Source organism: Genypterus blacodes, unplaced genomic scaffold (genome assembly GCF_046128005.1).
Source record: "Genypterus blacodes isolate CSIRO-AG114 ecotype Tasmania unplaced genomic scaffold, CSIRO-AGI_Gbla_v1 ptg000281l_1, whole genome shotgun sequence".
Lineage (NCBI taxonomy): Eukaryota > Metazoa > Chordata > Actinopteri > Ophidiiformes > Ophidiidae > Genypterus > Genypterus blacodes.
This window is the reverse complement of record NW_027467072.1, coordinates 1-58,294: the sequence shown is the minus strand read 5'-3', so window position 1 is coordinate 58,294 and position 58,294 is coordinate 1. Positions and strand designations below refer to the sequence as shown.

At 53.1% G+C, this 58,294-nt stretch overlaps 6 protein-coding genes across 7 annotated transcripts; 3 read left to right on the top strand and 3 right to left on the bottom strand.

Annotated features, from left to right (window-relative positions):
- The first annotated feature begins 4,748 nt into the window (after positions 1-4,748).
- On the top strand, positions 4,749-25,407 carry slc39a11 (solute carrier family 39, member 11). Its single transcript, XM_076172073.1, has 7 exons — positions 4,749-4,902; positions 13,216-13,318; positions 21,849-22,016; positions 23,438-23,507; positions 24,308-24,406; positions 24,592-24,750; positions 24,857-25,407. The coding sequence occupies exons 1-7, from the start codon at positions 4,792-4,794 to the stop codon at positions 24,933-24,935; spliced, it is 789 nt and encodes a 262-aa protein (XP_076028188.1). The 5' UTR covers positions 4,749-4,791; the 3' UTR covers positions 24,936-25,407.
- A 313-nt stretch (positions 25,408-25,720) lies between these two features.
- Positions 25,721-27,371, bottom strand: LOC143017379 (nuclear factor 7, brain-like). The gene has a single exon (XM_076172072.1). The coding sequence runs from the start codon at positions 27,247-27,249 to the stop codon at positions 25,822-25,824; it is 1,428 nt and encodes a 475-aa protein (XP_076028187.1). The 5' UTR covers positions 27,250-27,371; the 3' UTR covers positions 25,721-25,821.
- Positions 27,372-27,521: 150 nt separating this feature from the next.
- Positions 27,522-29,708, bottom strand: LOC143017382 (E3 ubiquitin-protein ligase TRIM35-like). Its single transcript, XM_076172076.1, has one exon. The coding sequence runs from the start codon at positions 29,311-29,313 to the stop codon at positions 28,366-28,368; it is 948 nt and encodes a 315-aa protein (XP_076028191.1). The 5' UTR covers positions 29,314-29,708; the 3' UTR covers positions 27,522-28,365.
- Positions 29,709-29,784: 76 nt separating this feature from the next.
- LOC143017383 (ankyrin repeat and SOCS box protein 12-like) lies at positions 29,785-32,484 on the bottom strand. Of its 2 annotated transcripts, none has more exons than XM_076172077.1 (3): positions 32,392-32,484; positions 30,472-31,242; positions 29,785-30,109 (listed from the first exon to the last, which is right to left on the bottom strand). In XM_076172077.1, the coding sequence occupies exons 2-3, from the start codon at positions 31,232-31,234 to the stop codon at positions 29,958-29,960; spliced, it is 915 nt and encodes a 304-aa protein (XP_076028192.1). In that variant the 5' UTR covers positions 31,235-31,242; positions 32,392-32,484; the 3' UTR covers positions 29,785-29,957. The 2 variants fall into 2 exon arrangements, with proteins under 2 accessions (XP_076028192.1, XP_076028193.1); XM_076172078.1 differs by having other exon boundaries at positions 32,397-32,446.
- Positions 32,420-52,784, top strand: pkd1b (polycystic kidney disease 1b). The gene is made up of 43 exons (XM_076172071.1): positions 32,420-32,507; positions 33,505-33,656; positions 34,295-34,455; positions 34,545-34,738; positions 34,846-34,964; positions 35,074-35,221; positions 35,305-35,570; positions 35,650-36,402; positions 36,485-36,616; positions 36,692-36,867; positions 36,994-37,130; positions 37,226-40,992; positions 41,074-41,226; positions 41,311-41,451; positions 41,554-41,821; positions 41,906-41,999; positions 42,245-42,373; positions 42,474-42,618; positions 42,699-42,836; positions 43,153-43,297; positions 43,378-43,992; positions 44,200-44,335; positions 44,426-44,684; positions 44,774-44,969; positions 45,254-45,421; positions 45,517-45,657; positions 45,838-46,048; positions 46,139-46,262; positions 46,566-46,709; positions 46,792-47,122; positions 47,728-47,842; positions 47,976-48,205; positions 48,542-48,744; positions 48,833-49,030; positions 49,132-49,286; positions 49,396-49,614; positions 49,729-49,903; positions 49,976-50,158; positions 50,339-50,443; positions 50,528-50,662; positions 50,762-50,964; positions 51,169-51,280; positions 51,442-52,784. Exons 1-43 carry the CDS (start codon positions 32,420-32,422, stop codon positions 52,339-52,341), a joined length of 12,564 nt encoding a protein of 4,187 aa, XP_076028186.1. The 3' UTR covers positions 52,342-52,784.
- Positions 52,785-53,198: 414 nt separating this feature from the next.
- LOC143017381 (pepsin A-like) lies at positions 53,199-55,740 on the top strand. Its single transcript, XM_076172075.1, has 9 exons — positions 53,199-53,254; positions 53,385-53,535; positions 53,637-53,754; positions 54,162-54,280; positions 54,424-54,620; positions 54,738-54,854; positions 54,949-55,090; positions 55,415-55,513; positions 55,603-55,740. The coding sequence occupies exons 1-9, from the start codon at positions 53,199-53,201 to the stop codon at positions 55,738-55,740; spliced, it is 1,137 nt and encodes a 378-aa protein (XP_076028190.1).
- The last annotated feature ends 2,554 nt before the right edge of the window (positions 55,741-58,294 follow it).

The following is a 58,294-nucleotide window of genomic DNA, read 5'->3' as shown; positions in this document are numbered from 1 at the left end:
TTCTTCCTCTCCTTCACCTCCTCCACCTTCATCTCCTTCAGCTCCTCCCACTCCTTCACCTCCTCCCGCCCTAACCTCCTTCACCTCCTCTCTCTCCTTTGCCTCTTCCGTCTCCCTTGCCTCCTCCTCCTCTCGTTTCACTCTCTAGCGTGACGATGCTGCGGTTGGTAACACACAGGATTTCACACGGTTGTACATCGCGTTGTCATGTTCGACTGTGATATCTCACACACACTTCAGGCCTCAGAGCCTCCGAGCGCCCGGAGCTTGATCCCACTCCAGCAGGCGCGACGCGGGCGTGACGCAGGACGAGGCGAGCGGAGCAGAGGTCCACATGGACATTAGTTCTGCTCTCATGCTGCTGCCAGATGTGTGTGTGTGTGTGTGTGTGTGTGTGTGTGTGTGTGTGTGTGTGTGTGTGTGTGTGTGTGTGTGTGTGTGTGTGTGTGTGTGTGTGTGTGTGTGTGTGTGTGTGTGTGTGTGTGTGTGTGTGTGTGTGTATCAGGGAGTGAGAGTGGTCACAGCTCATCTCCTCAGGTACACACAAACAATATGGATCTAAAGGTGTTTGACAGTCTGTATGTATAGGATCTATATTTATATTCATGATGTCATTTACAGGAAAGTGAACTGAACTCATTTCTCTTATTGTTTGCTTGAGAGTCGTCTCTCCGTGTTTCCTCTCACCTCCATCATTTTCTCCTCCAGGTTCCTCTAACCTGCTGAGTGCGTGTGTGTGTGTATATACATGTTCCACCTTTTGCGTGGCGTCACAAGTGGCCCCTTTCTCTCTCCCGGAGCTGAGATGATTGAGTCGTCCGTGTGTCTGCGGTGTGATTAAGTGTAATGTCAGAGCTGGAGAGGCTGTGAGAGTCCAGCTGTGATTGGAGGAGAGGCTGAAGTGCAGATGGAGGCCTGTAATTGCCGGTGTGGGTTTATGGGGAAATTGCCCTTCCCACCCCCCCCCCCCCCCCCCCCCCCCCCTCCATGACGTGAATCTTCCTTTGTTCTGACCTGTTCTCCCCTGGAGGTGGAACCCTGAGGCCCGGCTTGGACTCCATCATCTCTCCTCTCCTCTCCTCCATCCCTCCATCGTATCCACACACAGATCCAGCAGCTTCAGCCTGAGTTTAGACTTTAGTCACACATTAGTTTCTGCCTCAGTGTCGCAGATGATTCATCACTGAACGTTGGTGTGTGGTTGATGAGGACAAGCCGCTCTCGTTTGACATCAGCGTGGTGTGTGTGTGTGTGTGTGGGCCATGAATTGTGTTTTTTTCCCGATATTTCCATGCTCAAATGCTCCCATGATTCACGCCGGAGCGATGTTTGTGTTCCTCTGCACGCCAGAGTGCAAATCAACATAATTCAATCACAGTTTGTCTGCGGAAATGAATCAAAAACGACAGAATGCAAAGTAGAGTGTGTGTGTGTGTGTGTGTGTGTGTGTGTGTGTGTGTGTGTGTGTGTGTGTGTGTGTGTGTGTGTGTGTGTGTGTGTGTGTGTGTGTGTGTGTGTGTGTGTGTGTGTCTCTCTCTCTCTCTCATAGAATAACCACCCGAGGGCGAACACGATGCAACCGGATAATTGGCTGAATGTCACTGATCTAATTAGTATTCAGAAAAGGGAAACATCCTGTTTGATTTCTAGACCCTCAAGGAAGACGAAGAGGAAGGGCTGCGGGATGGAAGTTGCTCGGCAACAAGCAGCATGTGTAACACGTTTGCTTAAACTTTGGCTCAAGAGTCCCACATGATGTGTGAACATGGAGAAGGAGCCTCGGGGGTATTCATTGCAGATCAGCTGATGCGTTAAACTGATCAACCGGTTTCTAGACTAGACATGTTGGGCACTATTGACATAAACGGGCAAGTGAATTGACGGTTGACAATTGATGCAGAGGGAAACAGGAAGGAGCCGGATCAATAATGTCTCAAGGCTTCGACTCGTATTGGATCTGAAATAGAGCGATGTGGGACGGATCAACTGGGAGGGACGTCAGGAAGAAGGATCCTCGTCAAGGAAGAAGGATCCTCCTCAAAGGAGGACGGATTGGTTGATGGAATCAGAGATTGATGGTGGAGACGCTGGAAGCTGCTGAGTGGATGAGATGAAGCTCCAGGTCCACTGTGGTCTCATCTTCAGGGAGGAAGCTGGTGAGGTAAAGGACCAGGCCTGCGTCGCTCCATGATGGAAGCTCTATCCGCCTGGCCTGTCACATTCCACAGAGCGCTTCAGGCTCATTTCCCAGAGCGAGATGAGCATTGGATCTGAGCGGCTCTGCCCTCATAAACTGTGATCAACCCGAGGGAAGAGTATCGCTCTCTGTTACAGCAGAGACAACCCAAAATCAGCCTCCTTCTTCTTCTTCTTCTCATAGCTAAGTCGTTTCTAATCGCTCTCTTCTCGTGTTGGCGCTCCTCGCTCATGTGGAACCTCAGAACGCAGCGTGGTTACGGCTGATTACGGAGTGATTGTGCTTTCAAGAGACGAGATGAGACCCTCGACCATGATGAGAGCTCATCAGCCTGCAGAGAGCCCCGCCGTCTGATAGAGCCGCAGCCTCGCCAAGTCTGACTTCCTGTTTGTCTCAGAAGAGGGTGTGTGTGTGTGTGTGTGTGTGTGTGTGTGTGTTTTCTGCCCCATGGAGTTCCGTTTGTGTATGATGGCGTACAAACGATGATGTAATGGAGCTCATGAAAACATCCTGTGAGTGAGGAGAGAAGAAATGGAACCAATGTCATCTTTGGTATAAATGAAGTCTTCACCCCTCCCCCCCCTGCTGTGGGCCTGTTAGAGCGTCAGAGCTCCACTCTTCATGTAAAGGTGAGGACAGAGCTTTTAATGAAGCTCTTTCTGGCTCACCCTCTGGGAATCGGGTAGCGGGGCTGTGAGCGTCCAGAGCAGCGCTGCCGGCTTGCTCGTCTGCAGAGCGTCTGCAGAGCGTTTGCCTAATTGAATCTCCTGTGTAATAGAAAGTGAAGATCTTTGGACTTCATCTCTAATAGCTCACCTCTTCCTCCATAATGATTTTGTGAAGACTTCCCAGCTTCACAAGATCTGTCCCTCATCAGCCTCAGGGTGCTTGGCAGGGTGAGGTTGGACCCTTGGGTGTGTGTGTGTGTGTGTGTGTGTGTGTGTGTGTGTGTGTGTGTGTGTGTGTGTGTTCTGCTCCAGAGTCAGTCTGGCCTCTGAAGTGAGGGCCATTGAGATAAAGCTGTAATTGGCCGCCCGTGTGTCGGCATGGAGACGGACCTCCGCTCGGCCCCTGGTTCTGTGAGACCTCAGGTCACGGAATGAATTCATGATTGGGCCGCTGTCAATGAAAGAAAGCAGAGGAGGAGGCGATGGAAGGACCGGGGATGGGAAGGTTCTGAAGTCAGAGGAGGATGAAGAGGAGGCGCTGACGTACATGAGAGAGATTATTTATAGAGCGTCGTCATAGAGCGTGTATAGGGCAAAATCAGTGTCCGCGCAGCAGCAGTCAGATCAGATGGATCAGGTTCTCCACTGTTGCGTCTCCTTGACCTTCGTCTCGTCCCGGGGGGTGGGGCGTGGTGTCGTCATCACACTCTGGTGGTCTCATGAGAGGAAGAGGCCTGAGGACTCCATGATCTCTGATGATCTGAGGCGCTGCAGTTCTGCTCTTGATGTCCCAGTGAGAGGATTCACGCTGGAGTTACGTCTGTTCTTTCATCTGGCAGCCTGTTGTGGCATCGCTGCGAGCTTTGGCAGGAGCGCTCAGACGCTAATCTCTGAGCTAATTAGCATAGAAGGAGCTCCCCGCCGCTGGCACAGAGGAGCTCCACCTTCTCCAGACTGCACGATCGCTCCCTCTCTCGCTCGCTACACGATGGAAAGAGAGGATAAAGAGAGAGAGAGAGAGGTGGTGCGGGGGATGAAAGGGTCCCTGGGAGAGTCGTGCTCTGCGATTAGCAGGAAGTCGGCGGTGCAGCTATGTGTGAAGCTACGGCCAGGAAAGTTTCCAGCTCCTCCCCCAAGTGAACACAGACAAGCGATTACAGTCCGGCTCCCCGAGGATGAGCCGCCGCCTTTGATCACACACGCCGGCTGAATCGTAAACTACCTGTGCTGTACTGTGTTCTTTGTGTTGCATTCATTCTATCACAACAATGGAATATTTCAGCCTGGATTGGTTGATTGAATCAATTAGCAGCCCACCTGTGTCTCATTAGAGCTCTATGGCTCCACTCTGACTCTGACTCTGTGAGGAAGCAGCTTCATTCAAACCATTAACTGGAACACAAATATAAGTAGTGCACTGGGCAGCAGAGTGCAGAGCTCCCCTCGCTCCTCTCAGGGTTAATGATCCTCACACTCCTGCCCTGCCGTGTGGCGAGCGGCGCCTTAAAGGCTCCGTGCCTCTGACCGCCTGCGCTTCACTCTGAACACACGAGGTCGTGGAAAATACATCTGAACATGTAACACGTAAAAACACTCTGCGCCCTGTGCAGACGTGCCCATGCATTACTCAGCACACTTTGAGTGGAAACGCTCGCAAACACACACTTTTTCACACGTGTGTGTGTGTGTGTGTGTGTGTGTGTGTGTGTGTGTGTGACAGATACAGAGAGAACGAGAGAGAAAGACAGAGAGAGACAGAGAAAGTTCAGACTGTTATTCCTTTAAACTTATCTAAGTTTTCATAATTCCAGAATGTTGTTCCAGATTGTATCTCTGAATCTCATCTCACCCCCTTTCCTCCCTCCCTGTGTCTCTCAGGTGATGTTGGCCGCTTCCTACTGGTCGCTGCTGGCGCCGGCCATCGACATGGCGGAGGACTCAGGGAAGTACGGCTCCTTCGCCTTCGTGCCCGTGGCCGTGGGGTTCGCTCTGGGCGCGGCCTTCGTCTACCTGGCCGACCTCGCCATGCCCATGCTGGTAAGAAGCCCAGGAGATGTAGTCAGGATCAGTGTGTGTGATCTTTGTGAAAAGTCTTAAGATTCCCTCTATGGGCTCTATGGGCTCTATCAGCTCTATGGGCTCTATCAGCTCTATCAGCTCTATGGGCTCTATCAGCTCTATGGGCTCAATCAGCTCTATGTGCCCTATCAGCTCTATGTGCTCTATGGGCCGGTCTCTGCTCTGGGCTTCATGCAGAGAGCAGTTGTTGCCTTAAGCTCCTGCAGTCACACCAGGACAGCAGCAGGAGCTGCATATGAACCAGCAGCTGACATATCACTGTCATGCACACTGATGCAGGTGGCACGCACACCTGCATCACACACACACACACACACACACACACACACACACCAGGGTGGATAGTGCAGGAAGATGGCCTCCATTTACTGTATTCAGGAGCAGGCTGGTGAGTGTGTGATGTGAAGGAAGCTCAGGTGTTCAGGCCCTCGCTCACGTTTACTTCACGTCTCCTCTTCTTCTTCTATTCCCAACATTGGACTTGTTTCCTTGTCTCCTTGTGTCCCTCCCTCCTCTCCTCGCTCCCTCTTTATTTGCCATGGTGATGACTGTGGAGGAATCAGGCTGGGATAATGGCCAGTGTGAAACCAACAGGGAGCGTTGGGGGTCCTACACACACACACACACACACACACACACACACACACTCTGGGGGGTCATCTGTGTTTAGACAGCTGCTGGTAGCACTTTTTACTGGCTCCTCAACAAACACCAGCACTGAATGAGAAGAAGGAGGAGGAGGAAGGGCAGGATGGACAGAGGAGAGGGAGAGAGAGGGACAGGGTGATGAAGAGAGAGGGACAGGGTGATGAAGAGAGAGGGCGATGAGGTGATGGTTGGTTAAGAGAGAGAGAGAGAGAGGGTGTTGATGTGAGAAGTGGTGTGTAGGATCTCTGTAAACCCTTTGTATGTTCTTTGTACAGCACATGTATGCATGCAGCGTGTGAGCTTCTTCGTCTTCTTCACGTCTTAATGGATCCATAAGGATCAGATTTAGGTTCATGTTGGGAACACAGAGAGATTTACACACTCTGAGTCTGCACCTGCTCACCTGCTGCTCGACTGTGTGTGTGTGTGTGTGAGGACACTCTGTGTGAGGATGCTCTGTGTGAGGAAGCTCTGTGTGAGGAAGCTCTGTGTGACCAACGTTATCTGCTCTCTCCAACAACAAAACATTTGTTACTCCTTATTATCTTCTCTCTCCCACCTTTATGAGCCATCACCATAACAACGGATCCTGCTCATGGGCAAAGCGAGCGTTGCCTGCGTGTGTGTGTGTGTGTGTGTGTGTGTTTCGCATCATGGTATATATCACCAGATTGGTCTTTTCCATTCTATAGTTTACAAGAAACACTTTGGCCGTGTTGACAGCGGCAACAAAGAGCAGAGCGCAGCAGCAAACACATGACATCGTCAGTGTGTGCCGTGTCCTGGGAATGGCTGTCTGACCCCAGTGACTGATTGGAGTGTTTGGTCCTGGTTGCCCGTGGCGATGTTCTGAACCGTTGGGATCGGTCTCATTTACCCCCCGGCTTGTTTTCAACACCCCCCCCCCCCCCCCCCCCCCCAAAAAAAACCCCTCCACAGTCCGGCCCGTGATCCGTCAACCGTCAGCCGGAGAATCCAACTTAGGTTTCAACGCGTCCATATCTAGGCCACGCCCATTTGCTGCTCCCTAATTTTTCCACCACTTTGATCCGTCCGTTCTGTGGCCGGCTCTCTCTCTCTCTCTCTGACTCACCGTAGCTGAGCCTCGCTCCCTCTCCTCGCTCCTTCTCCTCGCTCCCTCTCCTCGTGCGTCAGCGAGCCAACGTCCAAACTGGAACACGTCGGCCATTTTAATTATGGCCCCCCGCTCGCTGGTTTGTTATCTCTGGAGTTCTGTCCAGATTTATGGCTGCGATTGAGCCAGGCTGTCCTTATCTGAGCTTCCTGGCTCAGCCGTGTGTGTCTGTGTGTGTGTGTGTGTGTGTGTTTGATGAGTGATGCTGGTGAAACACTGATAGTTTATCAGTGTGAAGGAACCACAGAGTGAGGTCATCTCATCAGAGAGGAGTCACCAACTCCAACTGGGCCTCTTAGTGTTCAGGTCTAATTGGACCCCAGCTTTGAGGGTCCGGCCTCTTGACGCCCTGATGCCGCTCCTCCTCTCTCATCGTCTTCTTCTTCTTCTCCTCCTCCTCCATAAGGCATGAAGCAGTTACAGGCAGAGTAATAATTTAGTATGAGTCATAAAATGAGAAACGGCACAGAGCCATCAGAATGTGCCAGAAGCCCCCCCTGGGCTGCGGGGAGCCGGGCCAGCTGTGATCAAACATCTGGACCCAGGCAGGTTCAGGCCGGAGCATGTGGATGATGGAGAGCCCGGTCCTTCTGCGGATTCTTCATCATCTGAGGTCAGGACAGCTCAGGTTAAAGTTTGCTTCTTTACTTTTACATTACTGCTACAACTACTGTGCAGCTTGGCCCCGGTTGCCGTTTCCTGTCTCGCAATTATTCTGGCGGTGTACACGCTCCAGCTTTGTTTACATTGGAGACGAGCTGGAAGACAAATTTCCCATGTGGGAGCAAGAGGAAGAACAATCAGAGAAGAACACACAGCCGATGTAACGTCACGCCAACAGCTCCTCGCCTCAACTCAACGTCTGTATGATTTATCCTGGTTGAGAACACGTGTACCTGCCATCCCCTCGCTCCTCCTCTCCCTCCTCTTCCTCTCCAGTCTGCAGGGATCCAGCAGTGAGAGCTAATTACTTTTTATGAGTCATATTCTAGTGATTTTCTTTTATTGATATAATTGTTTAATGCGTCGTAAACGTTCCATCTCGGTGGCAAAACTCTAATTAAAAGTGTGGCTGTAATCCGTCTGCCAGATAGTGTGACGGCGCCGAGAGGAGTTTGTAGAAACGCTTCCTCTTCTAATCCAATCACAGCTCGTTAACGCGGTCACAGATCAGGAGCAGGAAGAGATTACAGGAGACGCCTGATGATCCGCTCGCTATCTCGGCCGCCATCTAATTAATCTGGAACTTTCTCCCGCCGTGACGGACGGGTTCGAGCTGCACCAGCAAACCCCCCAAAGGGTGTGGAAGAGACGGGAACGCCGGGGACAGGGACGTCCTCAAGAGGGAGACGGGAAGATGTCCGTTTGTAGCATCAGGACTTTTATAACTGAAGAGAACCTTCATCGATTTTACAACGTGTGTGTGTGTGTGTGTGTGTGTGTGTGTGTGTGTGTGTGTGTGTGTGTGTGTGTGTGTGTGTGTGTGTGTGTGTGTGTGTGTGTGTGTGTGTGTGTGGGGTCAGGCGTTGCAGGTTGCCAGAGTCCAGCGGCGTCCCATGATTCATGCAGACAACAGCGGTTCTTCACCTCATTTATTCACCGCTCATGTGCCACACACTGAATATCACATGACAGGATAGACACACTGGCCAACCTGTGTGTGTGTGTGTGTGTGTGTGTGTGTGTGTGTGTGTGTGTGTGTGTTTTTCCTACTGTGCTGGCCTGCGTCCGGCTCACCTATGAATAATCATTCCCCTTTGAAATGTCATCTTCCAAACCCAGTGGCCCCAAGAAGATCACTGCAGTGTGTGTGTGTGTGTGTGTGTGTGTGTGTGTGTGTGTGTGTGTGTGTGTGTGTGTGTGTGTGTGTGTGTGTGTGTGTGTGTGTGTGTGTGTGTGTGTGTGTGTGTGTGTGTGTGATGGTGTGTGTGTGTGTGGTGCACGGAGTGAGGGAGAGAGATCTGTCTAAGATGGAGAGACAAAAAGACAAAAAAGTAGCTTCCTGTGTGTGTGTGTGTGTGTGTGTGTGTGTGTGTGTGTGTGTGTGTGTTGTACATATTGAGAGAGACACAGAGAGAGTGAGAGAGAAAAAGTAGTTTCCTGAAGTGTGTGTGTGTGTGTGTGTGTGTGTGTTGTACATACACACTATTAAACAATATGATTGCATTTCCATAACGCTCGTCTCAGCCGCTCGTTCTCACCGTGTCGCCATGGAAACATCACTTTCTCCGGCGTGGGGGTCTTTTGGCGCTGCGTCTCTATTTCACCTGCTACTCACCGCGGCGGCGTGCTGGTCGGACACAGACGCTCCAGCTTCACTCAGGCTGTCACCAGTGACGTGAAGAGGACAGGAGATCCTAGGGAAGCGCCTGTTTGAGGCTCTCTGTCTGCTTTGTATGCACACACACACACACACACACACACACACACACGGCCCTGCTTTGATGCTGAGGCATTGTCAGATCAAAGCCACGCTCCAGGTCGCTCCTCTGGAGGACGGCGTGTCGGCTGGCCTCCTCTGGAAGTCGTTATCTTTGATCAGACTGAGTGGCCAGCAGGTCTGAGGGCAGAGACCACGGCCGCCACGAGCCTGAGTGGCTCTCATGAGGCACGGGGGCCAGACCTGATAACCGGGCGCCCTGGGAAGCCTTCCTGTCCTCAGCCTCGACCCGTAGCAGCTCCTGGAGCGCTGACGGGACGCCGAGAGAGGTAAAGTCCTGCAGTTGCACGCAAGAAATCCAGAGTTTCATAGATGGGATCATAAGATTCTGTGATCAACAACAATCCTGAGTAGCATCGGGCCGTTACAGATGTGCTTCACCCTCCAGTAGCCTCTTCAGCATGAGAGTTCTTATCCAATCAGCAGCGAGTCTCTACTGCACCAGGAAGCATCGGTTGCGCAACAGGTGTCGAAACAAAGCGAACGCCGGAAACGGACGCTTCACCGCTCAAACGCGCCCACGTGGCTCGAGTCTGAGGAGGAGATCTGGCAGGAGAACAGGAGGTGCTCACGCTTGTTTCTTCCACATACGTGTACATGCAGGCTCGAGTGTGGATGGCAGGATATAGAGTTACCGTGGCTGCTCTGCCGCTTGCTTTGTATGCAGACGGCTGTGTGATGCTGCAGTGATGAGGCTTATCTGTTTGTGTGATGACGGCACGCACACCTGATGCAGCCATTGCGATACGAGGTGGAGGAAATGTGAGACGGGGAAAGAGATTAACCGCTCTGGATCGTCACCATAGCTACGTGAAGTGACAGAGCAGTTTGAATCCTAACACCTGAATCCGCTCGCCTGAATGAGAAATGCCCGTCGTGAGGAAGAGGAGGAGGAGCGTGATGAAGGAATGCAAAAAGTTGACATGGAAACTCAAAACTCCCAAACTAACAAGTGAGAGAAGCAGAGTCCATCGGTCCGTCACGCTTAGGTACGGGAACGACAACAACAACAAACGGTCCAAGCTGAGTGTGTGTGTGTGTCTGCACGCTCCACTCTCTAGGGACACGTGAAGAGCAGCATGTAAGAGTGTGTGTGTGTGTGTGTGTGTGTGTGTGTGTGTGTGTGTGTGTGTGTGTGTGTGTGTGTGTGTGTGTGTGTGTGTGTGTGTGTGTGTGTGTGTGTGTGTGTGTGTGTGTGTGTGTGTGTGTGTGTGTGTGTTCCCATTTCCTCATTTACACTCATTAATTATTCCAACCGGCATTCCACTAATTAGCCGTGTCGACCCGGCTCCCGATGTGCCTTTGGGTCTTATTTGTGTGCATGTGTGTGTCCCTGTGCATTGATCCACATCACTGTGTGTGTGTGTATGTGTGTGTGTGTGTGTGTGTGTGTGTGTGTGTGTGTGTGTGTGTGGGGGCTCTTTCTTTGATTCCTCCTCTGTTTTCTCGAGGGTTTCCTGCGGTCGTGTTCCAGCTTTTAGCAGCGCAGCTTTAAGTGTCGGATCAAAGAGAGGGAGTTTGTTGACATTAGTGCCCAAACTGCTTAAATCTCATCTTTGCTTTTCATCTCCATCTTGCTTTGCTTTCTGTAGTCCTGCGATTCTGATGAGAGGAAAATCCCACATAAGCCTTCTGAATATTGGAACACAAATCTCAATGTTTGCTTCTTCGTTTGATGTTTGTTACTGTAGAACCAGACTGGACCTGTTGATCCGTCCATCTAATCTGTCCTGGGATCAATACTCCAGATCTAAAGGCCCACATTCATCCTGCTGTATGCTTCTGATGTCGGCTCGTCTGTGGGGTTTCATACAAGCCCAGTGAGGACAGTAACTACCCCCCTTCCTATCGCCCAGTGGGCCAGTGCCTCTCAGTGTTATCATCGTTAGTTCAAGCAACCTGAAAGTCCACTTAATCTAGAGAAATGATCCAAAACTCTCATCAGTCTCATCACGTTTGAGTCCAGCTGAGGCTCAGGATGTCGTGCTTCCTCTATTTCACAACATCAATACAGTCATCGTCACCTCCACTCAGATGTCAACAGGATCCACACCTAATTAAGCAGACACACACACACACAGACACACGCTTGTCCTTGTGTATGTGTGTGTGTGTGTAAATATGTGATTGACTCATCTCAGGGTGGACTCTCTCCTACACCGGCTCATTTGCCGTCTCCGCCGCTCTCCTGCAGGCCCGGCTCGTTTACCCTCGGCTCCTCTGGGTTCATTTGCAGAGCGCCGCGTCCTTCGCTTCTGGATTAAATGACAGCTGTTTGGTCTCGACCTCGCAGGCCGGCGAGCTAACAATGAGCTGCAAGCAGCCGACTCTCGGCAGGCTGCAGCTTTGTTCTCATTACGCGTTTCCAAGGTCTCCTTTAGACATCGTCGTTTCTTGAAAATTGGTCTCTTGGATGTTGTGGGGGTTAATATGAAACACAGGGGTGTGTGTGTGTGTGGGGGGGGGGGGGGGGGGTTAATATGTAACACAGGGGGCGGAGCTAGTGCATATTCAGGGTTCAGGCCTTCATTGTACTGGGAAAGGAAATTGGTTAGCAGCCACGAGTCAAAAAGGAATACTGATGCAGAACACACAGAGGATATACATTCACCTACACACTTAACCAGGAAGACCAACCGGCCAATTAGACGCTCCCGCTGCGCTTTCCAGCTATGATTGAAATCTCCATGGCAGAAAATAATCCATCTTCTGACAGGAAGTGTAAACACCAGGTGGTTAAGTTCAAACACGCCGAGCTCAGGCAATCAGGGAGATAAGGCGAGCGTGTGTGTGTGTGTGTGTGAGAGAGAGAGAGAGCTGTGACAGTTAGCTCCACTTCAGCTTCTTCCCCTCTGGTGTGTGTGTGTGTGTGTGTGTGTCCTCGGAGTCGTCTCCCACAGACTGAATCAGGTACGAGGTGGATCACTTTTGTTCGAGCTCGCCTGCTGCAGGAAGATACGGCGTCGCTGCCAGATGTCAGCCGCCGTGAAACCCACTTCTAACTGACTGCGGCTGCATCTAATTACAGATTGGCGAACGTGACTGTCTTTGCCTGTGAGTGAGAGTTTAAAGGAGCGGTGCAGCGGTGGAGTCTGTCCGTCACAGAGCTCTGAAGACAGGAAGCAGAACTCTGTGATGTTGGAATGGAAAAAGCGATCCATGAAGAAGAAAAATGTATCAAAACATTTTACAGGGACGCAGGTCGATGTGAAATAAAAGAAAAGATTGCAGAGCCGTTTGTGTGTCCAATCTGTGTGTTTACATGCAGATCAATACAAGAGCAATCAGCTCCTCAGCAGATCTGACCTCCACCTCACAGCGTCACCGCATGAAGCAGCACACCTGAACGTGCGGCAGACCAAGGGTTAAAGCGTTGTTCCTTACAGCGTGTTTTGAGCTTGAAATCGTCACGGAGCGCCGAGTGAGGCTGCATCCTGCCCCGCTAATTACCTGTGTGTGTGTGTGTGTGTGTGTGTGTGTGTGTGTGTGTGTGTGTGTGTGTGTGTGTGTGTGTGTGTGTGTGTGTGTGTGTGTGTGTGTGTGTGTGTGTGTGTGTGTGTGTGACTTTGAGCCGGTCGGTACGATGCTGAAAGTGTTTTATAGGGAGCCTGTGCCTGCTGATGAGATTGTATCACGGGCCGCCACCAAAGGCCACCACAGGTTAATAATGTCCTTCCAGATGCCTCACGGAACGTCCCACACACACAGACACACACACACACACACACACACACAAACCTGCGTGGTGCCTTCGCTGGCTGCTGGTAATACGATGCACAGGACATCTGGAATATTCAACTGGTCCATATGAGTTCTGTCGGCTCCGGGGCTCAACCTGCATAACTCTGGTCGCTCTGTGCTCATTCTGTCGCTCTGCATCAGAGGCGACACGTCTCCCGTTCTCCCGGCCGCCTGGAGGCTCGCGCTGCATTTTACGTCACAATTCTGCAAATCAATCACAACATCCTGGTCCGTATATTTTGTCCTGTAAGTTGAAGTTTGAATCCAAAGTGAATGAACTTCATGTGTTCCTCTGTGTGCTCTGCAGGGCGTGGGCGCTGACCCCCAAGTGACCTTGGCCCTGCCCCCCGACACCAAGCAGAAAGAGGACGATCCTTCCTTCCACCTGGAGGAGATGACCATCAGGATAGGTAGAGCCACGCCCCCTTCAGGCAAGACCCCTCCCTTCATATACCAACAGACAGCCACAGCCTCACACACACACACACACACACACACACAGGTAGCCACTGAGTCCCACTCCGTGCTGCACGCGGCCACGAGCCATCATCTGGTCTGTGCTCAAAGTTGATTTCCTGTCGTTACCCGACAGACGTGGCGAGACGGCGACATCTTCAAAGTGGTGCTGTTCATCACGTCACATTACACTTAAACTCAATATGCTGCTGCTGCTGCACACTGAGGGGGACTGATGCTACCACACTGAGCTTCTCTGATGGCTCACTTCCTCCTCTTCACTGGGGTTTACTTTCCTTCATCTTCCTCACTGTGTATGTGGCCACGATCACAAGTCCACCTCCTTCCTCAGGTCCAGGTTCCTCAAATCACTCCTCCAATCTGCAGCACAGAGGACGTGTTCTGACCCGACACACACCTGACTCACAGATTCTGAAGGTGTATGTGACGGTTGGAGTTCCATCCCGTTAGTCTCATTCCCTCCTCCTCCTCCTCATCCTCGCCGCCTCTCAGCTGCTGGGTGTGTTTGCTCCCAGCTGCTGTGCCTCACCTCAGTAAACACCTGCAGCCATGGCCTCATTGTTCCCAGCATGCAGCGCTCCCAAATCCAGCCTCCCCGCCCCCCCCACCCCGCTCTGAGCTCATCTCCTGCGTCACCCCGCCGCTTTACACAGCGGTCGCCCCGGGAGACGCAGGTCCACCCATGTTTCTACATCGGCTTATTCCTGTTTGGGGTCAGAGGGCAGGACAGAGTCGTGTTCTCATGATTGGTTTGTCTGAAGGGTTTGAACTGAAAGGGCAAAATAGAAGAAGGCTGAGAAAAGCAGGCAGTGAATGTTTCTGTGTTGTGACGGCTCGCTCTGTGTGTCGCTGAGCTGGAGCAGATGATCGTCCTTAGTTGCGACCGAGTGATTCTGCTCTCAGCCCGGCTCATTAACCCCCTGTCTGCTGGGCTCTCATGCTCTCTACCTTTAAAGCCAGAGTGTTCATCTATAGGACCCTCCAGCCTTCGCCCTCTGCAGCTCCACATCCCCGTCCTCCTCCTCCTCCTCCTCCTCCTCCTCCTCCTCCTCCTCCTGCCAGCACAGCACCGGCGTGGCAGACGTGACTCAGCACAATAACCACACCAGGGCAGCAAATCAGGCGCCAAACTCAATGAATCCCAGCAGCTCACCTGAGGGCGCCCGGCCTTCATTCTACATGTATGATGAAGCTGTATGTGCTCAGTCTGGGCTCCTGGCCGGCTGTCGGGTCTGCGTGTGAGTGTGAGAGCTTGGGGCGATGTTGTGGGTCTGTAAAGGCTTTGACACTTTGTGTGTGATGTCGGGCTGCACAAATCAAATGGACTTGACTTGATCGGTGCGCTCGCTCTCTTCTTCAGCTCTTCCTCTTCCTCTGTCTCCTTACTGCAGGGCTCCTGTGCTTTGATCTCTCAGGGTGATCGGTGCTTTGTGTTGATTAATCTGGTGTGTGTCCTCCTTCTTCCTCAGCCATCACAGAAGACACACACACACACACACACACACACACTTGGACCCTGTAGATGTTTGGTATATGAAGGTGGACGGCCTCTCTTGCCGCTCTCTCTTCATTCTGATGTTCTAACCCAGTTCCATGTTGTCAGACTCTCACACACACACATTTGTGTAGCTTTATTTAGCAGACAGGCGAGTTTGATTGATCTTATCTTGAGGATGTCTTTAATCATCTCTCTTTATAACCCATAATCAGTGTAAAGAGGATGGAACACAAGCTGCTGGAGTGTTGTTCCAGTTTGAGTCCAATCCAATCAGAAGCTCAACCAGGAAGCATTTAGATGGAATTGTTATGAAGTGTTTGTGATCATTGAGCGGTTTAACATTTCACACGCAGTGAAAATATGAAGAGAGGAAGAAGCTGCAGCCTGTGTTTGGTGAAGAGGAGCCGCTGTAACAGGAAGTAAAGTGGCGTGTTCTCCTTAACGTGTTCCCTGGTTCAGCCTCTGCAGCACGTCGGTACGCAGGCAGGAAACACGGTCCGGACCGGCTCGGTGGGTCGGGCTTCACACTGAAGCCTTAGTAACCGTGAAGCCTCTGGGATGTGGCCGCCTCACATACGAGCGCCGGCTCACTTTACACGACACTTTACAACTCCACGCACATGCTTGTTGCATTACATCGTGGCTCGCTTCCTCCCCAGCAGGGCTGTCAATCACACAGTTCAGTCCTTTGGAAGGCCTGGGAGCGACAGGGAAACAGGAAGGAATGCGTCCCCCGCAACATGTGCTCCTCCTCTTCCTCTGCCTCATTCAGTTCATTGGCCTGATCCTGATCCTGATCCTGATCCTGATCCTGATCCTGATCCTTCCTCTGTCATTGCTCTTCCTCCAGCACCTGTGGCTCATCCAGAGCTGGAGCGTGTGATTGGGCACCTGAGGCGTGTTGTCTGGTACGGAAAGTCATCAAGCACAAACAGATCGCTCACCAGATTTGTCCCTGAGGCGTTTCAGCTCATTAGTCTGAACTCCACTGGGGGGAAGAGGCAGAGTAATTACAGACTGGACTCCTAGCTCTCATGTTCATCTGCAGGTCCTTCTGTTGTTCCTGTTCTCCAGCTCTGTGTCCGTCTTGATGAGGCTGCAGTCTTTATCATTTCTCACTAAGTATTTGTTTTTCTGGATTTGGAGCTTCTCTCTGTAATCAGCGACACACTCATCTGGAGCTGGAGCTCATCTGCCTGACGTCGCTCTTTCCCATATTTAGCGTGTGAACATATTATCAGACGCTCCCTGACGTCTTTCTGTCCTTACGTGATCGTCTTAACGAGAGGAGAAGAAGTTTCCTCAGCAGATGTTTACGTCCATCAGCCGGCGTCACATTGTCTCGTCTGCTGGTGTTCAGGCCGTCACGGTGTCTCCATCGGGATCTGACAGTTGCCAGGCAACAACAGCCAACGGTGGCGTACACGTGCGTCTATCCGTCAGCATGTAGTACCTGTCTCACCGCCCGCCTGTCTGTGGCCCGTCTCCTCTATCTTCACTTTGACGTCTGCGGGTTTTACAAAATGCACCCAGTTTCATTCAATCCCTCATCTGTCAATCAAACAGCAGAACTACAAGCTGAACAGCTGGAGGTGCTAAGATGTTTGGCTGCTTCAGAGGACACGGGCCAGGTGACCGTGGCAGGTGTTGCCTCACTGCCAGCCTTTTTACCAAAGCGTGTGTGTTTGGTCCAAGTTGCCCTGACCCAGTCCCTGACATTTGTTTTCATGTTGACCCAATTGATTTCCCCCCTGCTGTCACTCAGGCGTTCCTCTGGTGTCACGTTGTTGTTGTTGAGGTGGTGCAGCTCTCAGGTAGACGTGATGAGCACCTGAGCAGACGGCAGTGATGAGGAGCTGTGCGTCCGTCACACAGCAGAGCAGAGCGCCCCGGTCAGCTCGCTCTCCCCATCAGCCTTGACGTCACCGTCTGTTCTGGCTCTTTTCAGAGTTTCCTTCTCTCTCTCTCTCTCTCTCTCTCTCTCTCTCTCTCTCCCTCCCTCTCTCTCACCATCTGCTCCACTGATTTGATACAATTTTCCGTTTGTATTGTTGTCAGATTTCACTCTCACTCCTGTTAGATTTGATCGGATCTCCTCCCTGAGAGACGTCCATCCCTCTCTCACTCTGACCTCCGTGTTCACAACCTCACGTCCCTCTGGCATGATCATGACATCATCAGTAAGTGGTATTCATGTACCAACGGTGACATCATCTCATGATGATGTCCATGTTGTTGTTGTTGTTGTTGTAAGAGGCTCATGTGAGTGATGAGAGATTAGGATGAAGATGATTACGACTCTAAATCCTGAAGTTGAGTGGAAGCAGCAGTGACAGTGTGGTGGTAAAGAGGCGTGTAGATATTCCCTCTGTTCCCTCTGTTCCCTCTGTTCCCTCTGTTCCCTCTCTTCCCTCTCTTCCCTCTGTTCCCTCTCTTCCCTCTCTTCCCTCTGTTCCCTCTCTTCTCTCTCTTCCCTCTCTTCCCTCTGTTCCCTCTCTTCCCTCTCTTCCCTCTCTTCCCTCTCTTCCCTCTGTTCCCTCTCTTCTCTCTCTTCCCTCTCTTCCCTCTGTTCCCTCTCTTCCCTCTCTTCCCTCTGTTCCCTCTCTTCCCTCTCTTCCCTCTGTTCCCTCGGTTCCCTCTGTGTGTTTGCTTTGGACACAGAGACGGAGAAAAGCCAGCACAAAAGTCCAGATCAAAGTTTAGCTGTGGGACAATGTGAGACCCGAGGAGAGCAAACGTCCCCTCAGCAGCAGCGTGAGCCGGCTTTACCCAGCTTTACTGCTGCTGCTGCTGCTGCTGCTGCTGCTGCTGCTGCTGCTGCTGCTGCTGCTGCTGCTGCTGCTGCTGCTGCTGCTGCTGCTCCCGCCCGGGACGGCTCGGATGTGTGTGTGTGTGTGTGTGTGTGTGTGTGTGTGTGGTGTCAGGGAGATCATGTGTGACTGTGGGCCGACAGGGTGAGACAGCAGAGTGACTGGTGGGATTCTGGCTCCCCTCTCCCTCTCTCCTGCTCCCCTCTCCTCTCTCCCTCTCTGGCTCCCCTCTCCCTCTCTCTCTCCCTCTCTGGCTCCCCTCTCCCTCTCCTCTCTCCCTCTCCCGCTCCCCTCTCCCTCTCTCTCTCCCTCTCTGGCTCCCCTCTCCCTCTCTCTCTCCCTCTCTGGCTCCCCTCTCCCTCTCCTCTCTCCCTCTCCGGCTCCCCTCTCCCTCTCTCTCTCTCTCTCTCTGGCTCCCCTCTCCCTCTCTCCTGCTCCCCTCTCCTCTCTCCCTCTCCGGCTCCCCTCGCCCTCTCCTCTCTCCCTCTCCGGCTCCCCTCTCCCTCTCTCTCTCTCTCTCCGGCTCCCCTCTCCCTCTCTCTCTCTCTCTCCGGCTCCCCTCTCCCTCTCTCTCTCTCTCTCTGGCTCCCCTCTCCCTCTCTCTCTCTCTCTCTGGCTCCCCTCTCCCTCTCTCTCTCCCTCTCCGGCTCCCCTCTCCCTCTCTCTCTCTGGCTCCCCTCTCCCTCTCTCTCTCTCTCTCTGGCTCCCCTCGCCCTCTCTCTCTCTCTCTCTGGCTCCCCTCGCCCTCTCTCTCTCTCTCTCTGGCTCCCCTCTCCCTCTCTCTCTCTCTCTCTCCCTCTCTGGCTCCCCTCTCCCTCTCTCTCTCTCTCTCTCTGGCTCCCCTCTCCCTCTCTCTCTCTCTCTCTGGCTCCCCTCTCCCTCTCTCTCTCTCTCTCCCTCTCTCTCTCTCCCTCTCCATCTCTCCTGCTCCCCTCTCCCCCTCCCTCTCTCTCCTGCTCCCCCCTCCCCTCTCTCTCTCTCTCTCTGGCTCCCCTCGCCCTCGCCCTCTCTCTCTCTCTCTCTCTCTGGCTCCCCTAGCCCTCTCTCTCTCTCTCTCTCTCTCTCTCTGACTCCCCTCTCCCTCTCCCTCTCTCTCTCTCTCTCTGGCTCCCCTCTCCCTCTCTCTCTCTCTCTCTCTGGCTCCCCTCTCCCTCCCTCCCTCTCCCTCTCTCTCTCTGGCTCCCCTCTCCCTCGCCCTCTCCCTCTCTCTCTCTCTCTCTCTCTCTGGCTCCCCTCTCCCTCTCTCTCTCTCTCTCTCTGGCTCCCCTCTCCCTCTCTCTCTCTCTCTCTGGCTCCCCTCTCCCTCCCTCCCTCTCCCTCTCTCTCTCTGGCTCCCCTCTCCCTCGCCCTCTCCCTCTCTCTCTCTCTCTCTCTCTGGCTCCCCTCGCCCTCCCCCTCTTTCTTGAACATCCAGGATGTTGTTTTTTATTCTAGAGGATTGTGATTTCCGTCCTGGTTCCATCTGAGCTCTAATTGTGTGCTCTTCCTCTCCTTGTCATTATGTGCCTCCATTTCCTGCATGCGTTTTCTGTTCCATCCCTTTCCCCCCCCTTGTGTTCCTTCTGATTGGTGGTAAGCGCTCGCTCCACACCCACCTGACCCGCCGCTCTGTGTTTGGCTGTGACTGACAGGCCGGGGCGCCGCCACTTACGGCGTGTAAAGGTCCATTAGTACCTCCGTGCCTGATAATGTCAGTAATCACAGTCCACCGCCTGCCTGACTGTAATGAATGTGGGCTGTCAAGGCTCCAGAGGTGATTCATGCTCACCCCTCACACCGTCAAACCAGAGCCCAGAACCCAGACTGTCCAGCGTGTGGCGCTGCAGCACCAGGCACACGGAAGGGGGCAGGACAGGGGGGGGGGTAGTTACTGTCATGTCTGATAGCCCTGTAAAGCCTTAAGCAGAGCATCCAGCTCCCCTTAGAGGCAGAGCGGTAAACAGAGCTGCAAGCATCACTATTAAACATGGAAGAAAGAATGATGGATGCTGAGTGTGTGTGTGCGTGTGTGTGTGTGTGTGATAGTAATGAATGACTGTTTGTTGTGTATTATGGGATGGCGTGGTATCGGATGCTGGAGCGGCTGTTGCTAATGAGCACTCAGGAAAGACAGCAGGTGAAAGCTGTGTGTGTGTGTGTTTGTGTGTGTGTGTGTGTGTGTGTGTGTGTGTGTGTGTGTGTGTGTGTGTGTGTGTGTGTGTGTGTGTTATAGCCATATTGGAATAAACAGGAACAATGTTCTCAACACAGACAGTGAGACAGGATGAAGAGGAGCATCTGAAGCATGAAACTAAGGAGGAGGAAGAGGAGGGTGATAACAGGCGAGCAGTGGAGCGAAGAAGAGGATGATGCAGGGTCAGCAGGTCAAGGAGAGAGAAATAGAGAGAGAGAGAGAGAGATCCACCTGGCTTCACTCACAGCCAGGTGGACACACACTTTAATGCCTGGCTTAGAAGCACAGCGTCTCTCTCTCTGTCTCTCTCTCTGTCTCTGTCTCTGTCTCTGTCTCTCTGTCTCTCTCTCTGTCTCTCTCTCTGTCTCTCTCTCTCTCTGTCTCTCTCTCTGTCTCTCTCTCTCTCTCTCTCTCTCTCTCTGTCTGTCTGTCTGTCTGTCTGTCTGTCTGTCTGTCTGTCTGTCTCTCTCTCTCTCTCTCTCTCTCTCTCTCTCCCTTTGTCGTCCTCCATGTTGTTTGTCCTCTGAGGCTCTCACATGTTTATGCACACACACGCACTCCTACCTGCTCCGGCATTGCCGCCGTGTAAGTGCAACAAGTAAGTGCGCCCAGAATATGCTGCGCTCATTAGTGCTCACCCACCTCCATCCTCTTCATCCTCTGCATCCTCTTCATCCCTCACATCGGCTCCTCAACAAGCAAGAAAATTAGAATCGTGCGACTCTCAAAACTGCAAAAACAAAGTGTGTGTGTGTGTCTGGGTGTGTCTGTGTGTGTGTGTGTCTGTGTGAGGCTTTGTAGAGGATCTTGAGATGAGTCCATCGCACGGCGGTGCTGTTCACAGGCAGACTGATCTTGTCACATTACATTACATTACGATCATTTAGCAAACGCTTTTATCCAAAGCGACCTACATTACATTACATTACCACCCATTACAGAGGGGGGAGCAATTGAGGGTTTGGTGCCTTGCTCAGGGGCATCTGGGCAGGGACTCGAACCGGCCGACCCTCCGGTTCCCAAGTGAAAGCCCTACTAACTGAGCTTCTGCCATCCCTCCCTCACGTCACAAACTGTTTACGCTGCAGAAGCTTTGGCAGAAAAACACTTTGATCCGTTTGATCCTTTTTTAAATGTGCTTATTGAAGCCTCGTGCAGAACCGGCTGGTTGATCTGAAGCTCTGAGGCGTCGCTCCACAGCAGGAGAGCTCTCTGATGGATCAGTCTGTCCATCAAAGTCACTCTGCTGGGGAGGCAAAGGGAAGTTTCTCCTCCTTTACTAAGATGTGGATCAGCAGCAGCAGAGAGATGAGGGACAACAGCACGCGTCTGAGGAGAGAAGTGTGTGATGCTGATGAAGGCCAGCAGCTCACACACACACACACACACACACACACACACACACACAGTGTTGCGTCACCCTAATGGAAGCTTTATTCAGCCGTGTCTCTTTGAAGCCTGTTTGTCAGGACGGTTCCTTCTGCTGGACACTGGACGTCCTTGTGCGTCTCACTTTGATCCCGCCCACGTCTCACCTGGTGGACGTCCCGCTGCTTTAACGCTTCTTCTTCTGCTCCCACTGAAGGAAAACACAGCTGAGAAGATGAAGATGAAGATGAGGATGTGCTCTGCCTGCTGGATGGACACGAGGCAGCGCTGCACGCTAACAGATGGAGGAAGAAAATATAAGAATGGAAGGGAAAACGAGCCCCGTGTCCGGTCGCCATGACAATGCGCTGACCCAGTTTTCACCTTTACAGAGAGAGAAGGCGCGATCCGAGTCAGGCACACGCCATATCACCACGGTTACGCTGCTGCTGCGGCTTTGGAAGACGCCCAGAGGGTCCCCTCGTTAGAGTTCATACCTCCACCAAGGCCGAACAAGCCTGGACATTGAAAGATTAGCCTCGTTCGTCGTTGTCATTTCCTGTTTCTTGTTAAACCGTTCCTAACTGCGTTCTTCTTCTTCTTCTGTCATGTAGATAAGGCAGAAAACGGCGAGGTGTACCAGAGAAGGAAGGGGGCGTCCTCGGGGGGCGGCGAGGGGCAGGACACAGGAGGCAGACAACAGGAAGGAGCGGGGCAGACGGGAAGCAGCTGGCGGCGCATCGTCCTCCTCATCCTCGCCATCACCATCCACAACATCCCAGGTGAGAGCGAGCGTCGGCGTTAACCTCACACACACACACACACACTTGGTGGAGCTATAGACGTGTATCGATCCGCCTCCATCAGAGCGCCACCTGCTGATTGATGGAGAGGCGGCTTGGGAGGATTTGAATGATTTCCTCCGGTCGGACCTAATCGACTTCCGATCTGCAACAAGCTTGCCGCTACGTTGTTTCCATGGTGATGAGCGATTGTTAGCTGCATGAAGAGTCGGCGCCGAGCAAATTGGAGACACGTGAAGCAAAGACTTGGAAGTAATCAACCAAACTCCATATGCAATTAAATTTAAAAGAGCAATTCATTAAGAGGTTTCTATTACACACACACACACACACACACGCTTTGTAAAGGAGTGTGTGGAAGCTTCAGGCCTGAAGCTTCACCTCACCTCTGTGTTCCTCGTTGATGGATGCAGCAGAGGCGCCGTGGGGCAGAAGTGACTTCCTGCGTGCTTTGCAGGAGGGTTAGCGACACAAGCAGAAGAAAAAGCAGCAGCAGAAGAAGAAGAAGAAGAAAATAAAGGTGCAGTTCACTGGAGGGGGAAATAGAGTGGAAGACGTTTGGCCGTTCATCCGAGAGGCCAAAGAAGCAGCGGCCATCAATCCCACCTGGCAGCTCAGCCTCCCGCCGCCACAGGTCCGCCCCCGCACAGACCTAATTGAGCAACAGAATCCATCCCGTCCGCATCCTCGGCGGCGCCGGCTGGGGGCCAGATGATGGATGGTGGTTTGGTAAAGAGCGATGTCACACGCCGGCGTCTTAGCCTTCCTCCGCCGTTTGCTCTGTGTGTCCTCCGCTAACGGTGTGAGGAGAGGAGGCAGGAGGCAGGAAGCAGGAAGCAGGGGGCAGGAGGCCTGGGCATGATGTCGGGCTGGCGGCTGTCAGACTTCAGGCCTGCTTGTTTCTGTGGCCTGATGAAGACTCTCCCTCCTCTTCACCTTATTCCTTAATGAGTAAATGAGCCTCTTTAGATTTGCTAATTACAGAGCGGCTGACGGCCCTCGACTGCTCATCAGGAGGCGTAACGCTGTTTCTCTCTTCTCTGACGAACTGAACACACACACACACACACACACACACACACACACACACACACACAGAGCAGATGTAAATGTACAGCATGCGTGACGTCCATCAGGTATGAGACATGAGGGACAGAAGATGGCCACACGCTGGAGGAAAGAAGCACCTGAAGCACCTGAAGCACCTGAAGCACCTGAAGCATCTGAAGCACCTGAAGCACCTGAAGCACCTGAAGCTGCCGTGTGACTCCTGCTCTTAGTTACAGCATGTAGCCGTTCAGTTCCATCCTCTCTTCCAGTGTTGACTTCAGGTTTAGTCCAAGTGACAGATGATGATGATGATGATGAAGGTGACAGTGATGTGTGTCTCTCTTCTGCAGAGGGCTTGGCTGTGGGCGTTGGATTCGGTGCCATTGGAAAAACCTCGTCCGCCACTTTTGAGAGCGCCAGGTAAGACAGAAAACACAGATCATGACCCACCTTAGACCTAAGACCTGATCTCCAGACCCCCTTTGGTTTAGTCTTTGGTGTTTACTTTGGTGAGTCCACTGCACAGCTGAGCCTTGGTTCTGATCCATCAGTCGTCCCTCAGCTCTGTTCTAACTTTGTTGTAAGCCAGCTCCAGACTTCACTCTCACCCCGGCTGCAGAGAGCCTCAGTGATGTCATCAATCACAGGCAGGCCAAGGCGAGCTCCCTGGGCCGCACAATGAATCTAATTAACATGGAAATAGAGATCTGAACGTGTGCTCTGGTGATGTAATGAATGAAGGAGCGGCTGGATGCTCTGGATGTGACGCTCTATCCTTCACCTCTTCACTCTGAGGGCTTTGATTGAAGGCTCAGCAGTGAGACCACATTCATCACAACGACCTTAATGATCCTCACATTAAGAACCATATGACATCACTCCACTCCCTGGTGAGGAAGGTGATGATGCATGCTGGACCTTCAGCTGCTCTCCTTCTTCTGGGTGGAATCATCAGGTTGTGAGTTCAGAGCGGTGAGAACATCACAGCCCTCTGCTGACATCTAGTGGTGAAGGGTTCACACTGCAGCCAGGAACACCCAGCTGAGGGAGGCGGAGCTCAGAGACGTCCAGGACGTTCAGGTGGACAAGTAAAGTTAGAGGACCGACCAAATGGATCTGTAGATGTCTGTGTCTAATCTACGCTGGAGTGTGTGAGGTTGTTTGGTTCCCATAGAGATACAGATTAACCCTTTGAGTCTTCATGTTTCTAAACCCCTCAGAAATTTGGCCGTGGGCATCGGCATCCAGAATTTCCCAGAAGGCCTGGCGGTGAGCCTGCCGCTCCGAGGTTCAGGCATGTCAACGTGGAGAGCGTTCTGGTAGGAGGAGATGTGTGTGTGTGTGTGTGTGGGTTGGTGTGTGTCACATCCTTCTCTTCAGTCTTGTAGGTGTGACATCAGTGTTTGCTCAGACATGCAGCAGGTGGCGCTGTTGTGCGGCGGGGGAACAAAGCGATGTCACGGTCTGTGGTGATCTGTGTCTGATGCGTGTTTCCCCCCTCCAGGTACGGCCAGTTGAGCGGCATGGTGGAGCCGGTGGCCGGGGTGCTCGGGGCGCTGGCCGTGGTTCTGGCAGAACCTCTGCTGCCGTACGCGCTGGCGTTCGCCGCCGGGGCGATGGTCTACGTGGTGGTGGATGACATCATACCCGAGGCCCAAGTCAGGTGAGGTGGCACAGAGAGAGTGATGACGAGTGAGGAAGAACCCAGTGAGCATCATCGCCTCAAACTCTTCCTCGCCAACTGACCCGCGCTTCCTTTGACTCACCAGCGGAAACGGGAAGCTGGCGTCCTGGACCGCCATCCTGGGCTTCGTTGTGATGATGTCGCTGGACGTGGGGCTGGGCTGACGTCGCCCTGACAACCCAAGCAACACTACCCCGCATAGCCGTGATGTTGTCACAATGCTGCAGACCTCAGAGTGAAGGAAGGGACCAAAGGAAGTGTTTGGATTATCAAACACTGATTATTCTGCTACTATTGTCGCTACTTGAATTTCCCAAGTGAAAAGGATTTTGTAAGATGCTGTACAAGTGACTTTTAACTTAAACTAATTTTATTTTGACTTTGTTGGAAAGATGGATCTTTTTCACAGCTCCTCTCCACTCCCCATGCTGGATGTGAATGTTTGGGTGGAGAGGATGAAACTGAATCTCACGTCCTACATTACAAATCCATGAAGTATGTTGTTTGATTGGGTCGCTAATAGACCTGTGGACCTGTAGATGAATCATGGTGGTACTGATTGTTTGTGATCTTACACACTCACATATCAAACGGATCTGAACCCCAAAACTAAGATGTTTATTGTTATTAAAGCAGTCATGAAAGCAACACATTGTTTATCAAAGTGTCCTAAACCAAACCAGAGTGTTTCCCTGCACATGTAAAGCTTCTAATAAGTAACCAACCAAGTCATTGACCTGTTTACATACCTGTCTGCTTCTTCTCCATGTGGCCCTTAGATCCTGCAGTCGGCTCTTTTGCTTTGGAGTCCATTTCCGTTTATTCTTGTTATTTTTTGTGGTGGGAGGAAATTAAATTCATTTCAGGAGCGACCGGTGTGTTCTGTTTTCTGTGAGGGGAGCGAGCGATGAAGGGATGAAGAGAGGAACCTCTGCGGGGCCTGAGGACGGCAGGAGACCAAAGGTGAGTCCTAACTCTCCGTCCTCACTCTCACTGAACACTTACAGATCGTCACGTATGTTTCCCAACACGCCACCTCGCGTCTCAATTTCAATTCCGGTCCGGAAGCGTAGCCGGACTGTAGGACCGCAGTCTGGCTTCTGCTGAAATGTCGAATGTCAGAATCTTCAGCGGTTGTTCATTCAGAGAGCTTATGAATGGAAACACCCTCTCTGTGAATGTGTGTGTGAAGGTGTGTATCTTTGCTTTAGAATCAGGATCAAAGAAGGACAGCTTCCCATGGGTCCAGTCTAAATGCACTCTGATCCTCTGGGGCTTCTTCTTCAGTCTCAGCTGGATGGACTGGTTACAGAAGATGGCTGTGTATTTACCCTGGTAGAGGATGATCCTCCAGTCACCAGACTTTGGGATCCCCTTCATCTGGGACAGCTCTGAGAACACACCCAGTCCCCAGTGTGGATTGTCTCCCACCTCTACGTCCCAGCTGTGAGTCCCTGAGTCGAAGCCCTCAGAGCCCAGAGCAGCCACCAGCCTGTTAAACCTCTCTGGGTTGTCAGGCAGCTTCTGATTCTGTCTGTGGGTCACAGTGGTCAGATCTTCAGACAGGGCCAGCTTGTGATGACTGGTGTTTGGGTCCAGAATCACAGGAGTGTAGGAGACCATCTCCTTCATCTTGCTCCAGACGGTGAAGCTCAGGTTGCCCAGGTGTTTAGCCACGTCTATTGGAGCTCCTGAGTCCAGCTTTGGCTCGTCCAGCAGGGGGCGCCGCTGGGCTCTCTCCACTGCAGCCTTGTAGTGGAGCAGGAACGAGATGTCTCCAGATCTCAGCTCCTCCTCTGTGGCTTTGATTGAGTGTGAGAGATCTGCTATCTCTCTGCTCGCAGCCTCACTCTTCTCCCTCATCTTCTCCATCTTCTGCTTCTCTTCCTCCTTCAGTGCAGCCATTCTGGCCTCCTCTTCATCTTGTAGAAACTTTTGGAGCTTCTTAAACGCCTCAGTAATCTGACTCTCTGTGTGCTGGAACTGGACGCTGATGTGTTTCGTTGCTTGATCAAAGGTTCTCTTAAAACCTTCAAAGAGCTTCAGCTTCTCTTTGAGCTTCTTCAGGGAGGCCTGGAGTTCCTGCTTGCCTTTCTGTGCAGCTTCATCGATGGGTCTGAAGCTGTGGGTGCTGTGTTTCAGGGAGTCTCTGCAGACGACACACACCGGCTGCTGGTGGTCCAGACAGAAGAGCTTGAGCTTCTCATTGTGCAGGTTGCAGAGATGTTCAGAGTCTGATGAAGCTCTCTGATCCCTCACATGTAAGAAGGACTCACACAGGGTCTTTAACACCAAGCTGACTGGAGGGTCAGTGGCTGAAGTCCTTTTACACAGCGGACAGTTGTGTAACTCGTTCTCTCGCCACCATTTCTGCAAACAGCCTTTGCAGAAACTGTGTGTGCATGACAGAACAACAGGTTCCTTAAAGATCTCACAGCAGATGGAACAGGAGAGGTCGTCATCTGATGCAAAAGCCATGTTGGTCCTTGAGTACAGAAGGCAAGCAGCTGGAAAGTTACCTGAGGCTGGAGACAGTTTCCTGATTAGTCCTTAACACACACATGTGGTCTGAGTCATCAGGCCAGCGATGAGGTCACCGGGGTCCAGACCTCAGGCATTATGTCATCGTGACAACTTCAAAGTGTGTAGTCAAGAGGTTGAAAACGTCCAGAGATCAAATAAACCAAAGCAGCAAACACGCAGTATTAAAATACACATAATAAAATACTAACTAGCAATTAGAGGGAATTTATTGTTTATTTGCATGGCTGAATGAAATCACAGGAGCGTGTCAGGGGAATGACATCATGAGCTGTTAATGACCTGAAGACCTGAAGGAACCAAGCAGCATAATGACATCACCAATGATGTCACAGTTGGTCATGAATGAGACGACATCATGGATGAGAACACCGTTCCTCCAGTCACCTTCAAGCTTCAGGACACTCTGCTCAGGGGTCAGAGAGCAAACGCACTTTTCTTATTTGCATTATCAAAATGTTAGAAGTGGGATACCTGAATGGAACCACCTGAGCGTGTCAGTGTCGGCTGGACGCTCACCCCTCCCTGCTGGGCCCTGGTAGACGTAGGAGACCAACTCCACACAAGATGGACAACGGGTCTGCACAACCCGTCCGTCAGAGGACAGTGGTGCTACAGAGGATGAAGGACGAGTACCTACCGCCGCCTGAATGCAGTCATTAGATAACACTTACCTGTTTCTTTGTATCGATGGCGCGCTGGGTCTCATCCCGGGTCCGGCTGGTTGAGTTCCTTCCACTTTTGCGGCGGCTTCCAGCAGGTTGGACTCGCCCACGAATGATGCCGCCTGAGAGACTGATGGAGACCTCCGGACTACCGATCAAGCTGAGGTGGCTGCCTGTAAGGTGGCAAGACAAAAGGTGGTGGAACTGCTATTCCCGGAGGCATTCATCGCAAAATCTTGGGACTTCTCTGGCCGCGACACTGCTCACATTCAAGCAGTTTGTGGACTGTACACGTCTTCGTGTATTCACTGAGAACTGTGAAGCATCTCTCATGAGTGACCGAATAAAGAAGCGGCCTCTCAACTGCCTCCGGAAATTGATGATTGAATTATACGATAGTGACAGTGGTCAGCTCTTCAGACAGGGCCAGCTGCTGATGGACGGTGTTTGGGTCCAGAATCACAGGAGTGTAGGAGACCATCTCCTTCATCTTGCTCCAGATGGTGAAGCTCAGGTTGCCCAGGTGTTTGGCCACTTCTATTGGAGCTCCTGAGTCCAGCTTTGGCTCGTCCAGCAGGGGGCGCCGCTGGGCTCTCTCCACTGCAGCCTTGTAGTGGAGCAGGAACAAGATGTCTCCAGATCTCAGCTCCTCCTCTGTGGCTCTGATTGAGTGTGAGAGATCTGCTATCTCTCTGCTCGCAGCCTCACTCTTCTCCCTCATCTTCTCAATCTTCTGCTCCTCTTCCTCCTTCAGTGCAGCCATTCTGGCCACCTCTTCATCTTGTAGAAACCTGTGAAGCTTCTTGAACTCCTTATTAATCTGCCTCTCTGTGTGTCGGGCCTGGACTTTGATGTATTTTGCTGCTTGATCGAGGCCTCCTTCATATCCTTCAAAGAGCTTCAGCTTCTCTTTGAGCTTCTTCAGGGAGGCCTGGAGTTCCTGCTTGCCTTTCTGTGCAGCTTCATCAATGGGTCTGAAGCTGTGGGTGCTGTGTTTCAGGGAGTCTCTGCAGACGACACACACCGGCTGCTGGTGGTCCAGACAGAAGAGCTTGAGCTTCTCATTGTGCAGGCTGCAGAGATGTTCAGAGTCTGATGAAGCTCTCTGATCCCTCACCTGTATGGACTCACACAGGGTCTTTAACACCAAGCTGACTGGAGGGTCGCTCATGGAAGATCTCCTCTTACACAGCGGACAGTTGTGTAACTCATTTTCTCGCCACCATTTCTGCAGACAGCCTTTGCAGAAACTGTGTGTGCATGACAGAACAACAGGTTCCTGAAAGATCTCACAGCAGACAGAACAGGAGAGGTCTTCAACCGATAGAGAAGCCATTGATGTCCTGCAGTACAGAAGGCAAGCAGCTGTAAAGTTACCTGAGGCTGGGGACAGTTTCCTGATTAGTCCTTTACACACTCCGTGGTTTGAGTCATCAGCACGGCCCAGGACAACTATGAGGTCACCAAGGTCCAGACCTCTGAGATGATGTCACATACACACCTCCAGGGTCTGGCTCAGCTGGGAGTGTCCTCCTCCTGCCACACTGATCCTGATCACAGCAGGATCCAGGCGCCCCCGATGGAAAAGCTCATACATGTCAGTAAGATTAGTAATTAGTAAAAAAGTGTGTATGAGTGTGATGAAGCCAGGAAGCAGGCGAGTGTGGAAACAGCCGGGCCACATCGGCGCTCTTGCATTCAGGATCCACAAGGACACAACATATGGGCTGGTGCGTTCAGGGACTCATGAATGAGTCAGCCACATTAAAGTTTGACTAAGGAGGAAATACTGAAACATGACAAGGCACAACCTGAAATCATTCATTTTAATAATCAAATCTACAGGATCCAGCTGTGCAGCACAAACAGGAGAACATGGCTGAGCTCACCGCTGAGCCACCGTTTATGGTTTTAAATTAAGAAATGAACAGAGGAACACAACAACAAATCAAATCAAAGCTAACAAAGTGAGACCGGGAGCTAGAGAAGGGCGAGCGGGAGCTGCCGGTGCTGCAGGAAGCTGATGAGTCTGGGCGGCATCTCCAGCTGCTCGATGCTGTGGATCTTGTTGATCTTTTTCAGGTATCTTCTGACGGCGAGGCGGCACTGCGAGGTCAAGGCCATGGGGCTTCCTGTAGGCAAAGGAGAGGACAGTGAGACAAAGTCATTAAAGAGAGTTACTGCAGAGAGTTCAGACACAATGCTGTCCTTTGATTCTGTGGAACATTCATATCTGCTGATTACCACATGGTTACTAAAGGAGTAAGACACTTGACCTACATAGAGTCTGACCTCCAGGACCTATACACACAGGTCTGAGACCTAGAGGCCATTTAGAAATGCAACATGATGAAGAGGATCTAATCAACACGTGATACATTGATCACGCTCACACACACACTCACACACTCACACACTCACACACTCACACACTCTCTCATGATTCAGTGTGACTGAAGCAGCCCTGTTAGTGTGCATGTTGTGGTGAAAGCACCTCGTTCCCGTAGGAGCAGCTCCACGGCCTCGTTCTGCTTGGTGGACTTCTCGATGATGAGCGTGGGGAGGTAGACGTTTGCGCCAAAGTCGATGAGAAGCTGGACGTACTCCACGCCGCAGCCGTGCCTCAGGCACATCTCCAGCACTGTCTTGGGCTGCTTGTTGTTGTTCAGTTGCATTGCTTCTGTGCAGTTGTAATCTGGGTCGGCTCCGTAGAGCAGCAGCAGTTTGAAACACTCCATGTGTCCGTAAACAGCGGCCAGGTACAGCGGCCCGCTGGAAACTCTGGCACTGGAGCTCCAGAGGGCAACTTTGGAGCGGGAGTTAACTTCGGCGCCGTGGCTGAGCAGCTCCTTGAGGATGGCGACGTCGCCCTCCCTGGCGGCGGTGAGGACGGGGGAGCAGTTGTTGGTCGAGCTGCCGTTGGGGTTGGCGCCGGCTGTGAGGAGCGCCAAGACGCATTCCAGGTACTTCCCACGGACGGCGGCGAAAAGAGGCGTCTGGGCTTTGACGTCCACACAATCCACCACGGCGCCATGAGCGAGCAGGACCTGCAGGCAGCTCAGGTGGCCTTTGGAGACGGCGGCGTGGAGCGGCGTGCCGGCGACGCCCCAGCCGCCTCTGCAGTTGATGAGACTCTTGTAGATTTCCTGGCTGAGCATCTCGTGGAGGAGCCGGTCATCGTCTTGCAGCACGGCGTGTCTGAGCCCACAGATCTCACGGCTGCTCTCTTCTTCCTCTGAGGTCTTCAGGTGGAGCATAGAACCTTCTGGAAGACATGAAGACAGAGGATGCATCCAGCAGAGGCCTGATCACACACAACCACACACACACAACCCCGCAGCTATGGTAAGGCCTCGGTACAGCTGTTACAGAATGGACAATATCAGACTCACAGAGGATTCTGATCCTGAAACTGATCCACATCTGGATGTGTGTGAGCTTTACAAAGACATTTAAATTGAATACAGGATTTCTATTAATACTAATATAAAACAAAAACAATTCAAATGGGCTAAAATGTTTCAAAGTAGCATGCTTTTATACATACATGTCTAACCACCAACCAGCATCAGGAGAATGAATAAGTGTGAGCTCGTGTTTACAGCCTTATTATTATGATATTGATCCGCATATCTGACCCCAGTGTTTCAGCTCCGGATGCTGCAGAGTGACTCTGATGTTCCTGCAGACTGAACTTAAACCGCTCACACTCATGTGGGTCTGTGCAGTGTATGTTTAAACAGTAGAGCAGTGGTTCTCAAACTTTTTCTTTCGCGCCCCCCTTTTACAGATCAGAAGTTTTTCGCGGCACCCGGCACCGGGTTTTATATACACGATATAAAAACCGGGTTCAACCGGGTTTTATGTCGTTTTATACCGGCACCGGGCGAGATAACGCGATATAAATCGTTCCACCCTTATAGGTCGTCCCCGCTTACAGAGGGGATATTTCTTTACATCGGGTGCCGCGAAAAACAAATCTATAAAAGGGGGGCTCGAGAGAAAAAGTTTGAGAACCACTGCAGTAGAGAGAGTTTCTATACATTGAGTCGGATGAGATCATTTTCTTGTACATTTGACCTCCGGCACTCGGTGAAACTTGCAGGCGCGCGCCGATCGTCTGTTCCGTTATCCGCTTCCCGTCGTGACGCACCAAAGCTTCTGATCGATCACGACACCGGTTCGTTTCTCAAACATTTCAGATGTGATGTAACGTTCGGCTCATAGACGCGTAAGGGATCAGACGTAACCGCCGCATTAGGACGCTTATGTGCTTCTCTACACACAAACATGCAGGAAGCGTCCGGCTGCTGCTTCCGCCGATGGTCGATTACACATCAACTGATCCGAGATCGATCGCTTATCTTCGTGTTAAAGCTGTTTACGGCTGTAGTGTTGTGTTTATTTACATTACCTTACAGGATGTGTCACCATCAGCTGCCATGTTCTTCCTGCGTCTTCTTCCTGCTCAGCGCTTTGACGTCCTTCACACTCAGGCGGCTGCATGTCGCCCTCTGCTGGCCGGAGCAGGTACTAACACGGATGTTAAAGTATCCAGTCCAAATGTTTATTTGTACCGCACCAATTATTTAATGTAAAGTAAAATAAAGACTTTACTGAAATGTTTGTGTCAAAACTACGACCAAGAGTTGGGACAGAAAGATTACAGTGAGATTACAGGGAAGTTTTCAGAAAAATGTGCAAATGTTATGAGAACAAAGAGGTGATAAGAGTTCAGTCAGAGGCCTTCAGCTCTGCCAGGTGAAGCTCAAACATCACAGCACTGCAACTTCCATAAATGAGACACACACCACAAAGTATCTCCTAACAGAGTGAGAGGCCTCTGTTCCCCTGGACTGACAGTTGTCGAGTGACCTTCTGTTCCATCGCCAGGCAACCCGGGTGGCATCCTCCCTTCCTCCCTCCCCTCCCTCCCTTGTTCCCTCCCTCCTTTACACCCAGGCTGATTCTTCTGCGTCACAGAGTTTTTGTGAGTCTCTAATGAGGTCACAGTGTTCGTGGTTCAACAGTTTGAGGGCAAACTGCATGAGAACAGAGGACGACTGCTCCCAGCACAAACACACAACACACAACACAACATCACTGATCACACCCTCCTCAGGTCATCACACCAATGAGGCTGCAACCAGAGAACCAAGGAAGTACAAATGGATCTTTATGAAGCACATTTCATACAAATATCAGGCTAGATGCTAAATCTATTCATGCAGGCATTAAAAGTTTCAATGTAGACAAAAGATTAAAAGACAAAGTAGAATAATAAGACAAATATCCACTGCTTTCATCTACATCATCTATAGGTGGTTGATTCAGGGCTCAAGTGTAAGCAGAGCCTATAGGGAAGCTTAGGTGCTGTGGCTCCAGTCAGTCAGAACTACACTGAAGCATTCAGTCTGAACTGTAGAGAGAACTTTGACTTTCTTAACTGAAGTAAGAAAGTATGTTTGATACAAAAGGACCAAAGTAGTTGGAGTAAAAAGGAGATCTGTGTCCTGTTATCTCCCAGGAGCCTCAGTGAGCCAGTCTGCCTCTGTGAGCGTCTCTGTGAGCGACTCTGTGGGCGACGGTGGCGTTCCCCGGGCGGTTTACGACATGCTAATGAGCCTGGACGGGCCTCTTGTGTCCACTCGGCTTCTGTGCCTGTTGCCCAGAGACAAAGTAGGAGTCGGCCAGGCGCTCAGGGAAGTGGCCTTTAAAACAAGCACAGGGCCATAACTCACCCTGTCTTTGTGTGTCAGCAGGGGGGGAGCAGAGTGTCAGAGAGAGAGAGAGGATGAGGACGAGGACGAGGGACAGAGAGGAGGACACAGCGCTTAACTGGCAGCGTCTACAGGAGCTCCACGCCTGACTCTGAGCAGACAGACAGGCAGCTCTGAGGCCACGGGAGAGCCTGGACCTGGGCCGGGATCCGGTCTGGAGGAGGATGAAGGCTCTGCTGTGGAGCTTAGTGGTCTTCATCAGCACAGCAGCAGGTGAGAAGCTCCTGGGATCAGAACTTTTTAGACTTGGATTCTCAAGTTGACCCTGTTAAGTAGGCCGTGTGGTAACCATGGAGAATCACTGACTGCACCGCCGACCTGTGATTCATGCAGCAGCTTCAGGGTGTGTGTGTGTGTGTGTCTGTGTGTGTGTGTGTGTGTGTGTGTTTGTGTGTGTGTGTGTGTGTGTGTGTGTGTGTGTGTATTTCATTGTGGTTTCATTACACAAAACAAAACTGTCTACTGTGAGTGTTTCTATGGTAACAGAACCTTGATTCCCTGAACGTTCCCTCTTCAGAGACGGTTCCGTGTCCAAAGGGTGGGCGGGTCCATCTGGCCGGCCTGCGATGCTATTGGCTCTCTGAGATGACGTCGTCGTGGCCCGAGGCTCAGGCGCGGTGCCGACAGACGCCTGGAGGCGACCTGGCTGCTGCCGGGGGTCCAGACCTCCAGACCTTCATCCAGGACTCTTTCCCAGCGTGAGTCCCTCCAGCACACGGAGTCACAGGACCTCACCTTTACTGAGGTCATGACCTCAAAGAGCTTAACCCGGCTGTGTCTGCGTTAGGAAAGCGGCGGTGTGGGTGTGGATGAGGGCGGCGGAGGATCAGGGTGGAGCAGTGGAGCCGGCCAGTCCTGATTGGACGGGAGGCGGCGAGGGTCAACGTCTCTGTGAGCAGACGGCCCTGGGGACACGGGGACAGTGGAGGAGGACCAAATGTGACGGACAGCACCGCTTCCTCTGTGAGCGACAAGTCACCGGTACGACCGACGCCAGATCACATGAGATAAACATGACTGATCCCGGGGGAGTTCATACCTCCGCCAAGGCCGAGTCCACTCCTGAATGTTAATGTCTCTCTGTGCAGATTGGTTGCCGTCGCTGGACAGTTACCTGACAGGAACGGTTCTCATGAGCGGCGTCTACGCCAGCACACACACACACACGCTGCCCACCGCCCCAAGCATCCGGCCAATCACAGCAGAGGTCAGTGAAGCTTCCACCTCAGAGCTGTAGTTCCATCTTACACTCACACTGATGAAGAGAGCTTCTTTCTCTCCCTCTTCTCTTCTCTCCGTCCCCCTGATGCCCACAGATGCAGCTGTTCCCTGGCCTGTGGTTCAGTCATGCGGGTCGGTTGGTATCGGTGGATCTGGTGGTCCAGCCCGGTCCAGTATCTACTCTGGCCCGCCTTCAGGTCCTGCGGCCATACTGCAGCCCGAGCCAACACCTGGTGCCACCAGGTATCACAGCTAATGGGTCGAGGTTTGGGGTAAAAATTTGGTAAACTGGTTTAACTTCTTCTTCTTCTTTTTCTGCTTTCCAGGTTGCAGCTTCCTGCTGAACCCGTTCAGTTGCTGCTCGGCTGTGCCGCTGTGTAACACCACAGGGGGCTGCAGCGTGGGGCGGTACTGGTGCCACCTGCTGGAGGCTTGCCTGTCCACCTCCAGCCCCTGCAGCCCCTACGACCCTGCAGCCGGAGGCCACAAGTACGACCTACCGCCCAGATACCCTGCAGTACCGCCCTTCTACCACCTGGTGGCTGATCTGCCTCTCAGAGTGAACCCCAGCTCTGAACTGACAACTATAAGTGTGAGTGGAAAGAAAGTGGAGTGGGGAGAGATGAAGACATGAGCTCCATGTTTATGCCTCTGCATGTTGTGAACCCTAGTTGGAGCTTCCAGAGAGGGAGATCCTGCTGTACCCTGATGACATCGTGGCCTTACAACACACCCGACACGCAGGAAGCTTCCTCCACTGTCTGGACGCTGACGTCTCCCTCCGCTCGCCCTGGCGCCAGAGTTACCTCTCCCTCCAGGGGGGTGAGAGGGGAGGCTGGTGGGAGGGGGGCCTCACCTCCCTACCTGAGGGGGGGCAGTGGGTGGACGGGGTGGTGTGTGACCTGAGGATGCTGTCTGTGGACGCTCAGCACAGGAGCACAGGGCGGGACCAGGACGTGTTGGGCTCCACAGGGGCCACGGCAGCCCCTCACACCGGGGCCCTAACCGGCCCAGCTCTGAGGTCTGGGTTTGGGCTTCATGTAGTTCACCCCCCTCCTGATGAAGACAACCAGATCCACGTCCAGATCAACATCCCGACACTCATTGTTGTCCAGGTCTCATCTGGACACAAAGCCACAAGCTCCTGGTCCAACCCAGTGCTCCAGACCGGGGTCCCCTTCCTGCCATCTTGCCCAGAGAAGGTGTCTGATTCCTGGCCGGACTGTGAGAGCCGAGCCCCCGATGCCTGGTTCTCCTCTGTGACTCTTCTGCTGCCGTCAGTGGGAGTGAACTCACTGAACATCACAGCCGTGAAGGAGCAGAGGGCTGAGAGCGTGGGGCTGACGGTCTGTGGCTACCAGGCGGTGAGCGGCCTGAGCGTGGAGCCGCATGGACGCCTGAGGATCCTCACACACACCTCACAGGTCAGAACACACACATCTCATCTCATCTCAGGTCAGATTTCCTCTCACAACTTTGATTTGATACTTTTCTTCTACATCTCAGTCGTTTGCGGCCAAAGTGGAGCTGGGCTCCTCTGTCTCATTCATCTGGGTGATTGACAACCTGGAGATGTTTGCTCATGAAGGAGATTCCTACAGTGTGGTGTTCCAGAAGCCTGCTGAGTATAAGATCAAGGTAAGACAGGAACTCTTCTTCTACTGAGCTCATATTCCCCAGGCTGTCTGAGTGAGACACCTGTGTTTATTCCAGGTAACAGCTTCCAACCCTGTGAGCTCTGAGAGCCAGCAGATCCTCCTGACTGCTGAGGAGATGAGCCCGATGGCCGAGCCCCACTTCCTGTCAGTCAGGGAGGTGGTAGGTGTGTCTGCCACACACTCCTACACCCTCAGAGTCAGAGCGGACGTCTCTCTGGGCGTCACCTTCAGGTAAAGACCTCTGACGTCTCTCTTCATGTCTCTCTTGGTTTGATCCTCCCTTCATCCCGTGTGTGTGTGTGTGTGTGTGTGTGTGTGTGTGTGTGTGTGTGTGTGTGTATGTGTTCTGTACTGTAGGTGGGATTTCGGGGACGGCAGCAGCGAGGTGACGCACACACACGCTGCCCCGTATCAGAGCATGGAGGGACCTGTGGAGAGAGGACAGAGACACGTGTACGTCCAGGACTCGTTCAACCACACTTACTCCACCCCAGGTGAGCACCTGACGACGTAAACACACCTAGGGTCAGGCCAAAGGTCACCAATAACGCTCCAATGTGAACCTCATCATGTGTTTGTGTCTGTGCAGGCGACTACACACTTCACGTTCAAGTCTCCAACCAGTATGACAGCATTGAGACGTCCATGCCGCTGAGCGTCCGTCCTCAGTTAGACGTCCTCCACGTCTCCTCCTCCCGTCTGGTGTCCTCCGTCAATCAGCTCCTCCATCTGGAAGCGTCAGCAGAGCCGTCCAGCAGCGGCCTCCTCTACACCTGGAGCTTTGGTGACGGCACCTTCGGCGTCCACGGTAACGGCTCTAAAGTCGACCACGCCTTTGCGTCTGCGGGCGTTTATAACGTCTCAGTAACAGGAGACAACTCTGTGACCGCGCTGAGCGCCTGGATCCTGCTGGAAGTCATGGAGGAGATCTCTGGATTAACTATAAGATCCAGCAGAACCAGCGAGTTGAATTCTGCTGCACACCTCAGAGCTGAAGCGGCCGCCGGCTCCGCTCTCATCTGGGATTTTGATTTTGGCGACGGCTCCCTGCAGAGGAAGCTGACGCACGGCTCAGTGTCCCACATCTATGAGACAGCAGGGAACTACACTGTGAGCGTCAACGTGTCCAACGCCATCAGCCGAGCTCAGGGCTCAGTCAGCCTGGAAGTCTACAGGCTGGCCGTGAGCGCCGTGCTGCCCACTGAGTGCGTCCTGAGGGGGTCAGACATCCAGCTCAGCGCTCTGGTGAAGGGAAACACATCCACTCTGGCTTTCCACTGGAGCTTTGGCGACGGATCACCTTTGGTCCCTGTGAGGGGAAAGTCCACAACCACCCACAGGTTTACAGAGCCGGGGGTCTTTCCTCTCAGTCTGACCGTGCTGAGCTCCATCACGTCTTCATCCTTTAACACCAGCATCTGTGTCCAGGCTCCCATCACCCACCTGAGTGTGCAGGCGCCCCAGGCTGTGGTGGCGTCCGGACAGGAAGCTTGTTTCAACGCGTCGGTTTCCCCCCAGCAGGCCTCAGGTTACCAGTTTGAGTGGTTTAGCTCCTCCTCCTCCTCCTCCAGTCAGGCGTCAGTGCTGGGAAGTGCAGAGAAATGTTTTGTCTTTGAGGATGAAGGTGAGAAGGAAGTATCCGTCAAGGTGAGCAACAAAGTGAGCCACAGAGCATCCAGAGCGTCTGTGAGGGTCCAGAGGCCTGTGAGTGCTCTGAGTGTGATGCATGATGGTCAGAGCCACACGCTGACCGCCCACACCTCAGCCTGGTTCTGGGTCCACAGCTGCTCAGGCAGCAACGTGTCGGTGCTGTGGGACTTTGGAGACGGATCTCCAGAGGAGCAGAGGAGGAACGTGTCTCACGTCTTCTCCTCCTCCGGTCTCTTCACCGTCACCGCCCAGGCTTCCAACGCCGTGAGCCGAGACACCGTGACTCTCAGGGTCCAGGTTCTGCTTCCTGTGTCGGACCTGACGCTTCACCTCAGCCGGCCTTATGCCGCCGTAGGAGAGGAGACCCTCATCACAGCTGTGAGCGGTGCCGTCAGCACCACAGGGTTCTACTGGACCGTGGACGGTTTAACCACAGCCCAGCAGGGAAGCCATCAGTTTAGATTCACTTTCCCCAGACCTGGAGTGTTTCAGGTGAGAGCCACAGCCCAGAATCAGGTGAGCAGGAAGGAGGCGGCCGTTCTGGTTGAGGTGTTTGAAAGAATCCAAGGTCTTCAGATTGAATGTCAGAGTGTGATGAAGGCGAAATTCATCCCAACCCAAGAGGAAACGCTGTTTACTGCTTCAGTCACCAAAGGCTCCAGCGTGACCTTTGACTGGCTCGCTGCTCACACACCCACACACACACACGTGACCGGAGACGGGCAGACGCTTCATCTCTCAGCTGAAACACACGGAAACATCAGCGTCCAGCTTAGAGCCTCTAACAGGTTAGGCCACGCCTCCACCGTTCTCTCTGTGGTGGCGGTGGAACGAGTGACAAGCGCAACCGTGACGACCCAGTCTGACATCCTGGCTATGGGGAAACCTGTCAACTTCTCTGTTTCCGTAGTAACCGGGTCTGACCTCCAGTACTTCTGGTATCTGAACTTTGACCTTTCACCCCTGCAGACACCGGAGCCGCTCCTCCTCCACACTTTGACCCATGCAGGGACTTGTTTTGTGGAGGTTTCGGTCCAGAACGTCCTGGGCTGCAGCAACGTCACCAAACAGTTTGAGGTCCAGGAGGAGATCAGGGGGGCCGACTTTGTGATTGACGGGAAGACACGGCCCCTTTACATCAGCACACACACTGCAGTTCCCCTCCGGGGGCTCGTCCACGAGGGCAGCCACCTTCACTGGGACTGGAGAGTGGATGAAGGTGCCAAACACACACCAGGGGCCAATCAGACCTTTGTCTACACTTTCACACACGCAGGGACGCACCAGGTGTCTCTGAACGTCTCCAACAGGCTCAGCTGGCAGACGCTGTCTCACTCTGTCAATGTCCAAGATGCAATCAAAGGTTTAAAGATGAACGTGAGCAAGTCCACTGTCTGCACAGAGGACAAAGTTGTGTTCAAAGCAGCGGTGACCAGAGGAAGCAACGTGAGCTTCAGTATCACGTTCAGCAACAACCGTTCAATTCAAGACGCCAAGGAGGGACAGATCATGGAGGGACAGATCATGGAGGGACAGCTCATGGAGGGACAGCTCATGGAGGGACAGATCACGGAGGGACAGATCACGGAGGGACAGATCATGGAGGGACAGTTCTCCACTCTTAGCCTTCCAGCTGGGACACATTGGGTCACAGTTAAAGCCCAGAACAGCGTCAGTGCCGCCCAGGTGACTTCCAGCCTTGTGGTCTTGGAGCGGATTGGAGGTCTGAGGCTGGTGAACTGTTGTTCTGAGGGTCTGGAAGCCATGAAGGAGATTCAGCTCAGGGCAGAAGTTCAAAGTGGACATTCAGTCACCTACACTTGGGTTCTTGGTTTAGAGGGGGCGGAGCCATCCCGGGCAGAGGGACAGGAAGTGACCTTGTCTTTAGCGGAGAGCGGTGTGTTGTCTGTCAGTGTGGAGGCCAGTAATGGAGTCTGCTCTGAGACGCTGAAGGACACAGCTGCAGTCCAGCGGCCCGTCAGGACTGTGGAGCTTCTCTGTGCTTCACAAAGCGTCTTCACTGGATTCCCCGTCTGGTTTACTGCTAAAGTCGACGGAGGGAGTAACCTTAGCTTCCACTGGGAGTTTGGAGATTCCACTGGATCGTTGGTCACAAACACGAGCTCAGCCAATCACACGTACCGTGTACCGGGTACATACAACGCCACCATCAAGGCCTTCAACCAGATCAGCCATGTTCTCACTCAGCTTCATGTTGAGGTGAAGGAGCTCCTCTGCTCCAGGCCTCAGGTCTCTCTGGTCCTGGACAAGGCCAAGATCTTCAGATCCAGACCAAGATACTTTGAAACAAGTGTGGACCTCAACTGCTTCGCTTACAAGACCACGTACCTGTGGGAGGTCTTGAGACAGCCGGACTGCACTGAGACCTGGACCCAGAATCCAGTCTTTCTTAGAAACCAGACAGACGTGACTTCAGTCGGTCTCTGGCTCCCAAAGCAGACTCTGGAAGTGGGCCGGTACTGTCTGGTGTTCACAGTTTCATTCCAAGGAACTCCTCTGCGTGTCCAACAAAGGGTCCAGGTCTCAGTGATCCACTCCCCGCTGGTCGCCGTCATCAAGGGAGGCACGCGGCGACTGTGGCCCAGCAGCACTGACCTGGTCCTGGACGGCTCGGAGTCTCAAGACCCCGACGTGGAGCCGGGAGGGGAGGAGCAGCTGTGGTATCACTGGAGCTTTGTGACCCAGGTACAGGCCCCCGATCACAGGAACCTTATGTTACCTCACCTTATGCCACAGGGGTCTGGTTTGTTACTGTGTTTGTTTCAGAACTCAACAGAGCCTCAGGTTGTGGGTCCATCCTCTGGGAGCAGCAGCAGCCTGGTCACGCTCCTCAGCACTCACTTACATCCTGGCCTGGTTTACCTGTTCACACTCACAGTGCACAAAGCTGAGAGGGACCCTGTCTCCACCACACAGACCGTGAGTGTCCACACACACACACACACACACACATTCAGCCTTATGGTGCTAATACACACTCCTGAACACACACTCTGTCCCCAGGTGACTGTGTGTGAGGCTGCGGTGTTTCCCGTCTCTGTGGAATGTGCTTCCTGCTCCGCCCGGTCTTCTCCGGGCCGCCTCAGCTCGTCCTCTCCCACCGTCCTCTCTGCTCAGTGTGGACAGTGTGATGATCAGGCTCAGGTCACTGAAGCTCACAATACACAAACAAGAGTGTGAACCTGTTTATGCTCAAAGGGTTAAACAGCAGCACTTCCTGAAGTCCACCTCTGTGTTTTCTTGCAGTACGCTTGGACGGCTGTGGACCAAAGCGGTCTGAGTCTGGACCTGGATCCTGCTGCCCGGTCCCCTCACCTGGTGGTCGGTCCAGGCGTCCTGCAGGACGGGCAGAGTTACACCTTCAACCTCAACGTCTCCCAGCCCGGCACGGGTCGCTGGGGCAGCGCCGGCCTCACACTGCAAACCAACCTGCCTCCACAAGGGGGCGCATGTGAGCTGAGTCCAGAGTCAAACATAGAGCTGCTGGAGACCAGGGTGACCTGCACCTGCTCAGGTCAGAACAAAGTGCTGTCAGAACAGAACCGCTCAAACCCAAACCTGTCTGTCCCCTGAGTGAGCTGTGCCTGTCTGTCCTCAGGGTGGCGTGATGAGGACAGTGAAGCCTCTCAGCTCATCTACACGCTCCAGGTGGCTCCCTGTCAGCACGCCTGCCCCCTCCTCACACTCTACAGGTGAGTAATGATCTCAACTCAGGCCTCTCTGCTCGTATCCAAGACAACCCTGACCATCAACGGCCCAGGTGGACACACGTTCATGTAGATGTAGGCGCTCAGCTGGAAATGCAACACAGAGGCACCAAAAACAGTGAAAATACTGAGATACTGAGATTGAATTAGGGTGCCATGGATCCGATCTGAGCTGTGTGAGGTGTAACAGTGAGAAATCAGTGTTTACTGTAGTCTGGTTTCCTCCTCAGGGGCACTCGCTCTACGTTTGGCAGCCTGGTTCCTGCAGGAAGTCCTGGACCAGACAGAGGAACATCACTGATCACAGTTACTGTGCTGGTAGAGGACGACCTCGGGGCAAAGGTCACGGCTCTGAACAGGTGAGCCATCTGGTGACAACCAGTCAGTCGCATCATTTGGTAGCCACTAGATTGGCAGCAGAACCCATGGATGGTACTTCACGGTCATTGTTGTTCCCAGGACCGTGACAGTTTATGCAATGGACCAAGTTGGCAGTCGGTGGCTTAGAAACAAAACCCAGACTGAGCTGTGGGTTTTAGTCCAACATGGCAACCCTCAGGAGATCCTCTCCTACTCTGTGGCCCTCAGCAGCCGGCTCAACCAGGTAACACCGCCACGCACACGTCTGGACACATTGCATGCTGGGACTTTTGGGGTCAGTAGCTCTCATCCACTGTTCCACAGATGGCCTCTGCTCAAAGTGAACGGGAGCTCAGGGACAGGAGGGAAATCAGGGAGAATGTGACGGATGCCCTCACCTCTCTGCCCATCTCCTCAATGATGGATGTTGATCAGATCAGTTCAGCTTTGGCTCAGTCAACTGTGAGTACACATCATCATCATCATCATCAGCATCATCAGCATCATCAGCATCATCTTCATCATCATCACCATAATCACCATCTTCATCACCATCATCACCATCATCTTCATCATCATCATCTTCATCACCATCATCACCATCATCATCGTCATCACCATCATCATCATCATCATCATCTTCATCACCATCATCACCATCATCTTCACCATCATCATCATCGTCATCATCATCATCTTCTTCTGGACCATCACCTTCATGTGTCCTAGGGCTTCTCAAAGTGTTCCTGGTCTTGCTCTCCTCTCCTCTCCTCTCCAGGCCGTCCCCACTGAGCTGGCTTGTGAGGAGCGTCAGGAGAAAGTTCTAGCAGCTGTGGGGAAGATGATCGGCGTGCTGGAGGCTGAGAGGAGTGTCGCCATGACACCAGCGTTGGACACAGAAAGGAACCTCCTGGCTGTGATAGGTGCTGTATGTAACCAGGCTGACTGGCTGTGTGCTGGCTTGTGATTGATGGGCTCTGTTCTGATCCCGTCGCCCCTCTAGGTGGCACCCTGGCCGCTCTGTCTGACTCCTCTGCTATGGCTCTGTCGGCGCTGGATCACGCTGGGACGCTCGTGCGCTCTGTGATGCGTTCACGTGTTTCCGGCGAGGCGTCGGTTTCCCTCTCAACCCGTCACATCAGCACGGCGGGTTTCCATGGAGACCCCAGCCACCTCCTCTGCACGGATGCTTCACAGGCCGCCGCCCCCCCGTGTCAGTTTCACATCCCCGCTTCTCTCGCTGATCACCTGAAGAATGAAAGGTCAGAGGTCATGCAGGTACTCTTGAATGTGGATACGGCGTCGCTCTCCAACCCTCTGCTCACTCAAGCCGACCCGCCCATCTCCACCAATCTGGTTGCCATGGAGTTCACCACTCCTCAGGGTCAGCACATACCGATCCAGGACCTGGACCCGGACCAGGCCATACGGGTCACCCTGCCCCACAAGCTCCACCCGGGACAGAGCGGCGTGGGAGGAAGTGAGAATGAGACCAGTCCAGGAGGGATTAGAGCCCATCTCCCCACTGAAGGCTGGTTGAACTTCACGGTCAAAGCTGTAGATGGACTGGACCATCATGCAGGGTTGTACATCTCCTTCAGCTTCAGCCTGGCTCCAGGTAAAGTTTACTTCCTTTGTTCGGCCCTGGAAAGGTTTTAGGTTTTGTCTCCTCTGTTTAGTCTCAAAGTGTTCTGAGGTCAAATCCCCCCATGGTTCATCTCCAACTCTTCTTCAGGTGGATCAGGACCCCACTGCATGTCTGTGAGCTTCTCTATGACTCATTCATGTAAACAACATGTTCTCTGCCTGTGTGTGTCATATTTAGGAGCCGGTGCAGTGAGCCTGGGACACGTCAGCGTAGCAGTGAGTGCTAACGCGTCCCAGGGTGCCCTGCTGAGACGATGGCCGCTGTCTCTGTCCACAGGAAGCTGCAGAGAGGAAACCGTTTTCCTGTCTCCACTGTGAGTTATGGATCTGTTTCTGTCCAATGTGATCACTTTCTTCTGATGGACGCTGTGCAGATGTGATGGTGACTTTGTCCTCCGCTCCAGTTTGAATGGCAGCGAGGGTCCGGTCTCCGTGGGCCTGAAGGCATCCCTGGCCGGTCCCGGGGGTCCGGTCCAGGTGTCGGCCTGCGTGTTCAGCACTGTGTGCCGGTACTACAGTGTGAAGGAGGGGCGCTGGTGCAGTGAGGGTCTGCAGCCACTGGAGGGCAGCAGCCTCCAGGCCGTCCACTGCCTGACCCGACACCTCACCGTGTTCGGGGCCAGTCTGTTCGTCCACCCGGGGGCCGTGGTTCTGCTGCCACCGGTACGCTTTCATACTGTTTACCTAATTATAAGCAAACATTCTAGTACTGTAATGAAGTATTGTTACTTGACACACACTCTCCTCTCCAGTCAGGTGGTCCGGTGCGTAACGTGTTGGTGGGGATGGTGTGTGCCGTCCTGCTTCTCATTCACCTGCTGCTCGGGCTCGCCGCCCATAAGCTGGATCACATGGACAGCCTGAGACTCAGCCAGGTGCCTCTGTGCGGCCGGCCGGGCCTCTACCACTACAGGGTGCTGGTCAAGACGGGCCGGAGGCGAGGAGCAGGTCAGCCAAGGGTCCAGATTAGGTTCTCACCTCCAACATGGAGGAGATGCTGCTGTTAGTCTGTTGGCATTGATTACTCACAAATACCTCAAGTGGTTTTGATGAAGCAGGAGCAGGACTGAGGCGGGACACAGAACATGTTAGTGCCTGTGGAGGTCAAACACTGGGTTCACTTACCGGTGCCTCCAGCTTTCCTGTGGGTCCCGCCGATGACATTCAGTCCAAATCACTGATGTGAATAAAAAGAATCTTTTATCTTGATGAAAGGTGGATTGTCTCCTCAGGCACGTCGGCTCATGTGGGCATCAGTCTGTACGGACTCAGCAAGAGCGGCTCTCGCCACCTGCAGAGGGACGGAGCGTTCCAGCGCGGCAGTCTGGACCAGTTTCACCTGGAGACCGACGACAACCTGGGGGAAGTCTGGAAGATCCGCCTCTGGCACGATAACACGGGTACGGTGTGTGTGTGTGTGTGTGTGTGTGTGTGTGTGTGTGTGTGTGTGTGTGTGTGTGTGGAGCTCAGGCCCATCCTGTCTGTGTGAACGCAGGTCTGGACCCGTCCTGGTACGTTCAGCACGTGGTGGTCTGGGACCCTCAGACGGACCACATGTTCTTCTTCCTGCTGGAGGACTGGCTCTCTGTGGACAACCAGAAGAACCACACGGTGGAGAAGGAAGTACTGGCCTCATGTGAGCAGCACCACGCCATTACTATCAACAGATACTGATGTGGGTTTCTGTGGTGGGAATGAGAGTGAGGAAGAGGAAGCTACAGTTTGTGGATTATTGATCTCAAATCAGTTAAGGAAGGAAGGCAGGAACCATGTGAGGAATGATGGAAGGATGTTAAGGTGCCTTGCTCTCCTCCAGGTCCCGAGGAGCTCGCCCAGTTCCGGCGGGTCCTCTCCTCCCAGCTGACCTTCGGGATGGTGGAGCGTCACCTGTGGGTGTCGCTGTGGGAACGCCCCGCCCACAGCCGCTTCAGCAGGACTCAGAGGGTGGCCTGCAGCGCCCTCCTGCTGCACCTCTACCTGGCACTGGGGGCGCTGTGGTGCGGCGCCGTGAGCTCTGAGGGCCACAGGTGAGAAGCTGCAGCCTCAGGGGCCTCTGATGATGGAACACCGTGATGATGATGATGATGATGATGATGCTGATCTGTGTTGGTTTACAGTGGGCCAGTGTCTGACCAGCAGCTGATCGGCATGGAGACGGTTGCTGTGGGGATAACTATTGCTGCTCTGCTGTTTCCTCTCCAGTGTTTCCTCTGCTTCCTGTTTAGAAAAGCTCACCGGAAGGTAACTTATCAGGCTCTCTCTCTCTCTCTCTCTCTCTCTCTCTCTCTCTCTCTCTCTCTCTCTCTCTCTCTCTCTCTCTCTCTCTCTCTCTCTCTCTCTCTCTCTCTCTCTCTCTCTCTCTCCCCGATGTCCTGCCAGGTTTTGTTCTCAAACAAACTTATCTCAGTGTAGAAACAGAGCACAAGCCAATGTTCCATACACAGAAATGCTGAGTGTGTGTGTGTGTGTGTGTGTGTGTGTGTGTGCGTGTGTGCGTGTGTCTGTGTGTGTGTGTGTGTGTGTGTGTGTGTGTGTGTGACCCAGATAACAGTGGACATGTCCGTCCCTCCCTCTCCTGTGTGTCACTCTGTGGAGATGGACGTTTACCTCGGACAGTCTCATCTCTGCGCTCCGTCCTTCCTCTCTCTAGCCGACTCTTCCTGCCCTGCTGGAGACAGTCCATCATCCGTGAGAACACACACACACACACACACACACACACACACACACACACACACAGATTTGATCCCATGTGTCCTCCTGGTCTCAGTTACTGGAGAGCAAAGCGTTTGACTCCAGCATCCTGGACTTCTGGGCTGCGTCTGGCTTGGCGCCTCCGAGCAATGGAGGAAGTGAAGAGGAGGGTGTGAGGTCGTGGCCCTCTGACCCCAGCCTCCTGAACCCCCCAGTAAGCCCCCCCTCCAGCACCGCCCTGGGCCCCGGCCGACTGCTGAGGAGGAAGAAGGCCCTGATGCAGCTCCGCCTGGCCTCGCCTTCATCACCTGACAGCGCTCGTCTCCCTCACACGTACACGGCCCCCCTGACCCCCCGCACGCCACAAGCTCACAGCCAGAACCTCACAACAATTCTGACTTTATCTGGTGAGAAACATTCAGACTCTCAATCACATGGTTCAATTGTCCACTCTTCTTCACTGTACATCTCACTGTACATCTCACTGTACATCTCACTGCACATCTCACTGTACATCTCACTGCACATCTCACTGCACATCTCACTGTACATCTCACTGTACATCTCACTGCACCTCTCACTGCACATCTCACTGTACATCTCACTGCACATCTCACTGCACATCTCACTGTACATCTCACTGCACATCTCACTGTACATCTCACTGTACATCTCACTGCACATCTCACTGTACATCTCACTGCACCTCTCACTGCACATCTCACTGCACATCTCACTGTACATCTCACTGCACCTCTCACTGTACATCTCACTGCACCTCTCACTGTACATCTCACTGCACATCTCACTGTACATCTCACTGCACATCTCACTGTACATCTCACTGCACCTCTCACTGTACATCTCACTGCACCTCTCACTGTACATCTCACTGTACAATCTCACTGTACATCTCACTGTACATCTCACTGCACCTCTCACTGCACATCTCACTGCACCTCTCACTGCACCTCTCACTGCACATCTCACTGTACATCTCATCTCACTGCAGAGGAGGATCTGCTGATGTCCATCGCAGCTGCAGCCGACGAGTCCCCAGCCTCCAGCAAGCAGACGTCCAGTGCAGACAGCGGGCGAGACTCCCCGCAGAGCAGCTGCTCGCTCTCGTACGGCCGCGTGCACGCACACACACACGCACACACACATATACAAACACACACGTACACTCAAAGTAAAGGGAGAGCATTGACGACATGCTATCCATCCATCCTGTGTAACTCAGTGTCTCCTCCTCTTCAGACGGAGCGCCTCCTGCAGCAGCTGGTCGGAGCCCAGTGAGGATGAGAAGTCCCCGTACGAGGACGAGGACATCCAGAAGCCAGACCCGGGGTCGTATCCCTCTCCGGGCTCCGTGTATGGGACGGGACTGAGCAGATGTCCCTCTGTGGTGTCCATTGACTCTGTGGCCAGCACCTTCCTGCCCAGCCCCTCCCCCGACTCCACGCGCTCCACCTCCACCACACGAATCGGTCAGATCCTCTGCCACCGCACAACCACAGCACCAAGCACAGCTCATTTGATTCTAGGTCAAACCTACAGACCCTGGTCCAGGTCCAGAGACTGGCCGGACCTTCGTTACTCTCTGCTGCCATCTAGTGGTAACCTCATGTTATCAGAGGTCAGAAGCAGGCAGAATTGTTGTCTATGTCTCCAGAATAATGTAATAACTTGAAAACTATGATCCAGATCCTCCTCAGCATCTCTATCATGCTCCCTGGCCTCCTGGTCCTCCTCTACACAAGATATCATCTAAATCCAGCCACATCTTTCTTCATCCTGCGCTCATGTGTCCCCCCCCCCCTCAGGTGTGGCTCGAGGTGGGCCCTCCTGGCTCCTCCCCCCCTGGGCTCTGCGTGTGCTGTACCCCCTGGTGTTGTTGTTGCTGGGCGCCTGTCTGTCTGTGGTCGTCCTGTACGGCCGCCTCTTCTCCAGGCCGGTCTTCCTCATGTGGCTGATGTCGGCTCTCTCAGCGTTCCTCACCTCCGCTCTGCTGCTGGAGCCTCTCAAGGTCTCCTCACACACTTCTGAGAGACGCTTCAGGCAGCAATCATTTCATCGGGTTTATAGAACACTAACCCTCCGTCTCCCACACTCAGGTGTGTGTTCAGGCCGTCCTCCACACGGCGCTGTGGCGGCCCGTGGACCCAGAGGCGGAGGACTATCTGGCCCGGGAGACCACGGTGATAAGAGCAGGAGGAGAGCAGGGGGGGGAGATCCGGCCGCCGTGTGGCTACGGGCTGCTGCAGGCCAAGGAGGAGGCCCGCAAAGTCCGAGCTCTACGATCGCTCATGAGGGTACGGAGCAGAAGAGTCGCCATAACAACCAAAACCTACATCTATGTCTACTTTGTGTGTGTGTTGATTGCCTTCTTCTTCTTCTTCTCCTGGCTGTGTAGCAGTGTGTGTGTCAGCTGTTGTTCCTGCTGCTGGTGCTGATGCTGAACTACCAGGACGGCCCAGAGCGGCTGCAGGCCCGACTGCTGCGCTCTGCCGTCACACGCCGCCTTCACAGAGCAGCCACAGGCGTCCCCAACCTCACCTCCCTCAGAGAGTAAGAGAGCAACCACACCCTCTGTACAGAGCTCCTAGAGTGGCAGCTACATGTCCAACTCAGAATGTGTAAAGAATGATGTCACCGTGTTTCTCCTCTCCTGGTCCAGCTGGTCGGATGCAGATCGGTGGTTGGAGCTCAGCTTGGTTCCTCACCTGCACCAGAGTCCAGAGCTGCTGCTCGTAGGGACGCCTGAGCTGCAGCACACACACACACACACACACACACACGCTCCCATCACCACCGAGGCCGTCGCTCTGGGTAACAGCAGCGTGGCGACGCTCCGCCTCCTGGCTGACCTGCAGGTGGCCGCCTGGACCAGGACGCAGTGAGTCTCAAGCCCAACCCCCTTCAGAGCCACTAAAGCTAACACACACTAGAATCTGCCTTTAAGTTCTGTGTATTGATTGTGTATTGATTGATTGTATTTGTCTTCCCTCAGGTTTAAAGTGGTTTCCGTGGCTTTCACACACTACCACAGAGAGTCTGGTGTGTTTTTGTGTGTGTCCCTGCAGCTGGACTGGACTCAGACACGGAGGATCAGTGCCTCCCTCTCCGTCCATCCGCTCTTCATCCCTTCATCTTCTTCAGGCGTGGACCTCCAGGTGGCGCTCACGGTAAGAAACGCTCACATGGCTCCGGCACGGTGAGAACAGGATGGAGTCACAGCTGCTTCATGCCTCCTTCAGGTCCTCCTCCTCCTCTCTGGCCTCCTCCTCCTGTGTGCAGAGCTGGTGTCCATGGCGACTCAGCGTTCCCTCTCTCTGTCCCGGGGCCGCCGATGGTTCCAGCTCCTCCTGGCCCTGTTGTCCGTGGCAACTTCAGCGCTGCAGTTCTGCTTCCTGTCCCGGGCTGCTTCCTGTGTTACCAAGGTGACGAGCGGACAGAGAGTGAAGTTACAACCAGACCACACTCAGAGTTCATACCTCCACCAAGGCCGAGTGCACGTATTTGTGTCCTCCAGCTCAGATCAACCGCTCACACAATCATAAGCCACTTCCTGAAGGCGTTGTTGTCTCTGGATGATTTAGATTCTGTTCCGTCTCATCTAGCTTCGATCCCAAACAGACGACTTCATCCACTTCCACAGCGCCGCCCTTCTGGCTGAGGCGTCCTCTCAGGCTGCGGCTCTGCTCCTCACTCTGCTGCTCCTGAAGGTGAGTGAGCGCTCTGCCCGCCTCGGCCCCGCTCGTCCTGGGCTTTAACCCTGTGCTGACGGCGCTCTGGTCTGCTTCCTGCAGCTGCTGGGGACCCTGCGCTTCGTGAGGCGGTGGGTGGTGATGGGCCGCGTGCTGCACAGAGCCTGGAGGGAGCTGAGGGCGCTGATCGCCGTGCTGCTGCTGCTGCTGCTGCTCTGCGCTCACGTGGGGAACACGGTAAGACAACACGCCAGCAGAGAACCAACATGAGATGAGTTCTTCCCTGTCCAACATCCACCAAACCTCTCTTTGTGTGTTCGTCTCGTCTGTTTCCAGCTCTTCTCCGGTTCTGTGGAAGGTTTTCTGTCCGTCCGTCAAGCCGGCGTCTCCGCTCTGTCCATCCTGCGAGGTCGCTTAGTGCTGCAGAGACTGTGCAGGGTCCACCCGGTCCTGGGCCCCCTCTATGGGCTGGCTCTCATCATGGGGGGTCTCTGGTTCTTAGCCAGACTCTGTGGAGCCGCTCTCCTCCGCACATACAGGTATCACACATGAGGACTGATCTTCATCTCCTTGTTCCTCTCTTCTTCTTCTTCTCTTCAGGCCTGTAGGTCTGTGGATGGACCCTTATGGATCCATGAACACGTGTCAGAGCCTCTAAAGACTTAAGTGTCTTCTTGCTTTGCCCTTTGACCCTGAAACCTGCTGGAGTCCAGAGATTGATGTCCTTATTGCTCCTCCTCCAGGGCAGAGCAGGCTCACATGTACCGGCCAACTATGGAACCTCAAGACTACGAGATGGTGGAGTTCTTCATCAAGAGACTGCGGCTGTGGATGGGACTCACCAAGGCCAAAGAGGTAAAGGGGGTCCCTGTGCTGCTTTGACTCCCAGGATCTTTGAGAGAGTCTTTGGAACAATTCACGCAAAACACGCTAACTGCACTTGTGACTCTGTCCAGTAAGTGGCAGCAAATTCTCCTTCCTGTTTGCGTCTCTCTCACTCTCCTCCCTCTGTGCAGTTCAGACACAGGGTGAAGTTTGAAGGCATGGACGTCCCCCCTTCCCGCTCCTCCCAGGAATCCCGTCTGTCCACGTTGTCTTCCGCCCTCCCCTCCTCCTGCTCCCCTTCCCTGTCCTCTTCCCTCTCGTCCCCCCGTCCCCTGTCTTCCTCTCTCTCTGTGAGGTCCGAGGATTCGTCCACATCTGAGCCTGTGTTTGACGTGCAGCTCTACCTGGACCGCCTGTCGCCGTGCGTCGCCGCCCTTCTGTCCCGTTTCGACCGGGTCAACCAGTTAACCCAGGACGTCCAGAACCTGGAAATGAAACTGGAAGAGGTTCAGTGCAGGAGGAGGAGGAGGAAGAGGAGTAACGACACAGAGACCAGTGCTGGGAGTGTGGGAGAGTCGGGGGAGCCAAAGGAAGTGGGAGGAGAAGGAAAGGGAGAGGAAGCTGGAGAGGTTAGACGCAGGAAGACGGGCTTCCTGCTCTCCAAGCCTCGCATCTCCCTTCCATCCTACTTCTCCTGCAATCCCTCCGCGCTCCACTCCTCTTCTGCTTCGGCCTCCATCTTGCCCCGTACAAGGAGCTCCTACTCTGAGTCTGAATCATCTCCGCTCCAGCTTCAGCCGCCCGCCCACCTTCATCCCTCTGAAGCTGTGAGCCGATCCCCTGGGTTCAGAGGCTTCCCCAGAAGAAGAGCCTGGCACTCCGGCTGCTCCCATTCGGCCGACGCAGCTCAGAGAGTCGCTCAGGCGGCGGCGGGAGTCTTTCTGAGCGGAAACGGAGGCGACGGCTCTTTAGCCAGCATGAGACCCATGAGTGAAGAGGAGGAGAGGAAGCTCAGCGGTGACGGAGCTCCTGTGAAGAGGAAGGCCTGGACCTCTGAAGGACCAGACCCCCCTCTGAGCACAGAGACCTGATCCAGACCTGCACACATCTGAACAGGATCAGTGTGTGTGTGTGTGTGTGTGTGTGTGTGTGTGTGTGTTTGTTCTTCTATCAGAGCGATTAGATTAAAGACCAAAGACCTCTGGACGGGGAAACAGCAGCTGAGCTAAGGTTAAACACCTGTGTGTGTGTGTGTGTGTGTGTGTGTGTGTGTGTGTGTGTGTGTGTGTGTGTGTGTGCTTTTAGTGTAAAATGTGGATTTATGAGTCACGTTGCATGAAGATGAAGATGAAGATGAGGAGGATCTGCTCATGATGAATAAGGAGAGATGATCGTAAACATCAGGAGGAGGAGGAAGAGGAGGAGGATCTGTTTATGGATCTGTTCTCTCTCCAAACACAACAACATGTAACACTTCAGAATTGATGATGTCATTTTGCAGCAGCTGTCACTGCCTCACTTCCTGTCAGTTTGTCTAACCAATAAAGAAGAGAAACTTTGATTGATTGATTGATTGATTGATGAACAGTTCATTGTGTTCGCCTGAAGCCTGAATCCTTTCCTCCCTCCTCTAAACCCTGAGTCATGTTTGTGTTCTGTCTGTGACTTTGTGAAGCGTCTCCTTTCTTTAATCTCATAATCAACATTGTGTTGAGGTCAAGGATCCTTTGTGTGTTTCTTATCCCAGCTTATCACTGAGTGTGTGTGTGTGTCCTTATCTGTGGAAATGTCACCCAGCTGTATAAGAGAGGAGGCAGGCTGCTCTGTGGTCACTTAGGTTCAACCTTACAGGTGAGTCGCTCTGTCCCTCTGTCGCTCTGTCCGTCCAGCTTCTCACACGTCTGCCTTTAAACTGTTTCCCTGTGTGTGTGTCAGCAGAGGAGCAGCCATGCAGTGGGTCTTTGTCCTGTGTGTCTCAGTGGCTCTGTCCGAGTGTCTCGTCCAGTAAGTCCACCTGAGCCATGAGCGCTCCACAATCCTTCTTCTCTGTTCTTCACCTCCTGTCTTGACACTGGGTGGAAAGGTCAATAGACAGGCTTACAAATCCTGAACCTTTCTCCCTTGGTAAACCCAGGATCCCCCTGGAGAAGGTCCAGACTGCCAGGGAGGCTCTGGAGGAGCAGGGCCTGTGGGAGCAGGTCAGGGCCCAGTACCCCTTCAACCCCATGGCCAAGTTCGACCGGAGCTTCGCCGTCGCAGACCAGCCGATGACCAACGATGCTGACGTAAGTAAGGCTGCCTCAGGGACGGCTCAGTCGTTACGCTCAGTCGTTTCTGCTTGAGTTGTTTTTGTTGAGTTACCGTGACGCTGCCCGTTGTCCCTCAGTTGGCTTACTACGGCGTCATCTCCATCGGAACTCCTCCTCAGTCCTTTAAGGTCGTCTTTGACACCGGCTCGTCTAACCTGTGGGTGCCCTCCATCTACTGCGGCAGCCCAGCCTGCGGTACGTCACACACACACACACACACACACACACACACACACACAAAGACACAGAGACAGGACACGACTTCAACATGAGCCTGTAAATAACACAATAAGTCGTAATAACACACGACTGAGCCCTAAATACATCACAGAGTTATTCAGTCATGTAATGTCTGTAATCAGAGTCTCCTCATGCATGATGACATCACCAGCATGGATATTCTGAGAACAACTGAATCCCATTAACTGTATTTAGCCTCAGGCGGCTCTGAGGTCCACTTCCTGTTGGTCCTTAAAGACAGGAAGTGCTCCTGGTGTTGTTGACGACCTGATGAAGTGCTTCATGACTCCATCTGACTGGGCTTCATCCTCTCTCTCATGTCACCATGACTCCTGAGTCTTCTGACTTTGGCTCTTTTCCAGAAAACCACGCCCGGTTCTACCCGAGCAGGAGCTCCACCTTCAGGTACAGCGGCACTCCTCTGGACATTCGCTACGGCACAGGCAGCATGACCGGCGTCCTGTCCTACGACACCGTGACGGTGAGGAGTCACAGCCTGCAGGGACGCAGATAGAGCTGCACTTTGACTCCTGAAGAGGGAATTAAAGGGAAATGTTCATGTTAATTATGTGTGTGTGTGTGTGTGTGTGTGTGTGTGTGTGTGTGTGTGTGTGTGTGTGTCAGGTGGGCGGCCTGGCTGTGAGGAACCAGGTCTTTGGCCTGAGTCAGACCGAGGCTCCCTTCATGCAGTACATGCGTGCTGACGGCATCCTGGGCCTGGCTTACCCTCGCCTGGCCGCCTCCAGCGCCATGCCCGTCTTTGACAACATGATGAAGGAGGGGCTGGTCAACCAGGACCTCTTCTCCGTCTACCTGAGCTCGTGAGGTTCCACTGCTGCCCCTCTCAAACACGGGACAGCTCACACAATAACACAACACAGCTGAGCGGCTGCATAACAAAGTGAGATCCTGATCCCTGGTCTGTCTCCTCTCTGTAGTAACTCCCAGTCTGGCAGTGTGGTGACCTTTGGAGGCATTGACCCCAACCACTACTACGGCAGCATCACCTGGATCCCTCTCTCCAATCAGCTGTACTGGCAGATCACCGTGGACAGGTAAACCAGCAGAGCGCCGCCATGCCACGCTCCTGCTGTGTGTGTGTGTGTGTGTGTGTGATCTCTCTGATGTTTGTCCCTCCCTCCCCTCCAGCATTACTGCCAACGGTCAGGTTGTGTCTTGTAACGGCGGTTGCCAGGCTATCGTGGACACCGGCACCTCTCTGATCGTCGGCCCTCAGACCGACATCGCCTACATGAACAGCATGCTGGGAGCTTCCAACCAGAATGGAGACGTAAGTGCCCGGATGTGGGAAGGAGGCTTTAGAGGATCCAGATCTGTTTGAGTTCTTAGTCCCTCGACAACCAGCTGCTTCCTGAAATAACACCAGGTCACCACTAGATGGTAGCAGAGGTTAAAGACTGAACAGCAGCCTACAAAACAAAACACTCACTGCCACTGGATCAGGATCAGGATCAGTAGGATCAGGATCAGGTTGTGAATGTGTGAATAATGGTCTTGGAGTTAACGATCAGGCTTAAAGGGTCAACAGACCTGGAAGATGATGAGGATGATGATGGTAATGATGACCTCGTCTTCTTTCTCTGTGTCGCTCTAGTATGTTGTCAACTGTAACAGCATTGACCAGATGCCTGATTTGAGCATCAACATCCACGGACACGCCTTCACCCTCCCAGCCTCCGCTTACGTCCGTCAGGTGAGTCTGTTTGTCGCCCTGAAAGCGTTCCCTCACCCCGTCGTCTTTCGCCCTCTGCCTTACACTCTCCCCCCCTCTTCCTCACGCAGTCTCAGCACTATGGCTGCCGCACCGGTTTCAGCGCTGGCGGTGACAGCTTGTGGATCCTGGGAGACGTCTTCATCAGGCAGTACTTCTCCGTCTTCAACAGAGCCCAGAACATGGTGGGGCTGGCAAAGGCCAGATAAAGGGGGTCACCTGGATGACCTGAGACACACACTTATACATGTATATGTGTGTGTGTGTATGTAGAATAGTACAGCTTCCCATGTACCTGATCTTCTGTTCTCCTGTGATGATTCTCTACACCTCAGACTCAGATCAGCTCCTTGTTCTGTCAACGTTTCCTCAAAAGCAATAAAAAAATGAATTCAAGCAGTCATGGTGTAATGGTCTTGTATGTAAAGGCAGGGATGTAAACACACAGGGATGTAAACACGCGGGGATGTAAACACACAGGGATGTACAGCTGTTACATGATGAGGTACAGGGGGCCGCTCATAAGATGCAGCACCAGATTTACCCTGAGGAAGGCCGTCATCATACATGTCACACGTCATTAAACACGCCAGAAGATGGAGCACGTGCCTGATATGGTATCATTACATTAAATTGCATCTGAAGGAGAAACACACTCGCTCTTATTGACTTATAGTTATTAACTTACATCACATATTTACAATCTACACACAAATGCATCATAAGCATTATTTTCAGTTCAATTTTGAAATCTTACCATCAAAACGTTAGACTCTCTTCTATGTGACCTTTAACCTTTCGACCTTTATTAGTTAAATCATTATATGTTTGATGTGTTTGTGTAACTTCTTTGTGTGTTACTTCATCATGATTCAGCGCTTGTTATGTGTCGCCCCGCCCCCTTCTGTGAGCTCGTGGTATCGCAGCTCGCCTCAGCACAGAGTGGAGGTGTGTGTGTGTGTTGTTGTTAGCATTAGCATGCTCAGACCAGTACACCGCCTCTCCAGCTGCGTGAATCCAGCGGCGCTGCTTCGTGTAGCGGACAGAGTCTCACAGAAGCCCCGGTGTTACCGCCAGCGTGCCGGACACACTCCGGCCCCTCCGCTCCTCCTCCGGCCCCGGACAGCCCGCTACAGCCGCCTCAGGTACGAACAAGGACGCTAGCTGACAATTAGCCTCACTTAGTTGTAGGGTAAGTTAATGTCACCTAATGTCGCTGAGCCTGAGTACGGAGCGAGACTGAAACTTCTGTTCGTCCTGTGAGTTTGGACTCGAGTGTCGCGACATTCCATAACAGAACCTGAGCGCTCCACATGGCTCCAACATGGAGTTTTGTATGTTTGTTTGTTTGTTTTGTTAGCTAAACTTCCCTGTAACCTCCGGGCGGGTTGTCGTGTGTTTGTGTCCGCTTGTGTGGTTCCGTAACGCGGCTCAGACCGGGCTCTCTCTCTCACACACACACACACACACACACACACACACACACACACACACACACACACACACACACACACACACACCGCGGTGTGACCCAAACAGCTGCGGTCTGCCGGTGACTCAGCAGCCAAACGGTGTCACTGTTTCGAAACGTTTAGGAGAAAGTTTCATTGTTACGAGAAGTTTGTGATGTAAGGGTTACACAAGGAAACCGTTTAGTTTGGTTGTAGTGAATGGAGTTCTGTGTGACCGTGCTGGAGGACACACACAAACACACACACACACACAGTCGGACAAACATCTATGATTATTCACAGACTTGTTAACCAGTTGACCTCAGTGACCTCAGTGACCTTTGTCCTCCTGTAATGTTTCTCCTTCCTGTCCTAGTGCCTCTGTGTTCATGAGCATGGCATCAGGAGGTGAAGGTTCCTCGTCCTCCCCTCACACACACACCAACAGGCTGTCCAGCGAGCGCTCGCCCTACCTGCTCCAGCACGCCAACAACCCTGTGGACTGGTGAGTCTGAGCACTTCCTGTTTCCAAAGACCGCTGAAACATCTCATCAACAACGTAACGTCCTCTCTGTCCCAGGTATCCATGGGGACAAGACGCCTTTGACAAAGCCAAGAAGGAAGACAAGCCCATCTTCCTGTCAGGTAACAAACACTCTACACACACACACACACACACACACTGGTGCTTGTGTTGTGACCTTTGACCTTTACCCCCCTCTCCCTGTGTCAGTGGGCTACTCCACCTGTCACTGGTGTCACGTGATGGAGAGAGAGTCGTTCGAAGATGAAGACATCGGCAAATTCATGAGTGACAACTTTGTCTGCATCAAAGTCGACCGAGAAGAGCGACCGGACGTGGACAAGGTCTACATGACCTTTGTGCAGGTGTGTGTGTGTGTGTGTGTGTGTGACCTTCTCCTCCGCCTGTTAGCTCGTCACGTTTGTTGTCACGGTGCTTCTCTGCCTGTCCTTGCTGACTTGCGGTGGCTGATGTGTCTCTAGGCAACAAGCGGGGGTGGAGGTTGGCCCATGAGTGTGTGGATGACCCCTGACCTTCAGCCTTTCATCGGAGGCACCTACTTCCCGCCCAGAGATTCAGGAAGAAGGCCGGGGTTCAAAACGATCCTCACCCGGATCACAGCTCAGGTAAGCAGAGGAGCAGATCAACCTGAGCTCACTGAGACTCAGCCTTCAGTCTGTCCTTCCTCTCTCCTCCTCCTCCTCTTCCACAGTGGCAGAGTAACCGCTCTGCCCTGGAGTCCAGCGGGCAGAGGGTCCTGGACGCTCTGAGGAAAGCCTCGGCCAACGC

What these genes read in the sequence shown, in the direction of transcription:
- slc39a11 (XM_076172073.1), top strand. Translation starts at nt 4,792, where the DNA reads ATGGCGGAGGACTCAGGGAAGTACGGCTCCTTCGCCTTCGTGCCCGTG. An exon ending in GGAGATGACCATCAGGATAG is followed by an intron (nt 13,319 to 21,848) that starts GTAGAGCCACGC and finishes TCTGTCATGTAG; the next exon opens with ATAAGGCAGAAAACGGCGAG. An exon ending in ATACCCGAGGCCCAAGTCAG is followed by an intron (nt 24,751 to 24,856) that starts GTGAGGTGGCAC and finishes TTGACTCACCAG; the next exon opens with CGGAAACGGGAAGCTGGCGT.
- LOC143017379 (XM_076172072.1), bottom strand. Translation starts at nt 27,249, where the DNA reads ATGGCTTTTGCATCAGATGACGACCTCTCCTGTTCCATCTGCTGTGAG.
- LOC143017382 (XM_076172076.1), bottom strand. Translation starts at nt 29,313, where the DNA reads ATGGCTTCTCTATCGGTTGAAGACCTCTCCTGTTCTGTCTGCTGTGAG.
- LOC143017383 (XM_076172077.1), bottom strand. Translation starts at nt 31,234, where the DNA reads ATGCTCCACCTGAAGACCTCAGAGGAAGAAGAGAGCAGCCGTGAGATC. An exon ending in GCTGCTCCTACGGGAACGAG is followed by an intron (nt 30,110 to 30,471) that starts GTGCTTTCACCA and finishes CTTTGCCTACAG; the next exon opens with GAAGCCCCATGGCCTTGACC.
- pkd1b (XM_076172071.1), top strand. Translation starts at nt 32,420, where the DNA reads ATGTTCTTCCTGCGTCTTCTTCCTGCTCAGCGCTTTGACGTCCTTCAC. An exon ending in CTGTGAGCGACAAGTCACCG is followed by an intron (nt 34,739 to 34,845) that starts GTACGACCGACG and finishes CTCTCTGTGCAG; the next exon opens with ATTGGTTGCCGTCGCTGGAC. An exon ending in GCGCTCACGTGGGGAACACG is followed by an intron (nt 50,663 to 50,761) that starts GTAAGACAACAC and finishes GTCTGTTTCCAG; the next exon opens with CTCTTCTCCGGTTCTGTGGA.
- LOC143017381 (XM_076172075.1), top strand. Translation starts at nt 53,199, where the DNA reads ATGCAGTGGGTCTTTGTCCTGTGTGTCTCAGTGGCTCTGTCCGAGTGT. An exon ending in TTCTCCGTCTACCTGAGCTC is followed by an intron (nt 54,621 to 54,737) that starts GTGAGGTTCCAC and finishes TCCTCTCTGTAG; the next exon opens with TAACTCCCAGTCTGGCAGTG. An exon ending in TGGCAGATCACCGTGGACAG is followed by an intron (nt 54,855 to 54,948) that starts GTAAACCAGCAG and finishes CCTCCCCTCCAG; the next exon opens with CATTACTGCCAACGGTCAGG.